Source organism: Petromyzon marinus, unplaced genomic scaffold (genome assembly GCF_048934315.1).
Source record: "Petromyzon marinus isolate PM22_M1 ecotype Great Lakes invasive population unplaced genomic scaffold, UKy_Petmar_22M1.pri1.0 PM_G_Scaffold_17, whole genome shotgun sequence".
In the NCBI taxonomy this organism is placed as follows: Eukaryota; Metazoa; Chordata; class Hyperoartia; order Petromyzontiformes; family Petromyzontidae; genus Petromyzon; species Petromyzon marinus.
In genome coordinates this window covers 1230438-1302526 of record NW_027422728.1, presented here as the reverse complement: position 1 = coordinate 1302526, position 72089 = coordinate 1230438, and the positions used below count along the sequence as shown (strand labels likewise).

The window sequence follows — 72089 nt, the reverse complement described above, 5'->3', positions numbered from 1 at the left end:
TCCCGTGTGTGTTCTCTGGTGTTTTACAAGATCAGATGACTGTGCAAATGCCTTCACGCACACACTGCACTTGTAGGGTTTCTCTCCCGTGTGTGTTCTCTGGTGTTTTACAAGATTACATGACTGTGTAAACGCCATCCCGCACATCGTGCACCTGAAGGGTTTCTCTCCTGTGTGCGTTCTCTGGTGGTTCTGAAAAACTGATGGCCATGCAAATGCCTTGTTACACACAGTACATTTGAAGGGTTTCTCTCCTGTGTGACTTCTCTGGTGCCGTGTCAGATTTCCAGTCCGGTCCGTGCTGTATGCACGCTGGTCGCATTGTTGACATGTCGTACCGAGCTGCGCTGAGTGCCTTTGCTCCATCAGACCAAATCTGCAGAGGAAGCGTCAGCTGCAGACAGAAAAAAAGAATATCCACACCATCTACACGTCAGGCACAGAGGAATGCACACGTGACTTACACGTCTATACTTATTAATATATTCATGATGTAGTGAAAAAGTTTCACAAATTCATCAGATTTGATGAACGTGCAAATGCCTTCCCGCACAGAGTGCACCTGAAGGGTTTCTCTCCACGGGCTGCTATGGCACACAATGAGAGGGAAAATGTCATTAATATGCCTGGAAGCCTTCATATCATCAAGATGAATGTTAACTCAAAACTCTAAGCACACAATTTCGGCTGTCTGACTACAAAAGGAATATTTATGAAAGCTAAATTCAGCTGACATAGCAAAGGGAGTTGAAAACAATACTATTTGTGTTAGGCAGAAATGCATGAATTAATGTTCAATCACAACTTAGAGGTGTGAATCCAGGCTAAGATGTCCTTGAATGCTGGGATGAACAGTTCCGACTTCAGCTGAATGTGTGTGCTGTGTTCACATCCTGTTTCCATTCTTACAAAGAGTTCCAGAGGAAAACAAAAATAAACTATTTTTTTATATAACTTCCGTGTTCAATAGAGTTAATAGACTTTACTTCAAACACAAACTTGACACTGTCACACACTGGCAGTGGCGTGTATAGAATCATGCTGGCCACCTTCATCTGCTCGGCATCAATGCTTTCTCACTCCACCAAGTAATTAATCGAGGATCAGTGAACATATCCGAGGCTAACTGGAGTTTGCGTGTCTCTCTCCGTGGTGAGATGTTAACTACCTCACCTGGTACACAGGAAGTCGTGGGTTCGATCCCGACCCTGACGCCTGCTGTATATTTGGAGTTTGCGCGTCTCTCCGCTGAGTGTCTTTGACCGATAGACATTGACACACGTATTCTTGTTGATTTCGGTAAAGTTATGTAGATAGAAAATAACAATAACAGATAATACAATTACATTAAATAAAGACCACTTGTGTTGCGATCAAAACGACGTGAGTTTTTTTGCTTTATTTACAATTATTTGTTAATTTTTATTGTTATTTTGATTTAATTTTCTATCTACGTGACTTTACCGAAAGAACCAAGAATATTAATTCTTGCAGTCACCAAAGTTTTAAGTCAAAACATTCACACACGTTGACAAAGCCTCACCTTGTGTTGTTGTGGGCAGGTCGCTTCTGATAACAAGAGCGGTATAGCAGCTCAAGCGGGCTTGGCCTGGTGAAAAAAATAAAAACTGCGTGAATATTTACAATAAAACTAAGTTACAAAGTGGCGAGCCGGGTGAAGACAAAATTAAACTTAAGCGAGATAATTAAAGTGAACGCAATCAGGCGAGGGCAGGAGGCAAGGCCCCGCGTGGCAAGGCCCCGCGCTGTAAAGTTCCAACCTGGACATCGATTCCCATGCTCGCTGCTACTCAACTGACATCCCTACGAGAGAGAGGCTCTACCTTGGTAAACAACAACAACAACCACCACCACCACAACAACAACCACCACCACCACAACAACCACCACCACCACAACAACCACGACCACCAACACGATGAAAATTTCTCACCTCGGATTTCAGTGCAAGAGCGAAGCGATCGCTTCCTGTTACCTCGTGACGTCACGCGGCAGCAGCAGGTGACATGACGTCAGTCCGGGGTACAAGACACTCTCCTCCCACGAGCGGCTAACTGAATAAATTATGTTAATGAGCCTGGGCCATATGTAGAGGGATGGTGGCGTGGGTGCTGAACCCGTCGCAATAAACTCGCGACGGCTTTCACGAACTCATTATGTTAATGAGCCGCCAGTCACTGAGCTCGCTTTGCCCAAATTAGGATTGTACCGGAACAGATATCGCCAGTGACCAAGCAGAGGTGACGTCACGCTCAAGTGGCGCGGTGGACGGGGTGGGGTGAATACCTTGGTGACATGACGTCCCTAGCGAGGCACACCTCCCCCTGGCGTTTCACAGCGATGAGGTCATGCTGAGTGGTGACGTCACAGAGCGGGAATGGAGTTTAAGTTGATTTAGATTCATTTTCCATTGCTCCATCTCTTGAACAGAGACCCCTTGGGTGCGTGAGCTCAGGAACTACAACGTGGACATTACTGTGTGTACACACTGTTTCTGTGTGTACACACTATGTGTATACACTGTGTGTACACTGTGTATACACTGTCTACACTGTGTGTGTGTACACTATGTGTGTACACTGTGTGTGTACACTATGTGTGTGTGTACACACTGTGTGTGCCTGTATCTTTGTGTGCCTGTCTCTGTGTGTGTGCCAGTGTGTGACACCTGATGATGATTGCTTGTGTTGCAGTCGAAACGTCGTGAGAATTTAATTGTTATTTTGTTTCCCTTCTACGTGACTTTACCGAAAGAACCAAGAATAAATATCAGCTCTATGTTTTCAAGTAAATACATTTTGGGTAGTGAATAAATTATAGTCTAAATAAGCTTCACATGACGAATTGTAGGCAATTATAGTTACAATCAAAGACATTTTTAAACAATCACGTGGTCCCTGTAGTCGCCGTTAGAGACAATCTGCTTGAAATCAGTTTATCGACATATATGAATACATTGATTCGAATAAGCAGAGTTAATTTCCTATTTATGGCATGCCGGTTATGTGTCAGTTTTCGATATCAACATCACCTTATAAAAGAATAACATTTAAAATAAAAGCGCACAACTTTATCCGTGATGAACGCTGCCCTTTCCGTCGTTTTCACGCAGGGGGCGCTGTAAACCTACACGCACCCCCTGCATGCGAACGACGGACGGGCACACCTGGCTACCCCAGTAACATTCACCACAATATGCGCAGTCTGCTAAACGGCGGATGTAAAACATAACGTTGCGTCATTCACAACGCATGTTGGTGTCACGGTCAAAATTGGGGTAATTCCAAACATTATCCAGCACCCCCTGTACCAACGGCGGAGGCGCAGGGACAGACGTTCGATTACGTTGGAATCGATCTGCAGACGGCCAGCAGCTCCGTGTCGCTTTATCTCGATCCCGCAATCCCAAACAGGCGAAAGTCCGCATCGAACCGAACCCCCGGCAAGGCCGTCTACTTAACGACGAGAGAACATTCACTCGAAATGTCCTTCTCAATGAAGCCTTCCGGATGTAAAATGAAATAAACTTTTAATCAAGAAATAACAATAATCTAATTCAAAACACAACACGATTCAAAGATGTTTCATTTTAAAACTTCAAAACGGAGCATGGGGTACTTGCGTGAATGCGTCCTTCGTGTGCCATAAACGTTGTGACTTTCCTGGCCGAAGGCCCTAAAATGCTTGGACCCTTATTGGTGCACAGCGTCTCAACAACAGCAGTGGGGTTTGCTTCAACCGATAGGTACGAACATCCAGACGTCAATCAGCAAGGAGCATTTCTAGTCCCAGTTAGACAAAATCTACGTCAACACGTAAGACAATTCGTGTTGTAGAGAATGTACCTCCTCCTATACGTGTAACTTTTAAGTGGTATGCCTTGTAACTGATGAATGATCCGAGCGTGCTCCCTATTTCAAAGACAATGAGTTGCTTCAGAGGCCGACGCTTCGTGAAACACAAAAGTACCCTTTGACCTGTATCACAAGAACGTTTCTCACCTGAGTTCTTTGTACAGGTTACTTTCAAACACACACACACACTTTGTCCTAACATCACTTATTCAATGTTTGACCCTCAGACAAAATGTTACATGCACACGCACAATCACACAAGTATTCATCCTAAATTATTGACAGGCATTTTAACAAAATTGAATTACTGCAGTGAAATAGACTGCATCAGGTTACATCGTATTAACAAGAAGCTGTTTTTAAAAAAAATATGCACCATCTGCTTAACAGTGTATGTACAACGTACTATTGCATTTGCATGCTGGCATCTCGGTCAAAACTTGATAACATTCTAAACATTACCTACAAATTCACGTAGAAGGGAAATAATAAGATAATAAAAATAAAATAATCAAATACAATTCTCACGACGTTCGCAAGCAGCCGAAACGTCGTGAGAATTTTATTTTATTGTTTCATTTTTATTATCTTATCGTTTCCCTTCTACGTGACTTTACCGAAAGAACCAAGAAGATGAATCCCTGCAGTCACAAAAGCTTTAAATCGAAACATTACCAACAAACTCCACAACTAAGACGCCACATCAACCAACGCCCCCTACTGACAGGCTCTTGTCCACATGCAGGCCGGTGCAGGGCCACCACCTTGTGCCACACAGGGGCAGCTGCTACTTGGGGATGCTCTTCGAGTGTCTGAAACGAGATACAAAACTCTGAGTTGCTGAGGCAATCTTGATTTGAAGTTTATGACTGCAGGGATCCATTCTCCTTGGTTCTTTCGGTAAAGCCACGTAGAGGCGATTAAGCAAGCACCATATAAATGCAATTGATAAAATAGTGAATGCTTGGGAGCTTATTGGCTCTCGCTCCTGGTTAGAGATTAACCCAACCCACAGGTCCACAAAGACTGGCCGCTCTTACTCTGCAGGTTGAACCTAAGAACTGAGTCTTCAACTTCGCGTTCTTTTCATTAAAGGCCTGTGACAAAGGTGCATCTATTGTAGCGACATCGTCTCTGGCTTACACATCTACCGGGTCTCCACTTGACTTTGTATTGTCTAGGAGCAAGTCCAGCCACACCTCCACTTCCACGAATTGCTGGGAGTTGCCTCGCTCTGCCTCACAGTCAGAATTCTCCTCCTGCTTCACGTTGCCTCCATTGATGTGAAGGTCCCATTTTGGAGTTGAATCTTCATCTTCACATTTCACCTTCACTTCTTCCCTCTTCACCATCACTTCTTCACTCTTCACCATCACTTCTTCACATTTCACCATCACCTCTTCATATTTCACCTCAATAACTTTAAAAGTGTCCAAGCTGGGATTTTTTTCCGGTTCGTGTTTCATGAGGGATGGGCTCATGGTGGCACTTTGACTTTCACAAGCCGATATCAGACTGCACTCCTTGTGGATCTTCTGATGCGTGTGCGTTCTCTGGTGTACTTGAAGATTTGATGAATGTGCAAACGCCGTCCAGCAGAGTGCACCTGAAGGGTTTCTCTCCTGTGTGTGTTCTCTGGTGTATTACAAGATTAGATGCACTTGCATATGCCTTCCCACACACAGTGCACTTGAAGGGTTTCTCTCCCGTGTGTGTTCTCTGGTGTACTTGAAGATGTGGAGACTGTGCAAACGCCTTCCCACACACAGTGCACTTGAAGGGTTTCTCTCCTGTGCGAGTTCTCTGGTGCCGTGTCAAATTTCCAGTCCGATCCGTGCTGTATGCACACCGGTCGCATTGGAGCCTTGTCCTACCGAGCTGCGCTGAGCGCATTTGCTCCATGAGACCAATTCTGCGGAGGAAGCGTCAGAGGAAGCGTCAGCTGCAGACAGAAAAAAATTATATCCACACCATCTACACGTCAGTATCGAGGCACAGAGGAATGAATATATAGTCACATGTGACTTACACGTCTATACTTATTCATATATTCAGGATGTAGTAAAAACGTTTCCCAAATTCATCACAGGGCTGTTATGGCACACAATTAGAGGGCAAATGGTCATAAACATGCCTGGAAGCCCTCGCATCTTCAAAATGAATGTTCACCAAAAACTCCGAGCACACAATTGCAGCTGTCTGGCTGCAAAAGGAATATTTATGAGAGCTAAATTCAGCTGACATAGCAAAGGGTGTTGAAAACAATACTAAATCAATGAATGCAGGCTCACATGTCCTTAAATGCTGGGATGAACAGTTCCGATTTCAGCTGCATGTGCGTGCTGTGTTAACTTCCTGTTTCCATTCTTATAAAGAGTTCCAGAGGAAAACAAAAGTAAACTATTATGCTATAACCTCCGTGTTCAACAGAGTTAATAGACGTTACTGCAAACACAAACTGTACACTGTCACTGGATAAACAGGCCGTGGCGTGTCTAGAATCACGCCTGGCCACCTTCATCTGCTCGACATGATTGCTTTCTCACTCCACCAAGTAATTAATTGAGGATCAACGAACATAGCCGAGGCTAACTGGAGTTTGCGTGTCTCTCTCCGTGGTGAGATGTTAACTACCTCACCTGGTGTACAGGAAGTCGTGGGTTCGATCCCGACCCTGACGCCTGCTGTATATTTGGAGTTTGCGCGTCTCTCCGTTTAGTGTCTTTGACCGATAGACATTGACACACGTATTCTTGTTTCATTTGGTAAAGTTACGAAGATAGAAAATAACAATAACAGATAATACAATTGAATTAAATAAAGACCACTTGTGTTGCGATCAAAACGACGTGAGGTTTTTTGCTTTATTTACAATTGTTTTAAATTATTTTTATTGTTATTTTTATTTAATTTTCTATCTACGTGACTTTACCGAAAGAAATTTCGATTTAAAGCTTTCGTATGGTTTACAACATGGAGTATAATAGCGCCTCGCAGCTGTCTCTCTCCCCCTCCTCTGTTCCGACCATGGATGAACTCGTCCGTCTGAACGGGGCCCGTAGCTATCCGTGGTGCTAAAGTTGAGGGTAAGAATCCACCCATTTTTTCGCCATATAGCATTGTGATATATAACGACTTATTGTTGGTAGCTTAGCTGATTGGAGAATATAGAGTTTATTGATAACATTAAGGTAATTTATATTTTAGTTTTTTATTGGTTCACTATATAGTACTGTGAATAGCTCAGATGTGTAGGCCTTGACTTCAACATAGTCATTTCTGTGACCAGTCACTAGCTAATCACTCAGTTATTTCAATGCTAAATTTGCCTAGTTATTTCAATGTTAAATTCTCCTGTTATATTTGTACTAAGTGCCTCGGTGAATGTGTATGCTCTGACTTTAACGTAGCTATTTCTGTGACCAGTTACAAGATAATCACTCAGCTATTTCAATGCTAAATTCTATGCTAATTCCTTTATCAAGGGGTGCCTCTGCGGATGTGTATGCTTTAACTTTTAACATAGCTATTTCTGTGACCAGTCACAAGCTAATCACTCAGCCATTTCAATGCTAAATTATATGCTAATTCCTTTGTCAAGGCGCTTTGTTTCCTCTCACACAGCTTAAAGGTCGTGATCTCAACGTGGCTCTTTCACTCCAGCGCTGTCCTACCAGACAGTCTCGTCCCTTCACCTGATGAAGGCCGCTTGTGTTGTGGCCGAAACGTCGTGAGAATATTATTGTGTTATGTTATTTTATTTTATCAATTTATTATTTTATTCTCATTCTACGTGACTTTACCGAAAGAACCAAAGAAGATGAATCATTGCAGTCACGAAAGCTTTAAATCGAAATTTAACCGCCTCTACGGGGAGGGATTCCACACATCCTTAAGATCATTCAACAGACTCCGGGATAAGAAGGCTCAACTAATCGAGTCTCTCACCTTTCTGAAGAGATGCCGCGACTCTAAGGTAATACCAACCGCATTTACACTAACCTCTGCTGTTGCAACTTCTCTCAATGCAAAACGAATTCTAGCTAGAACTAGCTTCGCTCTTATCTCGGGAAAAAATCAGACTTACACGCACCGAACTCGATCAGTTAGACAAGACACTCTACAAATCACGCTTAAAATTGACAGCAACAATGTCTACATCGGATTGGGAACATGTAGACAATATGACTACCTCTTCGGCTGCCACTATGTCGACCAAATGTAGGGACAATTTGATTTCCAAATTCAATCACCTCTCCAGCAAAAAATCGGATCCACACACCGAAAAGATAGACGTCAACAAAGTCGTAATTAATCGCAGTAACAGTTCCATTTCTGATGGTCTGAAATCCGTTTTACTAAAGGTCTAAACTTTGCTGTCACACCGAGACACTTACCGGTTAATGATATCATTGCCCATGTCGACGTTGCACTCAAGGGCTTGAGTCACATCTCTGCAGACGTAGCAAGATCTGAAATCGCTGCAACCCTCAAAAACGCTAAGTTGCCACCCAGCAACATCAGCAAAGACGAACGTTTTGAATTATCTCAATTAAAAAAGAGGGATGATATTGTCGTCCTCTCAGCCGACAAGGGCAATGCCACTGTCATCATGGACAAAACAGAATATAACAACAAAATTCAAGAACTACTCAACGATGGCAGCTATACAAAAATAAAAAGAGATCCCACCAACAGCCTGGTCACCAAAACGAACAAAATCATTTCTGATTCAACAGCATTAATTGATGAGATCAAACAGTTCTCGTTGAAACCCTCTGCTGCCAGACCACCAAGATTATATGGCCTTCCAAAGATACACAAAGAAGATACACCCCTTCGTCCCATCGTCTCTACTATCAACTCCCCGACCTACAAACTGGCACGTTTTCTTGCTGATATACTGCGACCTTTCACTGGAAAAACCACCTCTGCGGTACTAAATTCTACTCACCTGGTATCGACAATCAAAGGCATTTCCCTGTCCCCAGACGACCTGCTTGTCAGTTTTGATGTGGTGTCCTTGTTCACCAAAGTCCCGGTACCTGACACCATCGCTATCATTGAAGACCTGGTTCATCAAGGACTGGATACTGATGTACCCCCCCTGGTGAGACATTGCTTAACCAACACATACTTCACCTGGAATGGAACTTTCTACAAACAAACTGAGGGCACCCCAATGGGCTCCCCCCTATCTCCGGTTGTAGCCAACGTATTCATGGAAAAAATTGAAACTGACGCCATCCAGACTGCCACTCTACGCCCGACCTTATGGAAGAGGTACGTTGATGACACCTTTGTCATCTGGCCACATGGCCAGCCTGCTCTAGACCAATTCCGCGACCACATCAATTCCATACACCCAGCCATCAGATTTACCATGGAGGTCGAAAAAGATGGCAAACTACCCTTTTTGGTCTGATGGAGCAAAGGCCCTCAGCACAGCAGCTCGGTACGACAAGTCAACAATGCGACCAGCGTGCATACAGCACAGATCGGACGGGAAATTTGACACAGCACCAGAGAACTCGCACAGGAGAGAAACCCTTCAAGTGCAGTGTGTGTGACAAGGCATTTTCATGGCCATCAGTTCTTGAGACCCACCAGAGAACACACACAGGTGAGAAACCCTTAAAGTGCAGTGTGTGTGACAAGGCATTTTCAGATTCATCGACTCTTAAAAAACACCAGAGAACACACACGGGAGAGAAACCCTTCAGGTGCAGTGTGTGTGGGACGGCATTTTCATGGCCATCCGCTCTTAAAACACACCAGAGAACACACACGGGAGAGAAACCCTTCAGGTGCACGATGTGCGGGGTGGCGTTTACACAGTCATGTAATCTTGTAACACCAGAGAACACACACGGGAGAGAAACCCTTCAAGTGCAGTGTTTGTGTGAAGGTATTATCATGGTCATCTGGTCTTATAAAACACCAGAGAACTCACACAGGAGAGAAACCCTTCAAGTGTACTCTGTGCGGGAAGCCGTTTGCAGATTCATCAAATCTTCGAAGACACCAGAGAACACAAAAGCATCACAAGGAGCGGAGTCGGAGTCTGAAATCAGCTTGTGAAAGTCAAAGTGCCGCAATGAGCCCATCCCTCATGAAACAAGAACCGGACGAAAATCTCAGCTTGGACACTTTTAAAGGTATAAAGGTGGAATATGAAGAGGTGATGGTGAAATGTGAAGAGGTGATGAGCGAAGAAGTGAAGGTAAAATGTGAAGATGAAGATTCAACTCCAAAATGGGACCTTCACATCGTGAAGCAGGAGGAGAATTCTGACTGAGGCAGAGTGAGGCAACTCCCAGCAGTTTGTGTAAGTAGAGGTGTGGGTGGACTTGCTCCTAGACAATACAAAGTCAAGTGGAGACCCGGTAGATGTGTAAGCCAGAGACGATGTCGCTCCAATAGATGCACCTTTGTCACAGGCCTTTAATGACAAGAATGTGAAGTTGAACACTTTGTGGGCCCGTGGGTTGGGTAGATCTCTAACCAGGAGCAAGAGACAATAAGCTCCCAAGCATTCACTATGTTATCATGATTGCTTTTACATGGTGCTTGCTTAATCGCCTCAGCAACTCGGAGTTTTGTGTCGTACCTCGTCTGAAACACTCAAAGAGCATCCCCAAGTAGCAGCTGCCCCTGTGTGGCACAAGGTGGTGGCCCTGCACCGGCCTGCATGTGGACAAGAGCCTGTCAGTAGGGGGCGATGATTGATGCGTCATCTCAGTTGTGTAGTTTGTAGGTAATGTTTAGAATTTGCTACATTTTCACTCAGACGCCAGCATGCAATAGCCTACTCGTTTTGAATGACACAATAGTTTTACATACACTGTGAAGCAGACTGCAACTTTTTTTAAAAGCTTCTTGTTAATACGATGTAACGTGATGCAGTATATTTCACTGCAGTAATCCAATTTTGTTAATATGCCTGTCAATAATTTAGAATGTATACTTGTCTGGTTTTGTGCATACTTGTAACATTTGATCTGTAAGGGTCAAACATTGATTAAGTGATGTTAGGACAAAGTGTGTGTTTGAAAGTAACCTGTACAGAGAACTCAGGTGAGACCCGTTGTTTTTGTGATACAGGTGAAAGGGTACTTTTGTGTTTCACGAAGCATCTGGAGCAACTCATTGTCTTTGACATAGGGAGCACGCTTAGATCATTCATCAGTTACAAGGCATACCACTTGAAAGTTACACGTATAGGAGGAGGTACATTCTCTACAACACGAATTGTAGTTTTGTCTTACGTGTTGACGTAGATTTTGTCTAACTGGGACTAGAAATGCTCCTTGCTGATTCACGTCTGGATGTTCGTAACCATCGGTTGAAGCAAACCCCACTGTTGTTGTTGAGACGCTGTGCACCAATAATGGTCCAACACAGTGACGGCCTTCAGGCCAGGAAAGTCACAACATTTGCACACGGACGCATTCACGCAAGTACCCCATGCTCCGTTTTGAAGTTTTAAAAGGAAACATCTTTGAATTGTGTTGTGTTTTGAATGAGATGATTTTATTTCCTCATTAAAAGCTTGTATCAATTTACATCTGGAAGACTTCATTGAAAAGGACATTTCGTGTGAATTTTCTCTCGTCATTAAGTAGATGGCCTTGCCGGGGGTTCGGACACACACAGTGTACACACACACAGTGTACACACAGTGTACACACAGTGTGCACACACAGTGTACACAATGTACACACAGTGCACACACAGTGTACCCTCTGTGTGCACACAGAGTGTAGACACACTGTACACACAGTGTATACACAATGTACACACACACAGTGACACACAGTGTACACACGCACAGTGTACACACACACAGGGTACACACACAGTGCACACACACACAGAGTACACACACAGTGTACACACACATTGTACACACACAGTGTATATACACACACACAGTGACACACACACAGTGACACAGTGACACAACAACAACCGCCATTCGCCACTAAGTGACGGTGACGTCACCACGACGCTTGTGCCAGGCACAGTGACAAACAAAGACAAAGATCCCCCGTGTAGCCTTAACAGACTGTAGGGGCAAGTGCTGTTAGCCAGCACCTATGAAGGCCGGAACGGTACACGAGGGGGTGGGTGGCCAGCACCACGCCCGACCGCCTTTGTCTCCCTAGTGGCGATATTTACACACCGCACCAGGTACTCAGTGACACAGCGACACACAGTGACACAGTGTACACACACAGTGTACACACGCACACAGTGTATACACAGTGTATGTCCACATTGTTGCTGAGCTCACATACGCAAGGGAGGGAGCAATGGAAAATTAATCTAAATAAACTTAAACTCCAACTCTGTGACGTCACCACTCAGCATCGGCGTGAAACGCCAGTGGGAGGTGTACCTCGCCAGTGACATCTCTGTCACCAAGGTATTCACCCTTCCCCCGTCCACCGCGCTCTTGAACGTGACGTCACCTCCGCTTGGGTCACTGCCGATATCGTTCCAGTGGCAATCCTTATATGGGCAAAGCTACGCCCAGTGACTGGTGGCTCATTAACATAATGTATCCGTTAAAGCCGTCGCGAGTTTATTGCGACAGGTTCAGCGCCCACGCCCCCATCCCTCGACGTATGGGCAGGCCTCATTAACATAATTTATTCAGTTAGAGAGCCGCTCGTGGGAGGGAAGTGACGTCTTACTACTTCCTGCTGTCGCTAGGTAACAGGAAGCTGCCGTGTGCGCGCTTGCACTGAAATCCGAGGTGAGAAATTCTCATCGTTGTGGTGGTGGTGGTCGTGGTGGTGGTTGTTGTTTACCAAGGTAGAGCCTCGCTCTCTCTCGTAGGGATGTCAGTTGAGTAGCAGCGAGCATGGGAATCGATGTCCATGTTGGAACTTTACAGCGCGGGGCCTTGCCACGCGGGGCCTTGCCTCCTGCCCTCGCCTGATTGCGTTCACTTTAATTATCTCGCTTAAGTTTAATTTGTCTTCACCCGGCTCGCCACTTTGTAACTTTGTTTTATTGTAAATATTCACGCAGTTTTTATTTTTGTTAGCAGGCCAAGCCCGCTTGAGCTGCTATACCGCTCTTGTTATCAGAAGCGACCTGCCCACAACAACACAAGGTGAGGCTTTGTCAACGTGTGTGAATGTTTTGACTTAAAACTTTGGTGACTGCAGGAATTAATATTCTTGGTTCTTTCGGTAAAGTCACGTAGATAAAAAATAAAATAAGAAAAATAAAAAAAATAAAGTAATAAACCCACGACGTTTCGATCGCAACACAAGTGGTCTTTATCTTATTGAATTTAATCTGTTATTTTTATTTTCTATCTACGTGACTTTACTGAAAGAACCAACAATACGTGCGTCAATGTATCTATCGGTCAAAGACGCTAAGCGCGTGCCGCTGTTGACTCTGAATGTGTGGAGGGGAACACCTTCACCACGGGGAGAGAGAGACAGAGACACGGATAGCCTCGGCTATGTTGATTGATCCTCGATTCATTACTTGGTGGAGTGAGGAAGAATTAATGCTGAGCAGATGAAGGTGGCCAGGCATGGTTCTGGTCACACCACCACCTGTTTACCCATGGCAGTGTGTGACAGTGTCAAGTTTGTGTTTGCAGTAAAGTCTATTAACTCTATTGCACACGGAGGTTATATCAAAACAATAGTTTATTTTTGTTTTCCTCTGGAACGCTTTGTAAGAATGGAAACAGGAGGTGAACACAGCACACACATGCAGCTGAATTCGGAACTCTTCATCCCAGCATTCAAGGACATCTGAGCCTGGATTCACACCTCTAAGTTGCGATTGAACATTAATTTCTGCATAACACAAATAGTATTGCTATGTCAGCTGAATTTAGCTCTCATAAATATTCCTTTTGTAGTCAGACAGCCGAAATTGTGTGCTTAGAGTTTTGGATTATCATTCATCTTGAAGATATGAAGGCTTCCAGGCATATTAATGACATTTGCCCTATCATTGTGTGCCCTAACAGCCCGTGGAGAGAAACCCTTCAGGTGCACTCTGTGCGGGAAGGCGTTTGCACGTTCATCAAATCTGATGAATTTGGGAAACTTTTTCACTACATCATGAATATATTAATAAGTATAGACGTGTAAGTCACGTGTGCATTCCTCTGTGCCTGACGTGTAGATGGTGTGGATTTTCTTTTTTTTCTGTCTGCAGCTGACGCTTCCTCTGCAGAATTGGTCTGATGGAGCAAAGGCACTCAGCGCAGCTCGGTACGACAAGTCAACAATGCGACCAGCGTGCATACAGCACGGACCGGACTGGAAATCTGACACGGCACCAGAGAAGTCACAAAGGAGAGAGACCCTTCAAATGTACTGTGTGTGGGAAGGCGTTTGCATGGCCATCAGTTTTTCAGAACCACCAGAGAACACACACGGGAGAGAAACCCTTCAGGTGCACTGTGTGCGGGAAGGCGTTTACACAGTCATGTAATCTTGTAATACACCAGAGAACACACACGGGAGAGAAACCCTTCAAGTGCAGTGTGTGTGGGAAGACATTTTCAGATTTATCTACTCTTAAAAAACACCAGAGAACACACACAGGAGAGAAACCCTTCAAGTGCAGTGTGTGCGTGAAGGCATTTGCACAGTCATCTGATCTTGTAAAACACCAGAGAACACACACGGGAGAGAAACCCTTCAGGTGCACGATGTGCGGGATGGCGTTTGCACAGTCAAGTAATCTTGTAACACACCAGAGAACACACATGGGAGAGAAACCCTTCAAGTGCAGTGTGTGTGGGAAGGCATTTTCACATTTATCTACTCTTAAAACACACCAGAGAACACACACAGGAGAGAAACCCTTCAAGTGCAGTGTGTGTGGGAAGACATTTTCAGATTTATCTACTCTTAAAAAACACCAGAGAACACACACAGGAGAGAAACCCTTCAAGTGCAGTGTGTGCGTGAAGGCATTTGCACAGTCATCTGATCTTGTAAAACACCAGAGAACACACACGGGAGAGAAACCCTTCAGGTGCACGATGTGCGGGATGGCGTTTGCACAGTCATGTAATCTTGTAACACACCAGAGAACACACACAGGAGAGAAACCCTTCAATTGCACTGTGTGTGGGAAGACATTTTCAGATTCATCTACTCTTAAAACACACCAGAGAACACACACGGGAGAGAAACCCTTCAAGTGCAGTGTGTGTGGAAAGGCATTTTCAGATTCATCGCATCTTCAAAGACACCAGAGAACACGCACGGGAGAGAAACCCTTCAAGTGCAGTGTGTGTGGGAAGACATTTTCAGATTCATTTGCTCTTAAAACACACCAGAGAACACACACAGGAGAGAAACCCTTCAAGTGCAGTGTGTGTGGAAAGGCATTTTCAGATTCATCTGCTCTTAATACACACCAGAGAAAACACACGGGAGAGAAACCCTTCAAGTGCAGTGTGTGTGGGAAGGCATTTGCACAGTCATCTGCTCTTAAAAAACACCAGAGAACACATATGGGAGAGAAACCCTTCAAGTGCACTGTGTGTGGGAAGACATTTTCAGATTCATCTGCTCTTAAAACACACCAGAGAACACACACGGGAGAGAAACCCTTCAAGTGCACTGTATGTGGGAAGGCATTTGTACAGTCATTTGCTCTTAAAACACACCAGAGAACACACACGGGAGAGAAACCCTTCAGGTGCAGTGTGTGTGGGAAGACATTTTCACAGTTATCTGCTCTTAAAACACACCAGAGTACACACACGGGAGAGAAACCCTTCAAGTGCAGTGTGTATGGGAAGGCATTTTCACAGTCATCTGCTCTTAAAACACACCAGAGAACACAGAAGCATCAGAAGATCCACAAGGAGTGCAGTCTGAAATCAGCTTGTGAAAGTCAAAGTGCCGCAATTATCCCACCCCTCATGAAACACGAACCGGAAGAAAATCCCAGCTTGGACACTTTTAAAGGTATCGAGGTGAAATGTGAAGAGGTGATGGTGAAATGTGAAGAAGTGATGGTGAAGAGGGAAGAAGTGATGGGGAAGAGCGAAGAAGTGAAGGTAAAATGTGAAGATGAAGATTCAACTCCAAAATGGGACCTTCACATCGATGGAGGCAACGTAAAGCAGGAGGTGAATTCTGACTGTGAGGCAGAGCGAGGCAACTCCCAGCAGTTTGTGGAAGTGGAGGTGTGGGTGGACTTCCTCCGAGACAATACAAAGTCAAGTGGAGACTCGGTAGATGTGTAAGCTTGAGATGATGTCGCTCCAATAGATGCACCTTTGTCACAGGCGTTTAATGACAAGAACGTGAAGTTGGACACTCAGTTGCTAGGTTCATCCTGCAGAGTAAGAGCGGCCAGTCTTTGTGGACCTGTCTGTTGGGTAGATCTTTAACCAGGAGCGAGAGACAATGAGCCCCCAAGCATTCACTATGTTATAATAATTGCATTTACACGGTGCTTGCTTTATCGCCTCGGCAACTCGGAGTTTTGTGTCGTACCTCGTCTGAAACACTCGAAGAGCATCCCCAAGTAGCAGCTGCCCCTGTGTGGCACAAGGTGGTGGCCCTGCACCGGCCTGCATGTGGATAAGAGCCTGTCAGTAGGGGGCGATGATTGATGCGTCATCTCAGTTGTGTAGTGTGTAGGCAATCTTGATTCGAAGCTTTCGTGCCTGCAGGAATCCACACTCTTGAGTTATTTCGGTAAAGTCACCACGTGGGTAGAAACATAACAGATCACGGCGTTTAGATCACAACACAAGCAATCGTCATCAGGTGGGACAACCACAGCAAGAGAAACTGCTGAAGTAGTAGGCGCCTACTCCAGCAGTTTCTGCTTATTGCTGCTGTGCTTGTCCCACCTGATGACGATTGCTTGTGTTGCTATCGAAACGCCGTGATCTATTATTTGTAGCGTAATGTTTTAAATTTGCTACATTTTGACCCAGACGCCAGCATGCAATGGCCTACTCGTTTTGAATGACGCAACAATAGTACGTTGTACATACACTGTTAAGTAGACGGTGCGTATTTTTAAAATAACTTCTTGTTAATACGATGTAACGTGATGCAGTCAATTTCGCTGCAGTAATTCAATGTTGGTAATATGCCCGTCAATGATTTATAATGAATACTTGTCTGATTGTGCATTTAACATTTTATCTGAGGGTCAAACATTGAATAAGTGATGTTACATTCTCTACAACACGAATTGTAGTTTTGTCTTACGTGTTAACGTAGATTTTGTCTAACTGGGACTAGAAATGCTCCTTGCTGATTCACGTCTGGATGTTCGTAACCATCGGTTGAAACAAACCCCACTGCTGTTGTTGAGACGCTGTGCACCAATAATGGTCCAATACATTGACGGCCTTCAGGCCAGGAAAGTCACAACATTGGCACACGAAGGACGAATTCACACAAGCACCCCATGCTCCGTTTTGAAGTTTTAAAATGGAACATCTTTGAATTGTGTTGTGTTTTGAATTAGATGATTTTATTTCTTCATTAAAAGCTTGTATCAATTTACATCTGGAAGACTTCATTGAAAAGGACATTTCGTGTGAATTTTCTCTCGTCATTAAGTAGATGGCCTTGCCGGGGGTTCGGTTCAATGCGGACACACACAGTGTACACACACAAAGTGTACACACACACAGTGTACACACAGTGTACACACACACAGTGTACACACAGTATACACACAGTGTACACACACACACAGTGTACACACACAGTGTACACACAGTGTACACACACAGTATACACACAGTGTACACAAACAGTGTACACACAGTGTACACAGACAGTGTACACACACAGTGTACACACACACAGTGTACACAAACAGTGTATACACAGTGTACACACACAGTGTACACACACAGTGTACACAAACAGTGTATACACAGTGTACACACACAGTGTACACACACAATGTACACACACACTGTACACACACAGTGTACACACACAGTGTACACACACACACAGTGTATACACAGTGTACACACACAGTGTACACAGTGTACACACTGTACACACTGTATACACATAGTGTACACACACAGTGTACACACACAGTGTATACACAGTGTACACAAACACAGTGTACACACACAGTGTACACACAGTGTACATACAGTGCACACACTGTACACACACAGTGACACAGTGATACAGTGTACACACAGTGTACACACACACTGTACACACACACAGTGTACACACACGCACAGTGACACAGTGACACAACAACAATCACCATTCGCCACTAAGTGGCGGTGACGTCACCACGAAGCTTGTGCCAGGCAGTGACACACACAGTGACACACAGTGACACACACAGTGACAGTGACACACAGTGACACACACAGTGTATACACATAGTGTACATACACACAGTGTACACACACAGTTTATACACAGTGTACACACACACAGTGTACACACACACAGTGTACACACACACAGTGTATACACAATAATGTCCACGTTGTAGCTGAGCTCACACACCCAAGGGAGGGAGCAATGGAAAATGAATCTAAATAAACTTAAACTTCAACTCTGTGACGTCACCACTCTGCATTACCTCATTGGCGTGAAACGCCAGGGTAAGGTGTACCTCGTTAGTGACGTCATGTCACCAAGGTATTCATCCCTCCCCCGTCCACCGCTCTCTTGAGCGTGACGTCACCTCCGCTCGGGTCGCTGCCGATATCGTTCCAGTGGCAATCCTTATTTGGGCAAAGCTACGCCCAGTGACTGGTAGCTCATTAACATAATGTGTCCGTTAAAGCCGTCGCGAGTTTATTGCGACGGGTTCAGCGCCCACGCCCCCATCCCTCGACCAATGAGCCGGCCTCATTGACATAATTTATTCACAAGCTTAGTTTTTTCGGTAAAGTCACGTTGAAGGGAAACAACAAAATAATAAATATACATAAAACAATAAAAAATTCTCACGACGTTTCGACCATAACTCAAACGGTCGTCTTAAGGTGAAGACGACCGTTTCAGGTGAAGACGACTGTTTGAGTTATGGTCGAAACGTCGTGAGAATTTTTTTATTGTTTTATATACATTTTATTATTTTGTTGTTTCTCTTCAACGTGACTTTACCGAAAAAACTAAGAATATGAATTACTGCAGTCACGAAAGCTTTAAATCAAAATATAATTTATTCAGTTACAGAGCCGCTCATGAGAGGGGCGTGTCTCTTACCCCGGAATTGACGTCATGTTACCTGCTTACACGCGTTACGTCGTGAGGTAACAGGAGGCTGCTGATCCGCGCTTGCACTGAAATCCGAGGTGAGAAATTCTCATGGTGGTCGTGGTTGTTGTTTACCAAGGTAGAGCTTCTCTCTCTCTCAGGGATGTCAGTTGAGTAGCAGCGAGCATGGGAATCGATGTCCAGGTTGGAACTTTACAACGCGGGGCCTAGCCACGCAGGCCCTTGCCTCCTGCCCTCGCCTGATTGCTTCACTTTAATTATCTCGCTTAAGTTTAATTTGTCTTCACCCGGCTCGCCACTTTGTAACTTTGTTTTATTGTAAATATGCACGCAGTTTTTATCTTCTTTTGTTACCAGGCCAAGCCCGCTTGAGCTGCTATACCGCTCTTGTTATCAGAAGCGACCTGCCCACAACAACACAAGGTGAGGCTTTGTCAACGTGTGTGAATAGGAATAGGTTTTACCCTTTTAACTGGCACAAAAACTGACACCTTTATAATTAAGGTGTCAGCTTTATAATAAAGGTGTTAGTTTTTGTGCCAGTTAAAAGGGTAAAACCTATTCCTATATCTTGTTTCTGGCAAATGAGGTCTCATAATGTAAATGCTCACCCCAAGCCCTCAATACTCTGATAGTGCGCTGTTTTTGAGTTGTACGCCTTTTGGCGTCTTCTGGTCTAACACCAGTGGAGACTAAAGGGCTCTAAGAAAAGCCGTCTCGGGTGTGGACCAATGAAATTCAAGGACAGTGCCAATATTATTATCAGTTGTCCTTTTTTGTTTGCATTTTGACTGCTTGTGTTGTGGTTATTGCAAACATGATGCCTTGAACAAAGGTGTCAGTTTTTGTGCCAGTTAAAAGGGTAAAACCTATTCCTAAAAATTGATGCTTGCAAGAAAGAAAAACGCCGAAACAAATCAATTTACCTAAATCGGATGTTTTCACTCAAGGAACTTTAACCTTACCCCACTTCTACATAAGGTCGATTTTGGTCACTCGGGGAAGGGAATAATGACGTGGCGAGCTGGAAATAGTCACGTTCACTTAGAAATTCCAGACAGCGTTAGCTGTGCAAATTTTCACGACGCCAGAGCTCAGCGTTGGAGAGGTTTTTGCTGCTTCGCACAAACAAACAGATGGAATGTTCTGCTTCATATTTAAGATAGCAGTTCTACCCGTTCTTCGCACGGAGGATATGTATTGAACTCCCGAGAAGCCAATGGCTTCATCGGCCAGGAGCGAAGCGGCACCTAAAATCTCCCGGCACGCTGTTAACAGCTCTAAGCATTGCAGAGCGCTTAACTCAGAGGTGTTGCGGGTTGACGCCAGACACTTCATGGTCATTCCCCCCCCCCAAAAAAATATACAAAAGCCTTTTTATATTTTTTACATTGTGTACAGTATGGAACATACCCACATGCCAAATTTCAAGTGTGTGGCACGTTGGGAAGTATGCTAAACATTTCGAACAGACACAAGTATCCACACATTTCCCTTTCATATATATAGATTAATCAGCATTTTGCGACCCCCACTGCCACCGTGTGGCATATTATTACGTGCCAGGGACTCTATGAGAGGACAACAGTCCGAGTCCATAATTGGCAATAAGTAATGGCAGAGCAGTTGTGACTCACAGAATTTTGCGCAGTTGCGTATACAGTACACGACTTCCCTGAAGGCAAACACCTTCAGCGAGCACAATGCCGATCACACGCGTCGAATAAAAAGCAAGGGACAAGTCATTACTTACTAACAACTCCTTACTAACAACTCCTTACTAACTAACAACCCCTTACAACTCCTTACTTACTAACAACTCCTTACTAACAACTCCTTACTAACAACTCCTTACTAACAACTACTTACTAACAACTACTTACTAACAACTCCTTACTAACAACTCCTTACTTACTAACAACTCCTTACTAACAACTCCTTACTAACAACTCATTACTTACTAACAACTCCTTACTTACTAACAACTCCTTACGTACTAACAACTCCTTACAACTCCTTACTTACTAACAACTCCTTACTTACTAACAACTATCATTTTTCATTGCTGGAGGGGTTGCCCCCCCTACCTGAAAATCCTGGCTCCGCCTCTGAGTGTGTGACAATGTCAAGTTTGTGTTTGCAGTAAAGTCTATTAACTCTATTGAGCACGGAGGTTATATCAAAACAGTAGTTTAGTTTTTTTTTCCTCTGCAACTCTTTGTAAGAATGGAGTCAGGAAGTTAACACATCACACACGTGCAGCTGAAGTCGGATCTGTTCATCCCAGCATTCAAGGACATCTGTGCCTGGCTTCACACCTCTAAGTTGTGATTGAACATTAATTTATGCATTTCTGCATAACACAAATAGTATTATTTTAAACACCCTTTGCTATGTCAGCTGAATTTAGCTTTCATAAATATTCATTTTGAAGCCAGACAGCTGAAATTATGTGCTCGGAGTTTTTGGTGAACATTCATTTTGAAGATATGAGAGCTTCCAGGATATGTGTATAACCATTTGCCCTCTCATTGTGTGCCATAACAGCCCGTGTGATGAATTTGGGACACTTTTCCACTATATCATGAATATATGAATAAGTATAGACGTGTAAGTCACGTGTTACTGTGTATATATGCTTTCCTCTGTGCATCGATACTGACGTGTAGATGGTGTGGATATTATTTTTTTCTGTCTGCCGCTGACGCTTCCTCTGACGCTTCCTCTGCAGAATTGGTCTAATGGAGCAAATGCACTCAGCGCAGCTCGGTATGACAAGTCAACAATGCGACCGGTGTGCATACAGCACGGATCGTACTGGAGATTTCACACGGCACAAGAGAACTCACACAGGAGAGAAACCCTTCAAGTGCAGTGTGTGTGGGAAGGCGTTTGCATGGCAATCTGTTCTTCAGACCCACCAGAGAACACACACAGGAGAGAAACCCTGCAAGTGCATTTTGTGCGGGATGATGTTTTCACAGTTATCAAATCTTAAAGTACACCAGAGAACACACACGGGAGAGAAACCTTTCAAGTGCACTCTGTGCGGGAAGGCATTTTCACAGTCACCACATCTTAAAGCACACCAGAGAACACACACGGGAGAGAAACCCTTCAGGTGCACGATGTGCGGGAAGGCGTTTGCACAGTCATCAAATCTTAAAGTACACCAGAGAACACACACGGGAGGGAAACCATTAAAGTGCACTTTGTGTGGGAAGGCGTTTTTACTGTCATCTGTTCTTATAAAACACCAGAGAATACACACAGGAGAGAAACCATTCAAGTGCACTTTGTGTGGGAAGGCGTTTTCACGGTCATCTGTTCTTAAAAAACACCAGAGAACACACACAGGAGAGAAGCCCTTCAGGTGCATTTTGTGCGAGATGATGTTTGCACAGTCATCAAATCTTCAAGTACACCAGAGAACACACACGGGAGAGAAACCCTTCAGGTGCACTCTGCGGGAAGGCGTTTGCATATTCATAAAATCTTCAAGTACACCAGAGAACACGGAAGCATCAGAAGATCTGCAAGGAGTGGATTCTGAAATCAGCTTGTGAAAGTCAAAGTGCCACCATGAGCCCATCCCTTGTGAAACACAAACCGGAAAAAAATCCCAGCTTGGACACTTTTAAAGTTATCGAGGTGAAATATGAAGAGGTGATGGTGAAGAGGGAAGAAGTGATGGTGAAGAGGGAAGAGGTGATGGTGAATAGCGAAGAAGTGAAGGTGAAATGTGAAGATGAAGATTCAACTCCAAAATCGGACCTTCACATCGATGGAGGCAACGTAAAGCAGGAAGGAGAATTCTGACTGTGAGGCAGAGCGAGGCAACTCCCAGCAGTTTGTGGAAGTGGAGGTGTGGGTGGACTTCCTAGACAATACAAAGTCAAGTGGAGACCTGGTAGATGTGTAAGCTTGAGACAATGTCGCTACAATAGATGCACCTTTGTCACAGGCCTTTAATGAAAAGAATGTGAAGTTGAACACTCAGTTCCTAGGTTCAACCTGCAGAGTAAGAGTGAGCGGCCAGTCTTTGTGGACCTGTGGGTTGGGGAGATCTCTGACCAGGAGCGAGAGCCTAGAAGCCCCCAAGCATTCAATATGTTATCGTAATAATTGCATTTACTCGGTGCTTGCTTAATCGTTTAGGCAACTCTGATGTTTGTATCTCGTCTGAAACACTCGAAGAGCATCCCCAAGTAGCAGCTGCCCCTGTGTGGCACAAGGTGGTGGCCCTGCACCGGCCTGCATTTATTTTTTCCACCTGAAGACGACCGCTTGTGTTACGATCTAAACGTCGTGATCTATTATTATTATTTGTTCTACCTACGTGACTTTACTGAAAGAACCAAAGAGTATGTGAACAAGAGGCTGTCAGTAGGGGGTGATGATTGATGTTTCATCTCAGTTTTGTAATTTGTCGCTAATGTTTAGAATTCGCCAGCATGCAATGGCCTACTCGTTTTGAATGACACAATAGTTTTATATTTTTTATTATTTTATTGTTTCCCTTCTACGTGACTTTACCGAAAGAACCACGAATATGTACATCCACTGTTAAGCAGACGGTGCATATTTTTAAAATAGCTTCTTGTTAATACGATGTAACCTGATGCAGGATATTTCACTGCAGTAATTCAATTTTGTTAATATGCCTGTCAATAATTAAGAATGAATACTTGTCTGATTGTGCGTGTACATGTAACATTTTGTCTATGAGGGTCAAACATTGATTAAGTATTCAAATCTAGATTGATTAAGTGATGTTAGGACAAAGTGTGTGTGTGTTTGGAAGTAACCTGTACAGATAACTCGGGTGAGACCCGTTGTTCTTGTGATACAGGTCAAAGGGTACTTTTGTGTTTCACGAAGCGTCGGCCTCTGAAGCAACTCATCCTCTTTGAAATAGGGAGCACGCTCGGATCATTCATCAGTTACAAGGCATACCACTTAAAAGTTACACGTATAGGAGGAGGTACATTCTCTACAACACGAATTGTAGTTTTGTGTTACGTGTTGACGTAGATTTTGTCTAACTAGGACTAGAAATGCACCTTGCTGATTCACGTCTGGATGTTCGTACCTATCGCTTGAAGCAAGCCCCACTGCTGCTGTTGTTGAGACGCTGTGCACCAATAAGGGTCCAAGCATTTTAGGGCCTTTAGGCCAGGAAAGTCACAACATTTACAGCACACGAAGGACGCATTCACGCAAGCGCCCCGTGCTCCGTTTTGAAGTTTTAAAATGAAACATCTTTGAATTGTGTTGTGTTTTGAATTAGATGATTCTTATTTCTTCATTAAAAGCTTATTTCATTTTACATCTGGAAGACTACGTTGAAAAGGATATTTCGTGTGAATGTTCTCTCGTCGTTAAGTAGACGATGGCCTTGCCGGGGGTTCGGTTCGATGCGGACTTTCACCTGTTTGGGATTGCGGGATCGAGATAAGGCGACACGGAGCTGCTGGCCGTCTGCAGATCGATTCCAACCTAATCGAACGTCTGTCCCTGCGCCTCCGTCGTTGGTACAGGGGGTGCTGGATAATGATTGGAATTACCCCAATTTTGACCGTGACACCAACACGCGTTGTGAATGGCGCCACGTTATGTTTTACATCCGCCGTTTAGCAGACTGCGCATATTGTGGTGAATGTTACTGGGGTAGCCAGGTGTGCCTGTCCGTCGTTCGCATGCAGGGGGCGCGTGTAGGTTTACAGCGCCCCCTGCGTGAAAACGACGGAAAGGGCAGCGTTCATCACGGTTAAAGTTGTGCGCTTTTATTTTAAATGTTATTATTTTATAAGGTGATGTTGATATCGAAAACTGACACATAGCTGGCATGCCATAAATAGGAAATTAACTCTGCTTATTCGAATCAATGTATTCATATATGTTGATGAACTGTTTTCAAGCAGATTTTGTGTCTCTAACGGCGACTACAGGGACCACGTGATTGTTTAAAAATGTCTTTGATTATAACTATAATTGCCTACAATTCGTCATGTGTAGCTTATTTAGACTATAATTTATTCACTACCCAAAATGTATTTACTTGAAAACATAGAGCTGATATTTATTCTTGGTTCTTTCGGTAAAGTCACGTAGAAGGGAAACAAAATAACAATTAAATTCTCACGACGTTTCGACTGCAACACAAGCAATCATCATCAGGTGTCACACACAGGCACACACACAGAGACAGGCACACAAAGATACAGGCACACACAGTGTGTACACACACACATAGTGTACACACACAGTGTACACACATAGTGTACACACACAGTGTAGACAGTGTATACACAGTGTACACACAGTGTATACACATAGTGTACACACAGTGTGTACACACAGAAACAGTGTGTACACACAGTAATGTCCACGTTGTAGTTCCTGAGCTCACGCACCCAAGGGGTCTCTGTTCAAGAGATGGAGCAATGGAAAATGAATCTAAATCAACTTAAACTCCATTCCCGCTCTGTGACGTCACCACTCAGCATGACCTCATCGCTGTGAAACGCCAGGGGGAGGTGTGCCTCGCTAGGGACGTCATGTCACCAAGGTATTCACCCCACCCCGTCCACCGCGCCACTTGAGCGTGACGTCACCTCTGCTTGGTCACTGGCGATATCTGTTCCGGTACAATCCTAATTTGGGCAAAGCGACGCTCAGTGACTGGCGGCTCATTAACATAATGAGTTCGTGAAAGCCGTCGCGAGCTTATTGCGACGGGTTCAGCACCCACTCCACCATCCCTCGACATATGGCCCAGGCTCATTAACATAATTTATTCAGTTAGCCGCTCGTGGGAGGAGAGTGTCTTGTACCCCGGACTGACGTCATGTCACCTGCTGCTGCCGCGTGACGTCACGAGGTAACAGGAAGCGATCGCTTCGCTCTTGCACTGAAATCCGAGGTGAGAAATTTTCATCGTGTTGGTGGTGGTCGTTGTGGTGGTGGTTGTTGTTGTTTACCAAGGTAGAGCCTCTCGCTCTCTCTCGTGGGGATGTCAGTTGAGTAGCAGCGAGCATTGGAATCGATGTCCAGGTTGAAACTTTACAACGCGGGGCCTAGCCACGCGGGGCATTGCCTCCTGCCCTCGACTGATTGCATTCACTTTAATAATCTCGCTTAAGTTTAATTTGTCTTCACCCGGCTCGCCACTTTGTAACTTTGTTTTATTGTAAATATTCACGCAGTTTTTATTTTCTTTTGTTACCAGGCCAAGCCCGCTTGAGCTGCTATACCGCTCTTGTTATCAGAAGCGACCTGCCCACAACAACACAAGGTGAGGCTTTGTCAACGTGTGTGAATGTTTTGACTTAAAACTTTGGTGACTGCAGGAATTTATATTCTTGGTTCTTTCGGTAAAGTCACGTAGATAGAAAATAAAATGAAAATAAATGGAAAAAAATGTAAATAAAGCAAAAAACTCACGTGGTTTTGATCGCAACACAAGTGGTCTTTATTTAATGTAATTGTATAATCTGTTATTGTTATTTTCTATCTACGTAACTTTACCGAAAGAAACAAGAATACGTGTGTCAATGTCTATCGGTCAAAGACGCTCAGCAGAGAGAGGCGCAAACTCCAAATATACAGCAGGCGTCAGGGTCGGGATCGAACCCACGACTTCCTGTATACCAGGTGAGGTAGTTAACATCTCACCACGGAGAGAGACACGCAAACTCCTGTTAGCCTCGGCTATGTTCGTTGATCCTCAATTAATTACTTGGTGGAGTGAGGAAGCATTCATGCCAAGCAGATGAAGGTGGCCAGGCATGCATGATTCTAGACACGCCACCGCCTGTTTACCCAGTGACAGTGTACAGTTTGCAGTAACGCCTATTAACTCTGTTGAACACGGAGGTTATATCATAACAGTAGTTTACTTTTGTTTTCCTCTGGAACTCTTTGTAAGAATGGAAACAGGAGGTGAATACAGCACACACATTCAGCTGAAGTCGGAACTGTTCATCCCAGCATTTAAGGACATCTGAGCCTGGATTCACACCTCTAAGTTGCGATTGAACATTAATTTATGCATTTCTGCCTAACACAAATAGTATTGTTTTCAACACCCTCTGCTAGGTCAGCTGATTTTAGCTCTCATAAATATTCCTTTTGTAGCCAGACAGCCGAAATTGTGTGCTCGGAGTTTTGGGTTAACATTCATCTTGAAGATACGAGGGCTTCCAGGCATGTTAATAACCATTTGCCCTCTCATTGTGTGCCATGACAGCCCGTGTGAGGAATTTGGGAAACTTTTTTACTACATCATAAATATATGAATAAGTATAGACGTGTAAGTCACATGTGACTATATATGCATTCCTCTGTGCCTCGATACTGACGTGTAGATGGTGTGGATATTTTTTTCTGTCTGCAGCTGATGCTGGTCTGATGGAGCAAAGGCAGTCAGCACAGCAGCTCGGTACGACAAGTCAACAATGCGACCAGCGTGCATACAGCACGGATCGGACTGGAAATTTGACACAGCACCAGAGAACTCACACAGGAGAGAAACCCTTCAAGTGCACTGTGTGTGGGAAGGCATTTGCTTGGCCATCTGTTCTTCAGACCCACCAGAGAACACACACAGGAGAGAAACCCTTCAAGTGCACTGTGTGTGGGATCGCGTTTGCACAGTCCCCACATATTCTAGTACACCAGAGAACACACACGGGAGAGAAACCCTTCAAGTGCAGTGCGTGTGGGAAGGCATTTGCACAGTCATCTCCTCTTGTAGCACACCAGAGAACACACACAGGAGAAAAACCCTTCAAGTGCAGTGTGTGTGGGAAGGAGTTTGCACATTCATCTGCTCTGGTAACACACCAGAGAACACACACGGGAGAGAAACCCTTCAAGTGCAGTGTGTGTGGGAAGGCGTTTGCACAGTCATATGCTCTGGTAACACACCAGAGAACACACACGGGAGAGAAACCCTTCAAGTGCACTCTGTGCGGGAAGCCGTTTGCACTTTCATCACATCTTCAAGTACACCAGAGAACACACACGGGAGAGAAACCCTTCAGGTGCACTCCATGCGGGATAACGTTTGCGCAGCAACCACATCTTCAAGTACACCAGAGAACACAGAAGCATCAGAAGGTCCACAAGGAGTGGAGTCTGAAATCGGCTTGTGAAAGTCAGAGTGCCACAATAAGCCCATCCCTCATGAAACACGAACCGGAAGAAAATCCCAGCTTGGACACTTAAAGGTATCGAGGTGAAATAAGAAGAAGTGATGGTGAAGAGCGAAGAAGTGAAGGTTAAATGTGAAGATGAAGATTCAACTCCAAAATCGGACCTTCACATCGATGGAGGCAACGTGAAGCAGGAGGAGAATTCTGACTGTGAGGCAGAGCGAGGCAACTCCCAGCAGTTTGTGGAAGTGGAGGTGTGGGTGGACTTCCTCCGAGACAATCCAAAGTCAAATGGAGACCCGGTAGATGTGTAAGCCAGAGACGATGTCGCTACAATAGATGCACCTTTGTCACAGGCCTTTAATGAAAAGAATGCGAAGTTGAACACTCAGTTCCTAGGTTCAACCTGCAGAGTAACAGCGAGCGGCCGGTCTTTGTGGACCTGTGGATTGGGGAGATCTCTGACCAGAAGTGAGAGCCAAGAAGCCCCCAAGCATTCACTATGTTATAATAATTGCATTTACTCGGTGCTTGCTTAATCGCCTCGGCAACTCGGAGTTTCGTATCTCGTCTGAAACACTCGAAGAGCATCCACAAATAGCAGCTGCCCTGTGTGGCACAGGGTGGTGGCCCTGCACCGGCCTGCATTTATTATTTTTTCCGCCTGAGGACGACCACTTGTGTTACGATCGAAACGTCGTGATCTATTATTATTTTGTCTACCTACGTGACTTTACTGAAACAACCAAAGAGAATGTGAACAAGAAGCTGTCAGTAGAGGGCAATGATTGATGTTTCATCTCAGTTTTGTAATTTGTCGCTAATGTTTAGAATTCGCCAGCATGCAATGGCCTACTCGTTTTGAATGACACTACAATAGTATGTTTTACATCCACTATTAAGCAGACTGTGCGTATTTTTTAAATAGCTTCTTGTTAATACGATGTAACCTGATGCAGAATATTTCACTGCAGTAATTCATTTTTGTTAATATGCCTGTCAATAATTAAAAATGAATACTTGTCTGATTGTGCGTGTACATGTAACATTTTGTCTATGAGGGTCAAACATTGATTAAGTGTTCAAATCTAGATTGATTAAGTGATGTTAGGACAAAGTGCGTGTGTGTGTTTTGGAAGTAACCTGTACAGATAACTTGGGTGAGACCCGTTGTTCTTGTGATACAGGTCAAAGGGTACTTTTGTGTTTCACGAAGCGTCGGCCTCTGCAGCAACTCATTGTCTTTGAAATAGGGAGCACGCTCGGATCATTAATCAGTTACAAGGCATACCACTTGAAAGTTACACGTATAGGAGGAGGTACATTCTCTACAACACGAACTGTAGTTTTGTCTTACGTGTTGACGTAGATTTTGTCGAACTAGGACGTGAAATGCTCCTTGCTGATTCACGTCTGGATGTTCACGACCAAGGGTTGAAGCAAGCCTGCGGCGCCCCTCTCAACCATTTGCGGCCTTGGGCCAGGAAAGTCACGAAAAAAATTGCACAAGAACGATGCCTCCACGCAAGCTCCCGATGCTCCGTCTTGAAGTTTGAAAATGAAACAGCTTTTAATTGTATTATGTCTTGAATTGTATAATTGTATTTCTTCATTAAAAGCTTATTCATTGAAAACGATATTTCGCGTTAATTTTCTCTCGTCGTTAAGTTAGACGATGGCCTTGCCGGGGGTTCGGTTCGATGCGGACTTTCACCTGTTTGGGATTGCGGGATCGAGATAAGGCGACATCGAGCTGCTGGCCGTGCGAGAAGACCGGCGTCTGCAGATCGATTCCAACGTAATCGAACGTCTGTCCCTGCGCCTCCGTCGTCCATGCAGGGGGTGCGTAGGTTTGCAGCGCCCCCTGCATGAAAACAACGGAAAGTGCAGCGCTCATCACAGATAGATAAAGTTGTGCGCTTATATTTAAAATGTTATTCTTTTATAAGGTGATGTTGAAATCGAAAAGTGTTTAGCCAGTTGATGATTTCAATCAGATTGATTAATTTATTATGAACCAATATCTGAGCTTTTGTGGTCCTGTTGAGCTAAAGTTGGAAAAAGTCCGTGACTATAACTTCGCTAAATATTGTAAATGTGTTTCTATTATTTAGTTATTGTTTAATACAAAGTACTTCAGATAATGGGTTTCAAGATGTACTTGAATGGCACGTTCGTTGTTCCGGTGTTTAATGGCTTGGACGTCATGGCAAATGGCTTCCATCGATGTGGAAGTCAATGGTGGATGATAATTTGACATTTCGGTGTTGATTTGGAGTAGATTGTTTAACTGTTGCATACCGGTTGGTGAAGTGCTTTGCCGAGTACCTGAACTGTTTGACCAAGTGAATTCATGAAGAGTTCGATACGAGTTTGAGCGTTAATATTCTTGCGGAACAACAAAGGTCTGATATTTTAAAGATTCCTGATCGTACGTTTATTGCGACAATGTTTACGGGGAACACGTGTGCAGGAGAGTTCCAGGTGAGGTCTCCCCTTACCTGGCAACCATGGTGGCTGTCCGCTGATCACTCTCGCTCCGTCACATCTACGAGCTGTAGGGACAGGATTCTCCACTCTGGCACTGTTTTAATTCATAGCACCAAGAGCGGAGAGCCTCATCCCTGCAGTTCCCTCCTGTTGTGCCGCATCATTTATCGCGTAACGAGGCAACTTTTTCATGAGCAGTGCGTTCCACTACACACCCACACGAGCGAACCATGTGTAACTGTGCGTACATACAGACACGAACAAACACGCGGGTGCACATGCACACACGAGCGCTTACTTGCAGACACGGACGAGTGGACATGCACGCACGGGTGTGGTCACCACCTGGCTAGCTACACTAGTCACGTAATAACTAGTATGCTAAACTATACACTACACTATACACTACAATAAACACTATTATACACTACACTTATATACACTACACTATACACTACACTATACACTACACCACTATACACTACGCTATACACTACACTAAACACTTTTATACACTACACTAAACACTATTATACACTACACTATAAACTACAATAAACACTATTATACACTACACTATACACTACAGTACTACACACTACACTATACACTTATACACTACTATACACTACACTATACACTACTATACACTACACTATACACTACTATACAATACACTATTATACACTACACTATACTATACACTACACTATACACTACACACTATACACTACACTACAATATACACTACACTATACACTACACTACTATACACTACTATACACTACACTACACTATACACTACTATACACTACACTATACTACTATACACTACTATACACTACACTATATACTACACTATACACTAAACTACTATACACTACACTATACACTACTACACACTAGTGCTGCACTAGTCCCCAAACTGCAAAGACAAAGGCTCCCCAATGTAGACTGACGCATCCACAGACCCACACGTGGACCCACGGACTCACACAGAAACCCACGGACTCATCGACTCCCACTGGGCGTGCGCTGTTAGCGAGCAACGGTGAGGGTCGTGATGGAACAACACCAGGGGCTGGCGTGGACAGAACCACGTCTGGCCGCTCGTCTCTCCAATTCTGATGTTAGCACCCCCACCCACCTCACCACCTCCTTAATTATGGCTGAGTCCACCTAAGTGACGCTCAGGACTGCTTCAGGTAAGGGGCCGACCTTAAATGACGTCACGCGATTTTAGAGGATTTTTGACCCCGCCCCCATCATCACACGACGTCACAAAGTCAGACCCCTCCCCCCTCAATTATGACGTCACAAAGCTCTGCCCCCCCCCCCCAAAAAAATATAAAACATGCTTCAAACCGCTTTAAACTATTGTTGTCACTGTAGTGCGTAGTTAATGTGGCGCTGCATACTGATGTAGGTAGAAAACATTTATTACAAAGTCTAATTAAGTTGAACGTGTTTATATTTATTTAAAGTTGCGCAATTTGATGTGACGTCACTTTTCTCAACCCCCCCCCCTTGTCACACATCGTCACAAACGTCTGACCCCGCCCCCCCCCCCCCCCTAGGTGCGTGACGTCATTCACGGACGGCCCCTAATTGTCGCTGGTATTGGCCGTGAGCGAGAATGGCGCAGCGCCGCTAACCGCTACGCCGTGATGGTGCCCTTACCTGCATGAACGGAGACGCGGTCAGACGATGCGTGAGCCGCTGGTGCGGGCAGGACGAGTATCTCGGGCGTACCTCCTGACGTGGAAGGCGAGGGAGGTCGGAGTGCGCGAGTGAAGAGAGACGGCAAGGGGCGGGAGGAGAGGGGGGCGATCGGACGGAGCGGAAGCAGGAGGACGAGGGCAGGAGAGACAGCGGAGCCGTGGAGGAGTCTGGGCGCGCTTGATGGTGAAAGTTGACGTGGATGCACGCCGCAGAAGTGAAGAAAATCTTCACGCTCGGCGCCACACACAGCCACACGTAGCTCACCTCATCCGTCTTGCTGACGATGTGTAGGACGACTAGACTCTGATTGTCTTGTAGCTCTGTGGAAAGAAGGAGAGGTGTCTTGGGTCCAACAAGGCCCTCTGCCACCGGTGTGGGCGGGGGGGGGGGGTACCCTAGTGGAGGGCTGAGCGTGGGAGTGAGTCGAGGGGAGGGTGAGTGGTGGTTGACATGAATATGAATTCTTATACATGCTATGTATTGTAACATTTATTGTCGTATGGGTTTACATATGGTAGAACATATAGGCTATTAGACGAGGACCAATTCAGTGCTTACATCGTTAACACGGACCCAAATCGTGATCAGGGACCCACATCATCAACAGGGATGCTCGCCTCGTCAATAGAGACCCACATCAAAAGGGACGCTCACCTCTTTAATCCGGACCCATATCTTCAATCAGGACCCACAACATGAATATGGACACTCACCTCGTCAGTAGGGACCCACAACATGAATATGGACACTCACCACGCCACTAGGGACCCACATCGTCAACAGTGACCCACAACATGAATATGGACACTCACCACGTCACTAGGGACCCACATTGTCAACAGCGACCCACAACATGAATATGGACACTCACCTCGTCAGTAGGGATCCACGTCAACAGTGACCCACAACATGAATATGAACACTCACCTCGTCAGTAGGGACCCACATCGTCAACAGTGACCCACAACATGAATATGTTCACGTTTTTGTTTTGTTGCGGTTGCACCCGAGTCAAGGGCCTCACGGCTCACAGGGCTCTACACCTGACACGTGAAACTTAAATTAAACTGAAGACGACGTCCCGTCAGCATGCATCTATCCTCCACTCGTGGCTTCTGTCATGCGACTTCCACGATTTCACCTGAGAGTCTCCCGCCGCGTGCCCCCATAGGTCTTCTCCATCGGTCGCTCGACTCGCGTAGACCATTCATCCGCGTGGTCCACGTGGTCAAAGAAGAAGTTGGTACCAGCCGAGGCAGCACAACACCAGTCACACAGACTCATGTTAATGGTCGATAAGAGTGAAGTACAGTCAGTCTTAACCCACTCATTTCAAATGCTTGCCACATTATTCGTTGCTATTGGTCACATAAAGAACTTGGAATTGCTAATGCTATCCCAACCTCAGGTTCTAAGGCAAAGTGAAATGTCTGCTCTGGGCCGGTCAAGAACACCATTTCTGGGATGAAACTATCACATTCACGACACGTGATGAAGCATATAAGCAGTATGCAATGCTGTAACCTTAGCAGGTACCCACCACAGTCAGTATGCACTGCTGTAGTGAAAGCAGGTACCACCACAGTATGCACTGCTGTAATCATATCAGGTACCAACACAGTCAGTATGCACTACTGTAATTATAGGTACCACCACAGCCAGTATGCACTGCTGTTATAGCATAAAAAATATAACGATACTATCATAGAATGTTAACTAAACGAGCATACATTATTAACTAATTTAGGATAAACATTAAACTTAATGAGTATGGATAAATATACCGCATTAGCATACAGATTAAAATTAATTAGCATACCAAAATTAGCATAGGACAACCGTTGACCAATCGCTGCGCACCATCGCCGGAGACGCGCCCAGGTTTGCCTCTCGACCAATCGGATTGCTGGCCCTCCCCCCCTCCCCACTTTGGCACGCGGCGACCAATCAGATCGCGGGAGGACGCTACCATTTTTAATGCCCTACACGCTGAACGCCGCGCGCCCATGTGCGTGCGAGTGTTTAGTTTTGTTTTAATTATTTTAATCATTAAAGTTCGCGAGTGTCAAGGTAAGCTACGTTGACTTTATTTTTTTAAGTATTTTCTCAAGAGAACCGTTGTTGCTGCTGCTGCTGTTGTGAAAGGCCCGGTACACCCTGAGGCCTTGCCTAGACTAGGACAGCTTTGATGTCACGTGGGTCCACACTCTTTGCGTCTTTCGGTAAAGTCACGGAGGTAGAAAATAAAAACAATGTATTATTTAATTTAATTACATTTTATTTTATACCTACGCGAAAGTTTGTATTATTAATTTAATTAAAATTTATTTTATGCCTACGTTAAATTTAATTTAAAATGTTAATTAATTAAAAATTTATTTTATACATACGTAATTTTTTATACATGATTATTTTTTTATAATTTTAATTAATTTTATTTTTTACTTACGTTAAATTTAATTTAAATTTGTAATAAAAAAATTATTTTATACATACGTTAAATGAAATTGAATTTTTTAATAATTTAAATTTATTTAAATTTATTTTATACCTACGTTTAATTTAATTGTTAATGAATTACATTTATTCAAATTACATTTATTTTATTTTATACCTACGTTAATTTAAATTTTTAATAAATTACATTTATTTAAATTTATGTTATACCTACGTTAAATTTCATTTTTTAGTGAATTAAATTAATTTTATTTAAATTTATTTTATACCTACGTTAAATGAAATGTTTTAATAAATAAAATTTATTTTATTTAAATCTATTTTATTTCATACCTACATATGTACAGTCATTTTAACTGCTTTGACTGCTACAAGCTAAGTGCGGCCTGGAAGCGTATTATTAAGTAATACATTTTACAATTACAATTCCTTATAGAGGAACCCCATACTAATTAACTGACTACGTATCTATATAATTAAAAGACCGCACGCAGATATCGCAAAAGCGGACCCCGTTGTCAATGATATAATTCGATGTACGTACAGCAGTTGCTGTACGTACATCATTAAAATGACACCGATTGCAATACGTCACCAAAGACGACACAATTTTTATTTGACCCCCGGGTCTGATCGCGTTAACTGTGCAGGTGGCGGGTCGAGAGGTTACTTGCACGTGTGTGCAGCTTGTTGAATAATGACGTGCGATGACTTGTGGAGAGGAAGAATGATGATGATGATGGCGATGCAAGTCTTGAAGTCTGACGCTGTGCTCCGAGTCGTGTAGCCTACCGCGTGCGACTTTGGGGATTGCTGCGTAATGTCATTTTAGTTTCCTCTGTGGAACTTTTTATTTTGTTGATCATAACGCTTTAACTAACGTAGGGCGGGCTTGGGAGCGGCGTTGACGATGTGTTTTGGCGTTGCACCAACCAGCACCTTTGCATTCAGAAGTTGGAGGTGCTTTGATTGTTACAGCGAGAGGTGGAATCGTCACCGTCATGGGTTTAAGTGGGCACGGAGCCCGTCAAGGGAATGGGTAGGTAGAGGAATGGGGTTGGAGAGTATACACAACTTGCATTTCTAGTAATTTCAACAATTTATGGGCATGCGCATCATTAACAGTATCCTGATTGATGAGCAAAACAAAATCGCAATTTAATCATCAATCTATTGTCATAAATGAGTCCGAAATATCAATAGTCATGCTCAAAACCGCATTCCTATTATAAAAAATAATTGAACCCCCATTCATGACAATTCCAATATGGTCATTATGATGCTCAGAATTACACTTATATTCTCAGAATCATGAACATTTATTAAAACAGTAGTGTGCTCAAAATGCTCATTTACCAATTTCAACATGTACACAATCAATTCCAAGATTCTAATCAAAGTAAGTCCTATGTATCGTGGAGTTTTCATGCTTATCCATTATTGCGTGGCCCCCCAAAAAAATATACAAAAGTCTATTTTTATAATGTTTGCATGGTGTACAGTCTGGAAATTACCCACATGGCAAATTTCAAGCTTGGTGCGTGTCGGGAAGTACGCTAAACATTTTAAACAGACACACACATTCACAACTTTGCCTTTGATGTATATGCAGATTAGTAATAAATTGTTAATTTAACTACTTTCATGTTGACGGATTGGAAATAGGAATAGCACTGTCTCACCACGGGGCTTATCGCGTGGTATCTGGGCACTTTATTTGAAACGTAAACCCCACAGTGTTTGAGTACAATTCCTCGCAAGTTGCGTCCACAGAGACAGACAGACAATGACGTTTCTAGTGTGTACTGTTCGTGTGTGTGTATTGTGCGTGTGTCGTGTGTGTGTGTACCGTGTGTGTGTACTGTGCGTGTGTGTGTACTGCGCGTGTGTACTGTGCGTGTGTGTGTACCGTGTGCGTGTGTGTGTACCGTGCGTGTGTGTGTGTACTGTGCGTGTGTGTGTACTGTGTGTGTGTACTGTGCGTGCGTGTGTACTGTGTGTGTGTACTGTGCATGTGTGTGTATTGTGTGTGTGTGTACCGTGTGTGTGTACCGTGTGTGTGTACCGTGTGTGTGTGTAGTCTAGCGGTTAGTGCGCTGCTCTACAAACATGACGACCCGAGTTTGATTCCCGCTCACAGCCAACACCCAGTGACGATTCTTTAGGATATGTTTTTCAAACGAACAGTTGTTTGGGTTGCGTTGTGTTCATTAAAGTTACTTGCAATTCAAATACAGGTGTGTTGTTGGTGGTTGTGATGCCAGACGATAACATTGCGAGGAGCAATGCCTGAATCCTTACCCTTGGGGTTCCTCTAGAAATGGCAAAAAACCACTGAGAGTGGCCACGTGGAGGAGAGGCTGCTACTCTGTACAGAGCTGGACCGGTACCGCCTGGATCTCTGTGGCATTCAGGAGATCCAGTGGACCGGCTCTGACTCCAATCATCATGAGGGGTGCAGAGTCCTCCACTCGGGGCAGGAGACTGCCAAACAACAAGGAGTGGCTCTTATTCTGATAAAAAGAATGAAGGCGGCGTGGGAAGGTGGCGGCGAGGTGTGGGAAGCTGTAAGCCCCAGGCTACTTTGGGCTCGCCTCCCCATCAACAGGAGGCAGAGAATGGTGGTGGTGGCTGCTTACGCCCCCACCAAAGATGAACATCAGTGGAGGGATGCAAGCAAGCCCGTGGATTCAGATTCCTTCTATGACCTCCTGTCACAGGTGTTAGCTAAAAGTGGCCCCTCGGGATAGAGTCATCATGTTGGGTGACTTCAATGCCCGAGTTGGTTATGATACTGGCACCTGGTCTGGAGCGATTGGAAGGCATGGGCCAGATCAACTCAATAACAACGGTAGGAGGCTGTTAGACTTCTGTGCAGCCTGTGGGCTTGTCATTGCCAACACGCTGTTCTGGCATCTGTGCATCCAGACAACATCATGGATTCACGCCGGGTCCAAGCAAGAACATCCGCTGGACTATATAGCAGTGGACCAGCGAATGCGGGCCCATGTGCTTGACACCAGAACCTACAGTGCTGCTGACCTCACTGACCGTTAGCTTTTCATATGTAAGATCTGTGGGCTGGGTAAATCTGTGAGCAGGAGCAAGAGACAATTAAGCTCTCAAGCATTCACTACGTTATAAACAACATATTTGCACTCAAAAGTCGCTTGCCTAATTGCCTCAGCAACTCGGTCAGTGGTTCTTAACCTGGGTTCGATCGAACTCCAGGGGTTCGGTGAGTCGATCTCAGGGGTTCGGCAGAGCCCCCGCCACGGAGGTCCGGACACACTTGAATTATTGTGTAAATTTGTGATGACACACACGGCCCGCTTGGCCATCACTGGCTGCAGATGATCATGCTACACTGCTTGGCCAATCAGCGCTGCGGGGAATTTAGTGCGTACTCAGTAGTCAACGTGTGACTGTTGTTGTCGTACGTCGTGTGATTTCTTTAATATTTTGTCCATACTAACTATGTCGGGCAAAAGAGGAAAGTGGTCGGACGAATATGTACAACATGGATTCTCATGTATCACGGAACGTGATGGGAGTGAGCGTCCTATCTGCATGATTTGCAACGCCAAGTTGAGCAACTCTAGTCTTGCACCGGCAAAACTAAAGGAACACTTCTTGAAGCTGCATGGAGACGGGGAATACAAGAACACAACACTTGCTGAATTCAGGGTGAAGAGAGCCAGATTCGATGAAAGGGCCACTCTGCCTGCTCTTGGATTTGTACCTGTTAACAAACCGATCCTGACAGCATCGTACGAAGTTGCTTACCTGATCGCAAAGCAGGGCAAGCCACACACCATTGGTGAAACACTTGTGAAACCAGCTGCATTAAAGATGGCGAATCTTATACTCGGAACAGCGGCCGAAGGTAAATTATCCCAAATTCCCCTTTCAAATGACACCGTCAGTGACAGAATAGAAGACATGAGTAAAGACATCTTGGCTCAAGTAGTCGCGGATCTGATTTCAAGCCCGGCAAAATTCAGCCTTCAACTCGACGAAACCACAGACGTTTCTGATCTAAGCCAGCTTGCTGTTTTTGTACGCTATGTGAAAGACGACATGATAAAAGAAGAGTTTTTATTTTGTAAGCCTCTTACAACAACGAAGGCAGCCGATGTGAAGAAGCTTGTGGATGACTTCTTCAGAGACAACAATCTTTCATGGGATATGGTTTCTGCAGTTTGTACGGACGGAGCTCCAGTCATGCTGGGAAGAAAGTCTGGTTTTGGTGCGCTAGTAAAGGCCGATGCACCACACATCATTGTGACGCATTGTATTCTGCACAGGCATGCGTTGGCAACAAAAACCTTACCTCCAAAAATGACAGAAGTATTAAAAACTGTGGTGGAATGTGTGAACTATGTGCGAAAAAGTGCTCTGAGGCACCGCATCTTCAGTGAGCTGTGTAAAGAAATGGGCTCTGAATTTGAGGTATTTCTGCTCCATTCTAATATTCGGTGGTTATCCCGGGGACAGGTGCTGAATCGTGTTTTTGCCATGCGTGTGGAATTAGCCCTGTTTTTGCAAGAGCACCAACACTGCCATGCAGATTGCTTCAAAAATCCTGAGTTCATTCTCATTTTAGCGTACATGGCTGATATATTCGCAGCTCTCAATCATCTCAATCAGCAGATGCAGGGTGGTGGAGTCAATATCATGGAAGCGGAAGAACACCTGAAGGCTTTTCAAAAAAAGCTACTGTTATGGAAACGACGAACAGAGAACAATAACTTCGCAAACTTCCCGCTTCTGGACGACTGTGCAAGTAAGATCGAAGATGTGTCTGGAATCGGAGATATTTCTGTATCCACGGAACTGAAGCAAACAATTGCCACGCACTTAGATGAGCTTGCAAAGTCTCTCGACGGATATTTCCCTACAAGAGAGTCATATCCAGCATGGGTGAGACAGCCGTTCACGTTTGCTGTTGAAACAGCAGATGTCAATGATGAATTCCTCGACGAAATCATTGAAATTCAGCAGAGCCAGGTTCAACAGCAACTCTTCAGAACAACAACGCTCTCAACGTTTTGGTGTCGACAAATGAACAAGTATCCAGTTATTGCTAAGAAAGCCCTGGATTTTTTTTATACCATTTGTTACAACATATCTTTGTGAGCAATCCTTTTCGAGGATGCTGGACATAAAAACGAAGAAAAGGAACAGACTTTGCTGTGAAAATGACATGAGAGTGGCACTTGCCAAGGTGAAGCCACGCATATCTGAACTGATCTCTCAAAGGCAACAGCAGAAGTCACATAGATTTCCAGGTATGTAATTTGTTGTGAGTTTATGCATTGTGTTGGTTTTATTCTTTGAACAAGGTAATGTTCATGCACGGCTCATTTTGTGTACCAGTAAAAAACATATCTATGTCTTGAATTTGAAAAAAATCACATTTTATTTTTCACTAAAGAGGGGTTCGGTGAATGCGCATATGAAACTGGTGGGGTTCGGTACCTCCAACAAGGTTAAGAACCACTGAACTCGGTGTTTCGTATCGAACCTCATCTCAAACAATCGAAGGCCGCCCCCTAGTGGCAGCTGCCCCTGTGTGGTACAAGGTGGCCCTCCACCAGCCTGCACGTGGCATGAGTCTGTCGGTAGAGGGCGATCATTGACGCGTCATCTACATTGTGGAGTTTCCGGATAATGTCTGGAATTAACCACAATTTTGACCGTGACACCAACATGCAATGACCTGTGCGTTGTGAATGACACAATACTCTGTTTGACATCCGCCGTGAAGCAGAACAGCGCATATTGTGGTGAATGTTATTGGGGTAGCCAGGTGTGCCTGTCGGATTTGAACTTTGAACCTCTGCAACAAATAGAGAAGACGCTACCATATTCCTGGTTCTTTCGGTAAAGTCACGTAGATAGAAAACAAAATAAAAGATTTTAAAAATAAAAAAATTTATACAAATAAAAATAAATTTAAATAAATAAGTTGATGATAAGATGCCATGGGTCGACTGACTCAGATGACTGGCCAATGCACCGCCTTTGCCCCCCACTACACACACAGTGTGTGTACGTACGTGGACAATAATGTCCACGTTGTTGCTGAGTTCACGCACCCAAGGGAGGGGGCAATGAAAAATGAAGCTAAATCAACTTAAATTCCATCCCCGCTCTGTGACGTCACCACTCAGCATGACCTCATCGGCATGAAGTGCCAGCGGGAGGTGTACCTCGCTAGTGACGTCATGTCACCAAGGTATTCACACTCCCCCAACCTGCTTTCGCGTGACGTCGCGAGTAACAGGAGGCTGCCGATCCGCGCTTGCACTGAAATCCGAGGTGAGAAATTCTCATGCTGGTGGTAGTGGTGGTTGTTGTTGTTTACCAAGGTAGAGCCTCTCTCTCTCGTAGGGATGTCAGTTGAGTAGCAGCGAGCATGGGAATCGATGTCCAGGTTGGAACTGTTGTATATGTAGTGATTGTAGAATCACTACTGTGTACACACGCACAAGCGTGACGTCACTATGCGGGGGAGCGTCATGACCACGCGGGTCTACACACACGCATGACGTCATCCCGGCTGGAGGCGGGAATGACGTCAGGGCCGGTTCTGGGCTCCGGGAGGCCACGAGGGTGGTGTGAGGCCGTGGCACTCTCTGTGACCCCGGCTGGACACGTGACTGGACCCCAGTGGGGGCTGGGGGCCTAGGGGGCACCTCGGAGGGCACGTGGACAGCAGGGGGGCTTCGAGAGGGTTCTCGAAGGGAGGCGTGGCCGGGGTGGGGCCCGGGCACGGCGAGGCCCATATAAGCAGCCTCCTCACGAGGTTCGAGGCTGCCCGTATCAAGAACGAAGATGCATCGTGAAGACGCCAAGAAGAGTCAAGCCTCCAGTCAGCGGACCTGGCAGTAGCCACCTGGCTGGGTCACGCTAGAGTATTTGAGAAGTATCTGTTAGCTAGAGTAGGTCGGTGGTCACCATCTTATGTGCAGTGTTATATTACTTACCGTTCTAATAAATCAGCGTTGCCTCCCAAAGGAGTCGTGTGTGCACCTAATTCGAACTCACTACATTTGGTGTCAGAAGTTGCGGAAAAATAAATAACGTTAGGTGTTATCCTAGTCAGTATAATATGTGCACGATTACTACAACTTACCTGCTCGCTTTCACACGACGAGGAGGCGAGACGATCATCTTCGGGGCAGCCCCGGGGTTCTGCAGCCTCGGTGAAGGAGGGAGATGGCGCTGCAGGCGGGGCAGCAGCACGCACGTCACGTCGCTGCTTCGCCGCCATCGAGAGAGAGGAGAGAGAGTGACGGAGCTGGAGGAGAGAGGACGCCGCCGCCGCCGCTGCTGCGGGTGCCTGGGCGGGAAATTCGCGCGCGCATGGTGCACGCGCGGCCGCCATCTTGGCGGGCGGTCGGGACGCGGTTCCCGCCAAAATGCCGCTCCCGCCATTCTCAACGCCTGTGGAGGGAGATCTTGGGCCGTCTTGGTGGCATCCTGTGCTCACCATCCAAGAGTCTTCAAGTTCCACAGTGCAGCCTCCGTTCCTCACAGCCTCTCAGGCGAGTCGTGACACAATGCACCCGGCCCTAAAAACACACTTCACCCATCTTGCGTGCACCGGGTTGCGATTAGGTGTTTTTTTTACTCGCTGGGTTGCGAAGCGTGTTAGTTGGGTTGGGTGCGTGGCAGATTGATGCGGCGCCCGTGCATGTGTCTGCTTTGTAACAGTGTTAAGTACTGCGTCGGGATTGTTATCTTAAGGAGCCAGTTCATTATTAATTCGGCTATGTGGGGGGTCTCGGGCTCCGTTAAGGTCCAGTGAATTGCCGGGTTAATGATTTGTTGACACTTTGTTTGATTGCCGTTGCGGAGTCGCGATTGTTTTTGGATATACAGTATGGAGCTTCGCTCGTGAATGTTGTCAATGTGTGACTGTGCGAAACTTTGCTTGTGAGTGTTAACAATGTATGCTTTGTATGGAGCTTTGTTCGTGATTGTTAATATATAGCTTGTGCCACATTTGTTAAGGAAGTGTTTGTATGGGATTTTTCTCGAGATCGCGATGTGTGGACTGTATGTACTGCATAGACTCTCTCTCTGCACTGATACGGGTTGTGACGTACATTGTTGTGATCCTTGGTACGGATCGTTAAATTGTGATGATGACATGGTGCCAGTGATTTGGATTGTGTGCTGGCTGTGGCTAATCTGGGCCAAAGATCCTGACCAGAATGCCCCTGTCATTGTTGCGTGTTGACACGAGTGTGGTCCCGTCATAGTGTGGCTGACGGCTTGACCTGACAGCCCGGAGATTGAGACACTCCGTGGCGTGTCTATCCTAGTGGGCAGTTCGCTCACATGGCTCGGAGAGTGTGGTCCCGTCATGCTGTGGCTGATGGCTTGACCTGGCGGCCCGGAGATCGAGACACTCCGAGGCACGTCTGAGACAGTGAACCAGAGGCTCAGGGAGCTTGTGGTGAGTTGCTCTCTCAGCTCGGTTGGTACAGCTAAATGCTGCAATGCGAGGCTTGGAGAGAGGGGTTGGTGTGTCCTCTCAACCCGGTTGGGACAGCTGATTGCTGCAATGCCAGTCCTGGAGAGAGGTGTTCTTGGCTTCTCAGCTCGGTCGGAACAGCTACATGCTGCGATGCGAGTCTTGGAGAGAGACTGGGTTATAATTCCCCCGATACGGCCGACACGTGCGCGTCGGAAAGGCGGGGGGTGCTACCGAGTGGCATGAGATGTCTGGGTTGGCCTTCAAGGGAGGGCTTCTGAGTTGTGCGAGCGCGGAAAACGCGCGTGGGGCTGCCATTTTGTGTGAGCGCGGGAAACCGCAGGGGATGCGGCTCGTGCATGCGGCCGCCATTTTGTACGTGCATGGGTATTTGTGTGACCCGAACCATTTCTGGGCAAGAGCAGGCATTTTTTTGTCACGTCGATTTAACATTTTTTTTTACAAAAAATGTAGATACTGAGGCAACGCTGAAGTGCGACTTCTTTGCCCAGTACATGGGTCAACCTGGAAGCATGACTTCCTTGACCCGGGATGTTGTACAACATCCAACGGTTGTACCTTTGGTTGCAGCATACTGGCTCGACCTTGGAAGAGTGACTTCCTTGAGCCAGTACATGGGTCGACCCTGAAGTGCGACTTCTTGACCTGGGACGTAGGGAGACGTCCGGAATGTTAAGTGGTGTTTGTAGGTGGGTGTTAGACTTTCGGTCTTCGCCCTATTGCCACCTGTGTGGTGGAACGGTAACAGGGCGGTGTGAGACCCTGCCATCTATGGGGTGGTTGTGTGGTTTTGGTTTGATTTACCGGTGTTGGTTGTGCATACAACGCGTCGGAATCTATGTATTTTTGTTTTTATTTCTTCCGCCGGGCGGAATACGATCATCTCCACTTCCCTGGGCCGGGTGGCAATCGTGTCCGATGAGCTGAGGCGTGGGCTTGTGGTGCTGTGCCTCAGGAGGTGGTTTCTCCTTGTCACAGGATTCCTGCACCTGCCGCCCTTGGAGTCGCCGGTTGTGCTGACCGGATGTGGACTTGAAGGGAGGAGTGGAGCGCCCGTACGTCACTCCTGCTCATCCTGTTGCCCAACTCCTGGGGAGGGGCCGTGCCCTTTTTGGGCCTTTTCAAGTTCCCCCAGGACCTCCAGGGAGAGCGTGCTCGCCTCCCCTGGAGGCTCGGCCACGCGAATTCGTTTGAAGACTGGCCGCTGTCCATGACTCTCACACCTTGTTGATTGCCTACACCGTTGTAAAGCAGCCACATTCATATGTCGGTGCATGCGTACAAATTCACACGGATGGGCTGTGCTAAGGGATAAGTGGGTTGACCAGTTCTTTTGGTGTACATGTTGTTGTTGGTTCCCCTCATTCCATACATTCTTCCCTTCCCCTCTCGGTGTGTGTACGTATGTTTCTCGGGGTGATTATTGTCGGTCGCCGGTTGTTTGTTGACGTTGTTGTTGGAGGCACACTGGTTTTTTTCCTGTATTGTCACAGCCGAGACGGCTGGTTTTTTTTTACATGGGGGAGGGTGATGTAGTGATTGTAGAATCACTACTGTGTACACACGCACAAGCGTGACGTCACTATGCGGTGGAGCGTCATGACCACGCGGGTCTACACACACGCATGACGTCATCCCGGCTGGAGGCGGGAATGACGTCAGGGCCGGTTCTGGGCTCCGGGAGGCCACGAGGGTGGTGTGAGGCCGTGGCACTCTATGTGACCCCGGCTGGACACGTGACTGGGGGCCTAGGGGGCACCTCGGAGGGCACGTGGACAGCAGGGGGGCTTCGAGAGGGTTCTCGAAGGGAGGCGTGGCCGGGGTGGGGCCCGGGCACACCGAGGCCCATATAAGCAGCCTCCTCACGAGGTTCGAGGCTGCCCGTATCAAGAACGAAGATGCATCGTGAAGACGCCAAGAAGAGTCAAGCCTCCAGTCAGCGGACCTGGCAGTAGCCCACCTCGCTGGGTCACGCTAGAGTATTTGAGAAGTATGTGTTAGCTAGAGTAGGTTGGTGGTCACCACCTTATGTGCAGTGTTATATTACTTACCGTTCTAATAAATCAGCGTTGCCTCCCAAGGAGTCGTGTGTGCACCTATTTCGAACTCACTACACACCCAAGGGAGGGAGCAATGGAAAATGAATCTAAATCAACTTAAACTCCAACTCTGTAACGTCACCACTCTGCATTACTTCATCAGCGTGAAACGCCAGGGGGAGGTGTACCTGGCTAGTGACGTCATGTCACCACGGTATTCATCCCTCCTCCATCCACCGCGCTCTTGAGCATGACGTCACCTCCGTTTGGGTCACTGCCTATATCGTTCCAGTGGCAATCCTTATTTGGGCAAAGCTACGCCCAGTGACTAGTGGCTCATTAACATAATGTGTCGGTTAAAGCCGTCGCGAGTTTATTGCGACGGGCTCGGCGCTCACGCTCCCATCCCTCGCAGTTTGGCCCGGTCTCATTAACATAATTTATTCAGTTAGAGAGCCGTTCGTGGGAGGGAAGTGACGTCATACTACTTCCTGCTGTCGCGAGGCAACAGGAAGCTGCCGTGTGTGCGCTTGCACTGAAATCCGAGGTGAGAAATTCTCATCGTTGTGGTGGTGGTCGTGGTGGTGGTTGTGGTGGTTGCTGTTGTTGTTTACCAAGGTAGAGCCTCTCTCTCTCGTGGGGATGTCAGTTGAGTAGCAGCGAGCATGGGAATCGATGTCCAGGTTGGAACTTTACAACGCGGGGCCTAGCCACGCGGGGCCTTGCCTCCTGCCCTCGCCTGATTGCGTTCACTTTAATTATCTCGCTTAAGTTTAATTTGTCTTCACCCGGCTCGCCACTTTGTAACTTTGTTTTATTGTAAATATTCACGCAGTTTTTATTTTTTTGTTACCAGGCCAAGCCCGCTTGAGCTGCTATACCGCTCTTGTTATCAGAAGCGACCTGCCCACAACAACACAAGGTGAGGCTTTGTCAACGTGTGTGAATGTTTTGACTTAAAACTTTGGTGACTGCAGGAATTAATATTCTTGGTTTTTTCGGTAAAGTCACGCAGATAGAAAGTTAAATGAAAATAACAATGAAAATTAACAAATAATTGTAAATAAAACAATAGGAATAGGTTTTACCCTTTTAACTGGCACAAAAACTGACACCTTTATTCAAGGCATGTTTGCAATAACCACAACACAAGCAGTCAAAATGCAAACAAAAAAGACAACTCTGATAATAATATGCACTGTCCTTGAATTTGATTGGTCCACACCCGAGACAGCTTTTCTTAGAGCCTAGTCTCCATTGATGTTGGACCAGAAGACGCCAAAAGGCGTACAACTCAAAAACAGCGCACTATCAGAGTATTGAGGGCTCGGGGTGAGCATTAACATTATGAGACCTCCTTTGCCAGAAACAAGATATAGGAATTGGTTTTACCCTTTTAACTGGCACAAAGATTCAGGACAATCAAATTCAAGGACAGTGCATATTATTATCAGAGTTGTCTTTTTTGTTTGCATTTTGACTGCTTGTGTTGTGGTTATTGCAAACATGATGCCTTGAATAAAGGTGTCAGTTTTTGTGCCAGTTAAAAGGGTAAAACCTATTCCTATATCTTGTTTCTGGCAAAGGAGGTCTCATAATGTTAATGCTCACCCCGAGCCCTCAATACTCTGATAGTGCGCTGTTTTTGAGTTGTACGCCTTTTGGCGTCTTCTGGTCCAACACCAATGGAGACTAGGCTCTAAGAAAAGCTGTTTCGGGTGTGGACCAATCAAATTCAAGGACAGTGCATATTATTATCAGAGTTGTCTTTTTTGTTTGCATTTTGACTGCTTGTGTTGTGGTTATTGCAAACATGATGCCATGAATAAAGGTGTCAGTTTTTGTGCCAGTTAAAAGGGTAAAACCTATTCCTATATCTTGTTTCTGGCAAAGGAGGTCTCAATGAAAAAAGCAAAACAACTCACGTCGTTTTGATCGCAACACAAGTAGTCTTTAATTTTCGATTTAAAGCTTTCGTGACTGCAAGGATTCATCTTCTTTGGTTCTTTCGGTAAAGTCACGTAGAATGAGAATAAAATAATAAATTGATGAAATAAAATAACACAATAATATTCTCACGACGTTTCGGCCACAACAATGAAGGCCGCTTGTGTTGTGGCCGAAACGTCGTGAGAATATTATTGTGTTATTTTATTTTATCAATTTATTATTTTATTCTCATTCTACGTGACTTTACCGAAAGAACCAAAGAAGAAGTAGTCTTTATTTAATGTAATTGTATTATCTGTTATTGTTATTTTCTGTCTACGTAACTTTACCGAAAGAAACAAGAATACGTGTGTCAATGTCTATCGGTCAAAGACGCTAAACGGATTGACGCGCAAACTCCAAATATACAGCAGGCGTCAGGGTCGGGATCGAACCCACGACTTCCTGTATACCAGGTGAGGTAGTTAACATCTCACCACGGAGAGAGACACGCAAACTCCAGTTAGCCTCGGATATGTTCGTTGATCCTCAATTAATTACTTGGAGTGAGGAAGCATTCATGCCAAGCAGATAAAGGTGGCCAGGCGTGATTCTAGACACGCCACCGCCTGTTTACCCAGTGACAGTGTACAGTTTGTGTTTGCAGTAACGTCTATTAACTCTGTTGAACACGGAGGTTATATCATAACAATAGTTTACTTTTGTTTTCCTCTGGAACTCTTTGTAAGAATGGAAACAGGAAGTTAACACAGCACACACATGCAGCTGCAGTCGGAATAGTTCATCCCAGCATTTAAGGACATCTGAGCCTGGATTCACACCTCTAAGTTGCGATTGAACGTTAATTTATGAATTTCTGCATTACAAAAATAGTATTGTTTTCAACACCGTCTGCTATGTCAGCTGAATTTAGCTCTCATAAATATTCCTTTTGTAGCCAGACAGCTGAAATTGTGTGCTCGGAGTTTTGGGTTAACATTCATTTTGAAGATACGAGGACTTCCAGGCATGTTTATAACCATTTGCCCTCGCATTGTGTGCCATAACAGCCCTGTGATGAATTTGGGAAACGTTTTTACATCCTGAATATATGAATAAGTATAGACGTGTAAGTCACATGTGACTATATATGCATTCCTCTGTGCCTCGATACTGACGTGTAGATGGTGTGGATATTTTTTTTCTGTCTGCAGCTGACGCTTCCTCTGACGCTTCCTCCGCAGAATTGGTCTGATGGAGCAAATGCACTCAGCGCAGCTCGGTATGACAAGTCAACAATGCGACCAGCGTGCATACAGCACGGATCAGACTGGAAATTTGACACGGCACCAGAGAACTCACACAGGAGAGAAACCCTTCAAGTGCACTGTGTGTGACAAGGCATTTTCAGATTCATCGACTCTTAAAAAACACCAGAGAACACACATGGGAGAGAAACCCTTCAAGTGCAGTATGTGTGTGAAGACATTTTCAGATTCATTTGCTCTTAACACACACCAGAGAACACACACGGGAGAGAAACCCTTCATGTGCAGTGTGTGTGGGAAGGCATTTCCAGATTCATCTAATATTAAAAAACACCAGAGAACACACACGGGAGAGAAACCCTTCAAGTGCAGTGTGTGTGGGACGGCATTTTCATGGTCATCTGCTCTTAAAGCACACCAGAGAACACACACAGGAGAGAAACCCTTCAAGTGCACTGTGTGTGGGAAGAAATTTTCAGATTTATCTACTCTTAAAACACACCAGAGAACACACACGGGAGAGAAACCCTTCAAGTGCAGTGTGTGTGGGAAGGCATTTTCACGGTCATCTGCTCTTAAAACACACCAGAGAACACACACGGGAGAGAAATCCTTCTTGTGCAGTGTGTGTGGGAAGACATTTTCTGATTCATCTGCTCTTAACAAACACCAGAGAACACACACGGGAGAGAAACCCTTCAGGTGCAGTGTATGTGGGAAGGCATTTTCAGATTCATTTGCTCTTAAAACACACCAGAGAACACACACGGGAGAGAAACCCTTCAAGTGCAGTGTGTGTGTGAAGGCATTTTCACAGTCATCTGCTCTTAAAACACACCAGAAAACACACACGGGAGAGAAACCCTTCAAGTGCAGTGTGTGTGGGAAGGCATTTTCACAGTCATCTGCTCTTAAAACACACCAGAGTACACACGGGAGAGAAACCCTTCAAGTGCAGTGTGTGCGGGAAGGCATTTGCACATTCATCAAATCTTCAAGTACACCAGAGAACACAGAAGCATCAGAAGATCCACAAGGAGTGGAGTCTGAAATCAGCTTGTGAAAGTCAAAGTGCCGCAATGAGCCCATCCCTCATGAAACACGAACCGGAAGAAAATCCCAGCTTGGACACTTTTAAAGGTATCGAGGTGAAATATGAAGAAGTGAAGGTGAAGAGGGAAGAAATGATGGTGAAGAGCGAAGAAGTAAAGGTGAAATGTGGTGAAGTGATGGTGAAGAGCGAAGAAGTGAAGGTAAAATATGAAGATGAAGATTCAACTCCAAAATGGGACCTTCACATCGTGAAGCAGGAGAATTCTGACTGTGAGGCAGAGCGAGGAAACTCCCAGCAGTTTGTGGAAGTGGAGGTGTGGGTGGACTTCCTCCTAGACAATACAAAGTCAAGTGGAGACCCGGTAGATGTGTAAGCTTGAGATGATGTCGCTCCAATAGATGCACCTTTGTCACAGGCCTTTAATGACAAGAACGTGAAGTTGAACACTCAGTTCCTAGTTCAACCTGCAGAGTAAGGGCGGCCAGTCTTTGTGGGCCCGTGGGTTGGGTAGATCTTTAACCAGGAGCGAGAGACAATAAGCTCCCAAGCATTCACTATGTTATAATATTTGCATTTACACGGTGCTTGCTTCACCGCCTCAGCAACTCGGAGTTTTGTGTCGTACCTCGTCTGAAACACTCGAAGAGCATCCCCAAGTAGCAGCTGCCCTTGTGTGGCACAAGGTGGTGGCCCTGCACCAGCCTGCATGTGGACAAGAGCCTGTCAGTAGGGGGCGATGATTGATGCGTAATCTCAGTTGTGTAGTTTGTAGGCAATCTTGATTCGAAGCTTTCGTGACTGCAGGAATCCACACTCTTGAGTTCTTTCTGTAAAGTCACCACGTGGGTAGAAACATAACAGATCATGGCGTTTAGATCACAACACAAGCAATCGTCATCAGGTGGGACAACCACAGCAAGAGAAACTGCTGAAGTAGTAGGCGCCTACTCCAGCAGTTTGTTCTTATTGCTGCTGTGCTTGTCCCACCTGATGACGATTGCTTGTGTTGCCATCGAAGTGCCCTCATCTATTATTTGTAGCGTAATGTTTAGAATTTGATACATTTTGACCCAGACGCCAGCATGCAACGGCCTACTCGTTTTGAATGACGCAACAATAGTACGGTGTACATACACTTTTGATTTAAAGCTTTCGTGACTGCAGGGATTCATATTCTTGGTTGTTTTGGCAAAGTCACGTAGAAGGGAAACAATAAAATAATAAAAATATAAAACAATAGAATTCTTACGACGTTTCGACTGCAGTGAGAATTTTATTGTTTTATATTTTTTATTATTTTATTGTTTCCCTTCTACGTGACTTTACCGAAAGAACCACGAATATGTACATACACTGTTAAGCAGACGGTGCGTATTTTTAAAAATAGCTTCTTGTGAATACGATGGAACCTGATGCAGGATATTTCACTGCAGTAATTCAATTTTGTTAATATGCCTGTCAATAATTAAGAATGAATACTTGTCTGATTGTGCGTGTACATGTAACATTTTTTTCTATGAGTGTCAAACATTGATTAAGTGTTCAAATATAGATTAAGTGATGTTAGGACAAAGTGTGTGTGTGTGTTTGGAAGTAACCTGTACAGATCACTCGGGTGAGACCCGTTGTTCTTGTGATACAGGTCAAAGGGTGTTTTGTGTTTCACGAAGCGTCGGCCTCTGGAGCAACTCATCGTCTTTGAAATAGGGAGTACGCTCGGATCATTCATCAGTTACAAGGCATACCACTTACAATTTACACGTAGCGGAGATGCATTCTCTACAACAAGAATTGTAGTTTTGTCTTATGTGTTGATGTAAATTTTGTCTAACTGGGACTAGAAATGCCCTTTGCTGATTCACGTCTGGATGTTCGTACCTATCGGTTGAAGCAAACCCCACTGCTGTTGTTGGGACGCTGTGCACCATTTAATGGTCCAACACATTGACGGCCTTCAGGCCAGGAAAGTCACAACATTTGCACACAAAGGACGCATTCACGCAAGTTCTGAAGTTTTAAAATGAAACATCTTTGAATTGTGTTGTGTTTTGATTTAGATTATTTTATTTCTTCATTAAAAGTTAATTTTACATCTGGAAGACTTCGTTGAAAAGGACATTTCGTGTGAATTTTCTGTCATCGTTAAGTAGACGATGGCCTTGCCGGGGGTTCGGTTCGATGCGGACTTTCACCTGGTAGGGGATCCCGGGATCGGACACACACAGGAGAGAAACCCTTCAGGTGCACTCTGCAAGAAGGTGTTTGCACATTCATAAAATCTTCAAGTACACCAGAGAACACAGAAGCATCAGAAGATCTGCAAGGAGTGGAGTCTGAAATCAGCTTGTGAAAGTCAAAGTGCCACAATAAGCCCATCCCTCATGAAACACGAACCGGAAGAAAATCCCAGCTTGGACACTTTTAAAGGTCTCAAGGTGAAATATGAAGAGGTGATGGTGAAGAGGGAAGAGGTGATGGTGAAATGTGAAGATGATTCAACTCCAAAATCGGACCTTCACATTGATGGAGGCAACGTGAAGCCAGAGGTGAATTCTGACTGAGGCAGAGCGAGGCAACTCCCAGCAATTCATGGAAGTGGAGGTGTGGGTGGACTTGCTCCTAGACAATACAAAGTCAAATGGAGACCCGGTAGATGTGTAAGCTTGAGACGGTCGCTACAATAGATGCACCTTTGTCACAGGCCTTTAATGAAAAGAATGTGAAGTTGAACACTCAATTCCTAGGTTCAACCTACAGAGTAAGAGCGAGCGGCTAGTCTTTGTGGGCCCGTGGGTTGGGGAGATCTCTGACCAGGAGCGAGAGCCAAGAAGCCCCCAAAGCATTCACTATGTTATAATAATTGCATTCATTCGGTGCTTGTTTAATCGCCTCGGCAACTCGGAGTTTCGGATCTCGTCTGAAACACTCGAAGAGCATCCCCAAGTAGCAGCTGATACTGTGTGGCACAGGGTAGTGGCCCTGCACCGGCCTGCATTTATTATTTTTTTCCGCCTGAGGATGACCGCTTGTGTTACGATCGAAACGTCGTGATCTATTATTATTTTTTCTACCTACGTGACTTTACTGAAAGAACCAAAGAGTATGTGAACAAGAGGCTGTCAGTAGGGGGCGATGATTGATGTTTCATCTCAGTTTTGTAATTTGTTGCTAATGTTTAGAATTCGTCAGCATGCAATGGCCTGCTCATTTTGAATGACACTACAATAGTATGTTTTACATCCACTGTTAAGCAGACGCTGCATATTTTTTTAAAAATAGTTTCTTAATCAGATGTTATCTGATGCAGTATATTTCACTGCAGTAATTAAATTTTGTTAAAATTCCTGTCAATAATTTAGAATGAACACTTGTCTGATATTGTGTGTACATGCATCACTTTATTTTTTATAAGGGTCAAGCATTGAATAAGTGATGTTAGGACAAAGTGTGTGTGTGTTTGGAAGTAACCTGTATAGATAACTCAGGTGAGACCCGTTGTTCTTGTGATACAGGTCAAAGGCTATTTTTGTGTTTCAGGAAGCATCTGGAGCAACTCATTGTCTTTGACATAGGAAGCACACTCGGATAATTCATCAGTTACAAGGCATACCACCTTAAAGTTACACGTAGAGGAGATACATTCTCTACAACACGAATTATAATTTTGTCTTACGTGTTGACGTAGATTTTGTCGAGCTCGGACTAGAAGTGCTCCTTGCTGATTAACGTCTGGATGTTCACAACCATGGCTTGAAGCAAGCCCCACTGCTGTTGAGACATTGTCCACCTAAACCGGTCCACAGTTGGCTTGCACACACAGTGTACACACACACAGTGTACACACACACTGTACACACACAGTGTCCACCAAAACCGGTCCACAGTTGGCTTGCACTGAAGCAATGCTGCAGTAATTATGGACTTGCACGAAGGCCGTGGGATTTATATTTCGTGTTCAACATTCCTTTGTTTCGTGGAGAGACCGATTAAATTAAATACGTCTTGTCTGCTAATCTTGTTCATATCTGTGTACATCGATATCCCACATTGCTTGCACGTACACACCACACGCAATTAAATCAATAAAAATAAGAACGACTTCCGGGCATTGCGAAGATCGAGGAATCTCTTTCAATGGAGCGAGTTCAGTGTGTTCGATTCAACATCTCTCTGTCTCTGTCCGTCTGTGTCATATGTTTGCCTCTGTGTTTCTCTTTGCCTGTGTCTCTCTGTCGTCTCTGTGTTCCTCTTGTCTGTGTCTGTCCGCCTGTCTTGTCTGTGTGTGTGTCTATCAGCGTCTATCCAACCGTATTCAACGACTGTCAGTAGCAACACGCGCCCGGTCAACTTGCACGCCCCGTGACTTAAACTTGCTCAAAGGAGTGTTTATCTGTAATTTATTTCGCACCGTATGTTGCCAACCGTGATAATCGATGGGTCTCTGTGTGAGTCTCTGTGTGTGTATCTGTGTGTGTATCTGTGTGAGTCTCTGTGTGTGTATCTGGAACTTATTTCGCACAGTACATAACCGAACCTGCCCAGGAGGAGCGTCTGGTATCTGTGGAGCTGTGGGCTGGGTAAATCTGTGAGCAGGAGCGAGAGACAATTAAGCTCCCAAGCATTCACTACGTTATAAACAACATATTTGCACTCATAAGTCGCTTGCCTAATTGCCTCAGCAACTCGGTGTTTCGTATCGAACCTTATCTCAAACAATCGAAGGGCGCCCCCTCGTGGCAGCTGCCCCTGTGTGGCACAAGGTGGCCCTGCACCGGCCTGCACGTGGACATGAGTCTGTCGGTAGGGGGCGATCATTGACGCGTCATCTCCCTGTGGAGTTTCTGGATAGAGTCTGGAATTGCCACAATTTTGACCGTGATACCAACATGCAATGTGCGTTGTGAGTGACACAGTGGTTTGTTTGACATCCGCTGTTAAGCAGACTGCGCATGTTGTTGTGAATGTTACTGGGGTAGCCAGATATGCCTATCGGATTTGAATCTTGAACCTCGGCAATAAATAGAGAAAGCGCTACCATATTCCTGGTTCTTTTGGTAAAGTCACGTAGATAGAAAAATAAATTATAAAAATAATAAATTAACATTTTAATAATAAATAAAAATAATAAATTGAAAATAAATTGATGAAAAGATGCCATGGGTCGACTGACTGAGAAGACTGGCCAATGCACCACCTGTGCCCCCCACTACACACACACAGTGTACACACACAGTGTACACACACACAGTGTACACACACACATTGTACACACACAGTGTACACACAGTGTGTATGTACATACATAGTGTATATACGTACACACAGTGTACACACACACTGTACACACACAGTGTACACACTGTACACACACACTGTATACACAGTGTACAAACACCTTACACACACAGTACACACAGTGTACACACACAGTGTACACAGACACAGTGTACACACATTGTGTACACACAGTGTACACACACACAGAGTGTACACACACAGTGTATACACACAGTGTACACACACACGGTGTACACACACACGGTGTACACACACAGAGTACACACACACAGTGTACACACACACGGTGTACACACACACACAGTGTACACACACAGAGTACACACAGTGTACACACACACACAGTGTACACACACACAGAGTACACACACACAGTGTACACACACACGGTGTACACACACACAGTGTACACACACAGAGTACACACACACAGTGTACACACACACAGTGTACACACACACACAGTGTACACACACACGGTGTACACACACACAGTGTACACACACACAGTGTATACACACAGTGTACACACACAGAGTACACACACACAGTGTACACACACACAGTGTATACACACAGAGTACACACACAGTGTACACACAGACACAGTGTACAAACACAGTACACACACACAGAGTGCACACACAGTGTACACACACACAGTGTACACAGACACAGTGTGTACACACACACAGTGTACACACACACAGTGTACACACACACAGTGTATACAAACACATACACAGTGTACACACACACAGTGTACACACACAGTGTACACACACACAGTGTACACACACAGTGTATACACAATAATGTCCACGTTGTTGTTGTAGCTGAGCCCACGCACCCAAGGGAGGGAGCAATGTAAAATGAATCTAAATCAACTTAAACTCCAATCCCGCTCTGTGACGTCACCACTCAGCCTTACTTCATCGGCGTGAAACGCCAGGGGGAGGTGTACCTCGCTAGTGACGTCATGTCACCACGGTATTCCACCGCGTTCTTGAGCGTGACGTCACCTCCGCTGGGGTCACTGCCGATATCGTTCCAGTGCCAATCCTTATTTGGGCAAAGCTACGCCCAGTGACTGGCGGCTCATTAACATTATGTATCCGTTAAAGCCGTCGCGAGTTTATTGCGACGAGTTCAGCACCTACGATATATCGGATTATGTCAATGCCGCTGATGACACCGCAACAACTGATGGTGGCAATGTCAATGCCGCTGCTAATGAAGATGGCCATGTTTTTGTTTATTGTAGTACGGAGTTAGACTGATGGCCTTAATCTTAGTTTTCTTGTGGTTGTTGTTGTTTGACTTGCATCCCACTGGGATTTTTGCACACAGCGTTGGTGTACGGTGCTATCTCAGGAATATTTTGATGTTTTTTTCTCCTGGATTTTCTGTTTGAACAGTCACATGATCACTTTAAGATGTTTTCTTGTTCATGTTTTTTGTTTGTTGCGGTTGCACCCGATTCAAGAGCCGAATGGCTCACAGGGCTATACCAAATTAATAGAGCTATGGGCTATGTGACATTAACATAATATAATAATTCTCTAATTTATTTATCTACGGAGCAGCTCATTGTGGGAGGAGCGTGTCTCGTTTCCCGGAAAGTGACGTCATGTCACCTGCTGCTGCGTGACGTCACGGGGTAACAGGAAGCTATCGCTTCCTGCACTGAAATCCGAGGTGAGAAATTCTCATTGCGATTGTGGTTGTTGTGGTGGTGGTTGTGGTGGTTGTTGTTGTTTACCAAGGTAGAGCCTCGCTCTCTCTCGTAGGGATGTCAGTTGAGTAGCAGCGAGCATGGGAATCGATGTCCAGGTTGGAACTTTACAGCGTGGGGCCTAGCCACGCGGGGCCTTGCCTCCTGCCCTCGCCTGATTGCGTTTACTTTAATTATCTCGCTTAAGTTTAATTTGTCTTCACCCGGCTCGCCACTTTGTAACTTTGTTTTATTGTAAATATTCACGCAGTTTTTATTTTTTTCAGCAGGCCAATCCCGCTTGAGCTGCTATACCGCTCTTGTTATCAGAAGCGACCTGCCCACAACAACACAAGGTGAGGCTTTGTCAACGTGTGTGAATGTTTTGACTTAAAACTTTGGTGACTGCAAGAATTAATATTCTTGGTTCTTTCGGTAAAGTCACGTAGATAGAAATTTAAATAACATAATAAAAATAAAAAATAGTAAATAAAGCAAAAAAAACACGTTTTGATTGCAACACAAGTGGTCTTTATTTAATGTAATTGTAGTATCAGTTATTGTTATTTTTTATCTACGTAACTTTACCGAAAGAAACAAGAATACGTGTGTCAATGTCTATCGGTCAAAGACACTCAGCGGAGAGACGCGCAAACTCCAAATATACAGCAGGCGTCAGGGTCGGGATCGAACCCACGACTTCCTGTGTACCAGGTGAGGTAGTTAACATCTCACCACGGAGAGAGACACGCAAACTCCAGTTAGCCTCGGCTATGTTCGTTGATCCTCAATTAATTACTTGGAGTGAGGAAGCATTCATGCCAAGCAGATGAAGGTGGCCAGGCATGGTTCTGGACATGCCACCGCCTCTTGACCCATGCCAGTGTGTGACAGTGTCAAGTTTGTGTTTGCAGTAAAGTCTATGCTAAATTATCCTGTTATGTAAACCCCTTTGTCAAGGTGCCTCACTTCTCTCAACCAGCTTAAAAGACGCTGCGAATCTTAGCAGCGTTCATTGTAGCTCTGTCGTCCTGACAGGTTTGTTCCTTTCACCTGAAGAAGGCCACTTGTGTTGTGGCCGAAACGTCGTGAGAATTTTGTTTTATTTTATTATTTTATTCTCATTCTACGTGACTTTACCGAAAGAACCAAAGAAGATCTATTAACTCTGTTGAACACGGAAGTTATATCAAAACAATAGTTTATTTTTGTTTTCCTCTGGAACTCTTTGTAAGAATCGAAACAGGAGGTGAACACAGCACACACATTCAGCTGAAGTCGGATCTGTTCATCCCAGCATTTAAGGACATCTGAGCCTGGATTCACACCTCTAAGTTGCGATTGAACATTAATTCATGCATTTCTGCAAAACACAAATAGTATTGTTTTCAACACCCTTTGCCGAAATTGTGTACTCGGAGTTTTGAGTTAACATTCATTTTGAAGAGACGAGGACTTCCAGGCATATTAATGATATTTGCCCTCTCATTGTGTGCCATAACAGCCCGTGTGAGGAATTTGGGAAACTTTTTCACTGCATCATGAATACATGAATAAGTATAGACGTCGAAGTCACATGTGACTATATATGCATTCCTCTGTGCCTCGATATTGACGTGAAGATGGTGTGGATATTCTTATTTTCTGTCTGCAGCTGACGCTGGTCTGATGGAGCAAAGGCAGTCAGCGCAGCTCGGTACGACAAGTCAACATTGCGACCAGCGTGCATACAGCACGGATCGGACTGGAAATTTGACACAGCACCAGAGAACTCGCACAGGAGAGAAACCCTTCAAGTGCACTGTGTGTGACAAGGCATTTGCATGGCCATCAGTTCTTGAGACCCACCAGAGAACACACACAGGAGAGAAACCCTTCAAGTGCAGTGTGTGTGGGAAGGCATTTTCACAGTCATCTGCTCTTAAAAAACACCAGAGAACACACACGGGAGAGAAACCCTTCAAGTGCAGTGTGTGTGGGAAGGCATTTCCAGATTTATCTAATCTTCAAAGACACCAGAGAACACACACGGGAGAGAAACCCTTCAAGTGTAGTGTGTGTGGGAAGGCATTTTCACGGTCATCTGCTCTTAAAAGACACCAGAGAACACACACGGGAGAGAAACCCTTCAAGTGCAATCTGTGCGGGATGGCGTTTGCACAGTCCCCACATCTTCAAGTACACCAGAGAACACACACTGGAGAGAAACCCTTCAAGTGCACTGTGTGTGGGAAGGCGTTTGCACATTCATCAGTTCTTCAGACCCACCAGAGAACACACACGGGAGTGAAACCCTTCAGGTGCACCTTGTGCGGGAAGGCGTTTGCACATTCATCAGTTGTTCAGACCCACCAGAAAACACACACAGGAGAGAAACCCTTCAAGTGCAGTGTGTGTGGGAAGGCATTTTCACTGTCATCTGTTTTTAAAAAACACCATAGAACACACACAGGAGAGAAACCCTTCAGGTGCACTCTGTGCGGGATGGCGTTTGCACAGTCATCACATCTTAAATTACACCAGAGAACACACACAGGAGAGAAACCCTTCAGGTGCACTCTGTGCGGGATGGCGTTTGCAGATTCATCAAATCGTCAAAGACACCAGAGAGCACACACGGGAGAGAAACCCTTTAAGTGCAGTGTGTGTGGAAAGGCATTTTCACAGTCATCTGTTCTTCAAAAACACCAGAGAACACACACAGGAGAGAAACCCTTCAAGTGCACTCTGTGCGGGAAGGCATTTTCACAGTCACCACATCTTAAAGTACACCAGAGAACACACACGAGAGAGAAACTCTTCAGGTGCACTCTGCAGGAAGGCGTTTACACATTCATCAAATCTTCAAGTACACCAGAGAACACAAAAGCATCAGAAGATTCACAAGGAGTGGCGTCTGAAATCAGCTTGTGAAAGTCAAAGTTCCGCAATCAGCCTATCCCTCATGAAACAAGAACCGGAGGAAAATCCCAGCTTTGACACTTAAAGGTATCGAGGTGAAACGTGAAGAGGTGATGGTGAAGAGGGAAGAAGTGATGAGCGAAGAAGTGAAGGTAAAATGTGAAGATGAAGATTCAACTTCAAAATCCGACCTTCACATCGATGGAGGCAACATGAAGCAGGAGGAGAATTCTTACTGTGAGGCAGAGCGAGGCAACTCCCAGCAGTTTGTGGAAGTAGAGGTGTGGGTGGACTTCCTCCTTGACAATACAAAGTCAAGTGGAGACCCGTTAGATGTGTAAGCTTGAGACGATGTCGCTACACTAGATGCACCTTTGTCACCGGCCTTTAATGACAAGAACGTGAAGTTGAACACTCAGCTCCTAGGTTCAACCTGCAGAGTAAGGGCGGCCAGTCTTTGTGGACCTGTGGGTTGGGTAGATCTCTAACCAGGAGCGAGAGACAATAAGCTCCCAAGCATTCACTATGTTATAATAATTGCTTTTACACGGTGCTTGCTTAACCGCCTCAGCAACTCGAAGTTTCGTGTCGTACCTCGTCTGAAACACTCGAAGAGCATCCCCAAGTAGCAGCTGCCCCTGTGTGGCACAAGGTGGTGGCCCTGCACCAGCCTGCATGTGGACAAGAGCCTGTCAGTAGGGGGCGATGATTGATGCGTCATCTCAGTTGTGTAGTTTGTAGGCAATCTTGATTCGAAGCTTTCGTGACTGCAGGAATCCACACTCTTGAGTTATTTCGGTAAAGTCACCACGTGGGTAGAAACATAACAGATCACGGCGTTTAGATCACAGCACAAGCAATCGTCATCAGGTGGGACAACCACAGCAAGAGAAACTGCTGAAGTAGTAGGCGCCTACTCCAGCAGTTTCCTCTTATTGCTGCTGTGCTTGTCCTACCTGATGACGATTGCTTGTGTTGCCATCGAAACGCCGTGATCTATTATTTGTAGCGTAATGTTTAGAATTTGCTACATTTTGACCCAGACGCCAGCATGCAACGGCCTACTCGTTTTGAATGACGCAACAATAGTACGTTGTACATACACTGTTAAGCAGACGGTGCGTATTTGTAAAATAGCTTCTTGTTAATACGATGTAACGTGATGCAGTCAATTTCGCTGCAGTAATTCAATTTTGTTTATATGCCCGTCAATTATTTAGAATGAATACCGTGTCTGATTGTGCGCGTGCATGTAACATTTTGTCTGAGGGTCAAACATTGAATAAGTGATGTTAGGACAAAGTGTGTGTGTGTGTTTGGAAGTAACCTGTACAGATCACTCGGGTGAGACACGTTGTTCTTGTGATACAGGTCAAAGGGTATTTTTGTGTTTCACGAAGCGTCTGCCTCTGGAGCAACTCATTGTCTTTGAAATAGGGAGCACGCTCGGATCATTCATCAGTTACAAGCCATACCATTTAAAAGTTACACGTATAGGAGGAGGTACATTCTCTACAACACGAATTGTAGTTTTGTCTTACGTGTTGACGTAGATTTTGTCTAACTGGGACTAGAAATGCTCCTTGCTGATTCACGTCTGGATGTTCGTACCTATCGGTTGAAGCAAACCCCACTGCTGTTGTTGAGACGCTGTGCACCATTTAATGGTCCAACACATTGACGGCCTTCAGGCCAGGAAAGTCACAACATTTGCACACGAAGGACGCATTCACGCAAGTACCTCATGCTCCGTTTTGAAGTTTTAAAATGAAGCATCTTTGAATTGTGTTGTGTTTTGAATTAGATTATTTTACTTCTTCATTAAAAGCTTGTATCAATTTACATCTGGAAGGCTACATTAAAAAGGACATTTCGAGTGAATTTTCTCTCAACGTTAAGTAGATGGCCTTGCCGGGGGTTCGGTTCGATGCGGACTTTCACCTGTTTGGGATTGCGGGATCGAGATAAGGCGACACGGAGCTGGCCGTGCGAGAAGACTGCCGTCTACAGATCGATTCCAACGTAATCGAACGTCTTTCCCTGCGCCTCCGTCGTCCATGCAGGGGTGCGTAGGTTTACAGCGCCCCTTGCATGAAAACAATGGAAAGTGCAGCGCTCATCACAGATAGATAAAGTTGTGCGCTTATATTTAAAATGTTATTTTTTAAGGTGATGTTGAAATCTAAAAGTGTTTAGCCAGTTCATGATTTTAATCAGATTGATTCATTGATTATGCACCACATATCTGAGCTTTTGTGGTCCTGTTGAGCTAAAGTTGGAAAAAGTCCGTGACTATAACTTCGCTCAATATTGTAAACGTGTTTCTATTATTTAGTTATTGTTTAATACAAACTACTTCAGATAATGGGTTTCAAGATGTACTTGAATGGCACGTTCGTTGTTCCGGTGTTTAATGGCTTGGACGTCATGGCAAATGGCTTCCATCGATGTGGAAGTCAATGGTGGATGATGATTTGACATTTCAGTGTTGATTTGGAGTAGATTGTTTAACTGTTGCATACCGGTTGGTGAAATGCTTTGCCGAGTACCTGAACTGTTTGACCAAGTGAATTCATGAAGAGTTCGATACGAGTTTGAGCGTTAATATTCTTGCGGAACAACAAAGGTCTGATATTTTAAAGATTACTGATCGTACGTTTATTGCGACAATGTTCACGGGGAACACGTGTGGAGGTCGAGTTCCAGGTAAAGTCTCCCCTTACCTGGCAACCATGGTGGCTGTCCGCTGATCACTCTCGCTCCGTCACAGCTACGAGCTGTAGGGACGGGACTCTCCACCCTGGCGCTGTTTTAATTCACAGCACCAAGAGCGGAGAGCCTCATCCCTGCAGTGCCCTCCTGTCGTGCCGCATCATTTACCGCGTAACGAGGCAACGTTTTCACGAGCAGTGCGTTCCACTACACACCCACACGAGCGAACCATGTGCAACAGTGTGCGTACATACAGACACGAACAAACACGCGGGTGCACATACACACACGAGCGCTTACTTGCATACACGGACGAGTGGATATGCACGCACGAGTGTGGTCACCACCTGGCTAGCTACACTAGTCACGTGATAACTAGTATACTAAACTATACACTACACTATACACTACACTACTATACACTACACTATACTAAACACTATTATACACTACATTATACACTACACTATATACTACTATACAATACACTATTATACACTACACTATACACTTATACACTACACTATACACTACTATACACTACACTACTATACAATACACTATTATACACTACACTTATACACTACAATATACACTACACTATACACTACAATACACACTATTATACACTACACTATACACTTATACACTACTCTATACACTATTATACACTACACTACTATACAATACACTATTATACACTACACTATACACTTATACACTACAATATACACTACAATATGCACTACTATACACTACACACTACTATACACTACACTACACTACTATACACTACACCATACACTACTATACACTACACTATACACTACTATACACTACACTACTATACACTACACTACTATACACTACACTATCCACTACACTATACACTACTATACACTACACTATACACTACACTATACACTACACCATACACTACTATACACTACACTATACACTACTATACACTACACTATACACTACTACACACTAGTGCTGCACTAGTCCCCAAAATGCAAAGACAAAGGCTCCCCAATGTAGACTGACGCATCCACAGACCCACACGTGAACCCACGGACTCGCACAGAAACCCACGGACTCATCGACTCCCACTGGGCGTGCGCTGTTAGCGAGCAACGGTGAGGGTCGCGATGGAACATCACCAGGGGCTGGTGTGGACAGAACCACGGCTGGCCGCTCGTCTCTCCAATTCTGATGTTAGCACCCCCACCCACCTCACCACCTCCTTAATTATGGCTGAGTCCACCTAAGTGACGCTCAGGACTGCTTCAGGTCAGGGGCCGACCTTAAATGACGTCACGTGATTTTAGAGGATTTTTGACCCCCCCCGCCCCCATCGTCACACGACGTCACAAAGTCAGACCCCTCCCCCTCAAATATGACGTCACAAAGCTCTGCCCCCCTCCGCCCCCTCCACCCAAAAAAAAGATAAAACATGCTTCAAATCGCTTTAAACTATTGTTGTCATTGTAGTGCGTTGTTAATGTGGCGCTGCACTCTGATGTAGGTAGAAAACATTTATTACAAAGTCTAATTAAGTAGAACGTGTCTATATTTATTTAAAGTTGCGCAATTTGGTGTGACGTCACATTTCTCAAACCCCCCCCCTCGTCACACATCGTCACAAACGTCTGACCCCGCCCACCCCCCTCTAGGTGCGTGACGTCATTCACGGACGGCCCCTAATTGTCGCTGGTATTTGCCGTGAGCGAGAATAGCGCAGCGCCGCTAACCGCTATGCCGTGATGGTGCCCTTACCTGCATGAACGGAGACGCGGTCAAACGATGCGTGAGCCGCTGGTGCGGGCAGGACGAATGATCTCGGGCGTACCTCCTGACGTGGAAGGCGAGGGAGGTCGGAGTGCGCGTGTGAAGAGAGACAGCAAGGGGCGGGAGGAGAGGGGGGCGATCGGACGGAGCGGAAGCAGGAGGACGAGGGCAGGAGAGGCAGCGGAGCCGTGGAGGAGTCTGGGCGCGCTTGATGGTGAAACTTGACGTGGACGCACGCTGCAGAAGAGAAGAAAATCTTCACGCTCGGCGCCACACACAGCCAGACGTAGCTCACCTCATCCGTCTTGCTGACGATGTGTAGGACGACTAGACTCTGATTGTCTTGTAGCTCTGTGGAAAGAAGGAGAGGTGTTTTGGGTCCAACAAGGCCCTCTGCCACCGGTGTGCACGGGGGGGGGGTACCCTAGTGGAGGGCTGATCGTGGGAGTGAGTCGAGGGGAGGGTGAGTGGTGGTTGACATGAATTTGAATTCTTATACATGCTATGTATTGTAACATTTATTGTCGTATGGGTTTACATATGGTAGAACATATATGCTATTAGACGAGGACCAATTCAATACTAACATCGTTAACACGGACCCACATCGTCATCAGGGACCAACATCGTCAACAGGGATGCTCGCCTCGTCAATAGAGACCCACATCAAAAGAGACGCTCACCTCTTTAATCCGGACCCATATCGTCAATCGGGACCCACATCGTCAACAGTGACCCACAACATGAATATGGACACTCACCTCGTCAGTAGGGACCCATATCGTCAACAGTGACCCACAACATGAATATGTTCACGTTTTTTGTTTGTTGCGGTTGCACCCGAGTCAAGGGCCGCACGGCTCACAGGGCTCTACACCTAAAACGTGAAACTTAAACTGAAGACGACGTCTCGCCAGCATGCGTCTATCCTCCACGCGTGGCCTCTGTCACGCGACTTCCACAATTTCGCCTGAGAGTCTCCCGCCGCGTGCCCCCATAGGTCTTCTCCATCGGTCGCTCGACTCGCGTAGACCGTTCATCCGTGTGGTCCATGTGGTCAAAGAAGAAGTTGGTACCAGCCAAGGCAGCACAACGCCAGTAACAGACTTATGTAAATGGTCGATAAGAGTGAAGTACAGTACGTCATAACCCACTCATTTCAAATGCTTGCCACGTAATTCGTTGCTATTGGTCACATAAAGAACTTGGAATTGCTAATGCTGTGCCACCTCTGGTTCTAAGGCAAAGTGAAATGTCTGCTCTGGGCCGGTCAAGGACACCATTTCTGGGATGAAACTATCACATTCACGACACGTGATAAAGCATATAAGCAGTATGCACTGCTGTAACCTTAGCAGGTACCACCACGGTCAGTATGCACTGGTGTAGTGAAAGCAGGTACCACCACAGTATGCACTGATGTAATTATAGCAGGTACCACTAGTCAGTATACCTGCTGTAATCATAGCAGGTAACACTAGTCAGTATGTACTGCTGTAATCATAGCAGGTACCACCACAGCCAGTATGCACTGCTGTTATAGGATAAAAAATATAACGATACTATCATAGAATGTTAACTAAACGAGCATACATTTTTAACTAATTTAGGATAAACATTAAACTTAATGAGTATGGATAAATAAACTACAATAGCATACAGATTAAAACTAATTAGCATACCAAAATTAGCATAGGACACCTGTTGACCAATCGCTGCGCACCACCGCCGGAGACGCGCCCAGGTTTGCCTCTCGACCAATCGGATCGCTGGCCCTCCCCCCTCCCCACTTTGGCACGCAGGGCGACCAATCAGATCGCGGGAGGACGCTACCATTTTTAATGCGCTGCACGCTGAACGTTGCGCGCCCATGTGCGTGTGAGTATTTAGTTTTGTTTTAATTATTTTAATCTTTAAAGTTCGCGAGTGTCAAGGTAAGCTACGTTGACTTTTTTTTTAAAGCATTTTCTCAAGAGAACCATTGTTGCTTCTGCTGCTGTTGTGAAAGGCCCGGTACACCCTGAGGCCTTGCCTAGACTAGGACAGCCTTGATGTCACGTGGGTCCACACTCTTTGTTTCTTTTGGTAAAGTCACGGAGATAAAAAAGTAAAAATTATTAATTAATTAATTTAATTACATTTTATTTTATACCTACGTTAAATTTCATTTACATTTTTATTTAATTAAAATGTATTTTATACCTACGTATTTTTTTTATAAATGAATGAGTTTTTTTATTTAAATTAAATTAATTTTATTGTATACCTACGTTACATTTAATTTAAATGTATTTTATTTCATACCTACGTTAAATTAAATTGAAATTTTTAATAAATTTATTTTATTAAAATAACATTTATTTTATTTAATACCTACGTTTAATTTATTTATTTTAAATTAATTTCATTTATTTAAATTAATTTTATTTTATACCTACGTTAAATTATTTTTTTTATAAATTAAATTTATTTTATTTCAATTAAATTTATTTTATACCTACGTTAAATTAATTTTTTACATTTTTATTTTATTTAAATTAAATTTATTTTATACCTAAGTTAAATTAAGTGTCTGTATGTAAGTGTCTGTATGTTAAGTGTTTGTATGTAAGTGTCTGTATGTAAATATCTCAGTGTCTGTATGTAAGTGTCTGTATGTAAGTGTCTGTATGTAAGTGTCTCAGTGTCTGTATTTAAGTGTCTGTATGTAAGTGTCTGTATGTGTCTGTATGTGTCTGTATGTAAGTGTATGTAAGTCTCTGTATGTAGGTGGCTGTATGTAAGTGTCTGTAAGTGTCTGTATGTAAGTATCTGTATGTAAGTGTCTGTGTGTAAGTTTCTGTATGTAAGTGTCTGTTTGTAAGTGTCTGTATGTAAGTGTCTGTATGTAAGTGTCTGTATGTAAGTGTCTTCGTGTCTGTATGTAAGTGTCTGTATGTAAGTGTCTGTATGTAAGTGTCTCAGCGTCTGTATGTGTCTGTATGTAAGTGTCTGTATGTAAGTGTCTCAGTGTCTGTATGTAAGTGTCTGTATGTAAGTGTCTGTATGTAAGTGTCTGTATGTAAGTGTCTCAGTGTCTGTATGTAAGTGTCTCAGTGTCTGTATGTAAGTGTCTGTATGTAAGTGTCTCAGTGTCTGTATGTAAATGTCTGTATGTAAGTGTCTGTATGTAAGTGTCTTAGTGTCTGTATGTAAGTGTCTGTATGTAATTGTCTGTATGTAAGTGTCTTTATGTAAGAGTCTGTAAGTGTCTGTATGTAAGTGTCTAAGTGTCTGTATGTAAGTGTCTTTATGTAAGAGTCTGTATGTAAGTGTCTGTATGTAAGTGTCTAAGTGTCTGTATGTAAGGGTCTGTATGTAAGTGTCTGTATGTAAGTGTCTGTATGTAAGTGTTTGTATGTAAGTGTCTGTATGTAAGTGTCTCAGTGTCTGTTTGTGTCAGTATGTAAGTGTCTGTATGTAAGTGTCTATGTAAGTGTCTGTATGTAAGTGCCTGTATGTAAGTGTCTGTATGTAAGTGTCTGTATGTAAGTGTCTGTATGTAAGTGTCTCAGTGTCTGTATGTAAATGTCTTTATGTAAGTGTCTGTATGTAAGTGTCTGTATGTAAGTGTCTGTATTTAAGTGTCTCAGTGTCTATAAGTAAGTGTCTAAGTAAGGGTCTGTATGTAAGTGTCTGTATGTAAGTGTCTGTATTTAAGTGTCTCAGTGTCTGTAAGTAAGTGTCTAAGTAAGTGTCTGTATGTAAGTGTCTGTATGTAAGTGTCTGTATGTTAAGTGTTTATATGTAAGTGTCTGTATGTGAATATCTCAGTGTCTGTATGTAAGTGTCTGTATGTAAGTGTCTGTATGTAAGTGTCTCAGTGTCTGTATGTAAGTGTCTGTATGTAAGTTTCTGTATGTAAGTGTCTGTATGTAAGTGTCTGTATGTTAAGTGTCTGTATGTAAGTGTCTGTATGTAAGTATCTCAGTGTCTGTATGTAAGTTTCTGTATGTAAGTGTCTGTATGTAAGTGTCTCAGTGTCTGTATGTAAGTGTCTGTATGTAAGTGTCTGTATGTAAGTATATGTATGTAAATGTCTGTGTGTAAGTGTCTTAGTGTCTGTATGTAAGTGTCTGTATGTAAGTGTCTGTATGTGTCTGTATGTAAGTGTCTGTATGTAAGTGTCTGTATGTAAGTGTCTGTATGTAAGTGTCTGTAAGTGTCTGTATGTAAGTATCTGTAAGTGTCTGTATGTAAGTTTCTGTATGTAACAGTCTCTATGTAAGTATCTGTATATAAGTGTCTGTATGTCAGTGTCACAGTGTCAGTATGTAAGTGTCTGTATGTAAGTGTCTGTATGTAAGTGTCTGTATGTAAGTGTCTGTGTGTAAGTGTCTGTATGTAAGTGTCTCAGTGTCTGTATATAAGTGTCTGTACGTAAGCGTCTGTATGTAAGTGTCTCAGTGTCTGTATGTAAGTGTCTGTATGTAAGTGTCTGTATGTAAGTGTCTCAGTGTTTTATGTAAGTGTCTCTGTGGGGAGCGATAGTGTAGCGGTTAGCGCGCTGCGCTATGAACCTGGCGACCCGGGTTCGATTCCCGCTCACGGCCAACACCAGTGACGATTATCTGAACTGGTCCCGGGCCTCCCCTAGGTCGACTCAGCCTCAAATGAGTACCTGGTGCGGTGTGTAAACATTGCCACTAGGGAGACAAAGGCGGTCGGGCGTGGTGCTGGCCACCCACCCCCTCGTGTACCGTTCCGGCCTTCATAGGTGCTCGCTAACAGCACTTGCCCCTACAGTCTGTTAAGGCTATATGGGGGATCTTTGTCTTTTTTGTATGTAAGTGTCTGTATGTAAGTGTCTGTATGTAAGTGTCTTAGTGTCTGTATGTAAGTGTCTGTATGTAATTGTCTGTATATAAGTGTCTTTATGTAAGAGTCTGTATGTAAGGGTCTGTATGTAAGTGTCTTTATGTAAGAGTCTGTATGTAAGTGTCTGTATGCAAGTGTCTAAGTGTGTGTATGTAAGGGTCTGTATGTAAGTGTCTGTATGTAAGTGTCTGTATGTAAGTGTCTGTATGTAAGTGTTTGTATGTAAGTGTCTGTATGTACGTGTCTTAGTGTCTGTATGTAAGTGTCTGTATGTAAGTGTCTGTATGTAAGTGTCTGTATGTAAGTGTCTCAGCGTCTGTATGTGTCTGTATGTAAGTGTCTGTATGTAAGTGCCTGTATGTAAGTGTCTGTATGTAAGTGTCTGTATGTAGATGTGTGTATGTAAGTGTCTGTATGTAAGTGTCTGTATGTAAGTGTCTCAGTATCTGTATGTAAATGTCTTTATGTAAGTGTCTGTATGTAAGTGTCTGTATGTAAGTGTCTGTATGTAAGTCTCAGTGTCTGTATGTCAGTGTGTGTTTGTAAGTGTCTGTATGTAAGTGTCTGTATTTAAGTGTCTCAGTGTCTGTAAGTGTCTAAGTAAGTGTCTGTATGTAAGTGTCTGTATGTAAGTGTCTGTATGTTAAGTGTTTGTATGTAAGTGTCTGTATGTGAATATCTCAGTGTCTGTATGTAAGTGTCTGTATGTAAGTGTCTGTATGTAAGTGTCTCAGTGTCTGTATGTAAGTGTCTGTATATAAGTGTCTGCATGTAAGTGTCTCAGTGTCTGTATGTTAAGTGTCTGTATGTAAGTGTCTGTATGTAAGTATCTCAGTGTCTGTATGTAAGTTTCTGTATGTAAGTGTGTGTATGTAAGTGTCTGTATGTAAGTGTCTGTATGTAAGTGTCTCAGTATCTGTATGTAAATGTCTTTATGTAAGTGTCTGTATGTAAGTGTCTGTATGTAAGTGTCTGTATGTAAGTCTCAGTGTCTGTATGTCAGTGTGTGTTTGTAAGTGTCTGTATGTAAGTGTCTGTATTTAAGTGTCTCAGTGTCTGTAAGTAAGTGTCTAAGTAAGTGTCTGTATGTAAGTGTCTGTATGTAAGTGTCTGTATGTTAAGTGTTTTTATGTAAGTGTCTGTATGTGAATATCTCAGTGTCTGTATGTAAGTGTCTGTATGTAAGTGTCTGTATGTAAGTGTCTGTATATAAGTGTCTGTATGTAAGTGTCTGTATGTTAAGTGTTTGTATGTAAGTGTCTGTATGTAAATATCTCAGTGTCTGTATGTAAGTGTCTGTATGTAAGTGTCTGTATGTAAGTGTCTCAGTGTCTGTATTTAAGTGTCTGTATGTAAGTGTCTGTATGTGTCTGTATGTAAGTGTCTGTATGTAAGTCTCTGTATGTAGGTGGCTGTATGTAAGTGTCTGTAAGTGTCTGTATGTAAGTATCTGTATGTAAGTGTCTGTGTGTAAGTTTCTGTATGTAAGTGTCTGTTTGTAAGTGTCTGTATGTAAGTGTCTGTATGTAAGTGTCTGTATGTAAGTGTCTTCGTGTCTGTATGTAAGTGTCTGTATGTAAGTGTCTGTATGTAAGTGTCTCAGCGTCTGTATGTGTCTGTATGTAAGTGTCTGTATGTAAGTGTCTCAGTGTCTGTATGTAAGTGTCTGTATGTAAGTGTCTGTATGTAAGTGTCTCAGTGTCTGTATGTAAGTGTCTGTATGTAAGTGTCTGTATGTAAGTGTCTGTATGTAAGTGTCTCAGTGTCTGTATGTAAGTGTCTCAGTGTCTGTATGTAAGTGTCTGTATGTAAGTGTCTCAGTGTCTGTATGTAAATGTCTGTATGTAAGTGTCTGTATGTAAGTGTCTTAGTGTCTGTATGTAAGTGTCTGTATGTAATTGTCTGTATGTAAGTGTCTTTATGTAAGAGTCTGTAAGTGTCTGTATGTAAGTGTCTAAGTGTCTGTATGTAAGTGTCTTTATGTAAGAGTCTGTATGTAAGTGTCTGTATGTAAGTGTCTGTATGTAAGGGTCTGTATGTAAGTGTCTGTATGTAAGTGTCTGTATGTAAGTGTTTGTATGTAAGCGTCTGTATGTAAGTGTCTCAGTGTCTGTTTGTGTCAGTATGTAAGTGTCTGTATGTAAGTGTCTATGTAAGTGTCTGTATGTAAGTGCCTGTATGTAAGTGTCTGTATGTAAGTGTCTGTATGTAAGTGTCTCAGTGTCTGTATGTAAATGTCTTTATGTAAGTGTCTGTAAGTAAGTGTCTGTATGTAAGTGTCTGTATTTAAGTGTCTCTGTGTCTATAAGTAAGTGTCTAAGTAAGGGTCTGTATGTAAGTGTCTGTATGTAAGTGTCTGTATTTAAGTGTCTCAGTGTCTGTAAGTAAGTGTCTAAGTAAGTGTCTGTTTGTAAGTGTCTGTATGTAAGTGTCTGTATGTAAGTGTCTGTATGTAAGTGTCTTCGTGTCTGTATGTAAGTGTCTGTATGTAAGTGTCTGTATGTAAGTGTCTCAGCGTCTGTATGTGTCTGTATGTAAGTGTCTGTATGTACGTGTCTCAGTGTCTGTATGTAAGTGTCTGTATGTAAGTGTCTGTATGTAAGTGTCTCAGTGTCTGTATGTAAGTGTCTGTATGTAAGTGTCTGTATGTAAGTGTCTGTATGTAAGTGTCTCAGTGTCTGTATGTAAGTGTCTCAGTGTCTGTATGTAAGTGTCTGTATGTAAGTGTCTCAGTGTCTGTATGTAAATGTCTGTATGTAAGTGTCTGTATGTAAGTGTCTTAGTGTCTGTATGTAAGTGTCTGTATGTAATTGTCTGTATGTAAGTGTCTTTATGTAAGAGTCTGTAAGTGTCTGTATGTAAGTGTCTAAGTGTCTGTATGTAAGTGTCTTTATGTAAGAGTCTGTATGTAAGTGTCTGTATGTAAGTGTCTGTATGTAAGGGTCTGTATGTAAGTGTCTGTATGTAAGTGTCTGTATGTAAGTGTTTGTATGTAAGTGTCTGTATGTAAGTGTCTCAGTGTCTGTTTGTGTCAGTATGTAAGTGTCTGTATGTAAGTGTCTATGTAAGTGTCTGT

At 44.4% G+C, this 72089-nt stretch overlaps 1 protein-coding gene across 1 annotated transcript; it reads left to right on the top strand.

The window, feature by feature from the left end:
• The first annotated feature begins 14100 nt into the window (after nucleotides 1-14100).
• LOC142911172 (uncharacterized) lies at nucleotides 14101-23282 on the top strand. The gene is made up of 2 exons (XM_076060279.1): nucleotides 14101-14900; nucleotides 23273-23282. Exons 1-2 carry the CDS (start codon nucleotides 14101-14103, stop codon nucleotides 23280-23282), a joined length of 810 nt encoding a protein of 269 aa, XP_075916394.1.
• Nucleotides 23283-72089: the final 48807 nt, after the last annotated feature.

Excerpts from the sequence above, each read along its gene's own strand:
- LOC142911172 (XM_076060279.1), top strand. The coding sequence starts at position 14,101 with ATGGAGCAAAGGCACTCAGCGCAGCTCGGTACGACAAGTCAACAATGC.